The sequence below is a fragment of the Telmatherina bonti genome (assembly GCF_933228915.1).
Source record: "Telmatherina bonti genome assembly, chromosome: 15".
NCBI classification, from domain to species: domain Eukaryota; kingdom Metazoa; phylum Chordata; class Actinopteri; order Atheriniformes; family Telmatherinidae; genus Telmatherina; species Telmatherina bonti.
The window spans coordinates 7,931,616-7,999,803 of record NC_136613.1 but is presented as its reverse complement, the minus strand read 5'-3'; the positions used below and the strand labels follow the sequence as shown (position 1 = coordinate 7,999,803).

The 68,188-nt window shown below is 42.0% G+C and overlaps 6 protein-coding genes and 1 pseudogene across 7 annotated transcripts; all 7 read left to right on the top strand.

The window, feature by feature from the left end:
* Positions 1 to 3,922: 3,922 nt before the first annotated feature.
* On the top strand, positions 3,923 to 5,044 carry LOC306766530 (trace amine-associated receptor 13c-like; the record flags this gene model as incomplete). Its single annotated transcript, XM_079254310.1, has 4 exons — positions 3,923 to 4,095; positions 4,228 to 4,343; positions 4,401 to 4,502; positions 4,623 to 5,044. 4 exons carry the CDS (start codon positions 3,923 to 3,925, stop codon positions 5,042 to 5,044), a joined length of 813 nt encoding a protein of 270 aa, XP_079110436.1.
* A 7,810-nt stretch (positions 5,045 to 12,854) lies between these two features.
* Positions 12,855 to 16,248, top strand: LOC306766528 (trace amine-associated receptor 13c-like; the record flags this gene model as incomplete). The annotated part of the gene is made up of 3 exons (XM_079254308.1): positions 12,855 to 13,027; positions 13,360 to 14,153; positions 16,088 to 16,248. 3 exons carry the CDS (start codon positions 12,855 to 12,857, stop codon positions 16,246 to 16,248), a joined length of 1,128 nt encoding a protein of 375 aa, XP_079110434.1.
* A 9,408-nt stretch (positions 16,249 to 25,656) lies between these two features.
* LOC306766952 (trace amine-associated receptor 13c-like) lies at positions 25,657 to 26,792 on the top strand (the record flags this gene model as incomplete). The annotated part of the gene is made up of 2 exons (XM_079254815.1): positions 25,657 to 25,829; positions 25,976 to 26,792. 2 exons carry the CDS (start codon positions 25,657 to 25,659, stop codon positions 26,790 to 26,792), a joined length of 990 nt encoding a protein of 329 aa, XP_079110941.1.
* A 3,869-nt stretch (positions 26,793 to 30,661) lies between these two features.
* Positions 30,662 to 37,720, top strand: LOC306766953 (trace amine-associated receptor 13c-like; the record flags this gene model as incomplete). The annotated part of the gene is made up of 2 exons (XM_079254816.1): positions 30,662 to 30,834; positions 36,904 to 37,720. The coding sequence occupies 2 exons, from the start codon at positions 30,662 to 30,664 to the stop codon at positions 37,718 to 37,720; spliced, it is 990 nt and encodes a 329-aa protein (XP_079110942.1).
* An 8,392-nt stretch (positions 37,721 to 46,112) lies between these two features.
* On the top strand, positions 46,113 to 56,683 carry LOC306766527 (trace amine-associated receptor 13c-like; the record flags this gene model as incomplete). The annotated part of the gene is made up of 5 exons (XM_079254307.1): positions 46,113 to 46,288; positions 46,457 to 47,266; positions 53,373 to 53,540; positions 54,758 to 55,058; positions 56,654 to 56,683. 5 exons carry the CDS (start codon positions 46,113 to 46,115, stop codon positions 56,681 to 56,683), a joined length of 1,485 nt encoding a protein of 494 aa, XP_079110433.1.
* Positions 56,684 to 57,523: 840 nt separating this feature from the next.
* LOC306766954 (trace amine-associated receptor 13c-like) lies at positions 57,524 to 58,767 on the top strand (the record flags this gene model as incomplete). The annotated part of the gene is made up of 2 exons (XM_079254817.1): positions 57,524 to 57,696; positions 57,954 to 58,767. 2 exons carry the CDS (start codon positions 57,524 to 57,526, stop codon positions 58,765 to 58,767), a joined length of 987 nt encoding a protein of 328 aa, XP_079110943.1.
* Positions 58,768 to 65,579: 6,812 nt separating this feature from the next.
* On the top strand, positions 65,580 to 66,411 carry LOC306766526 (trace amine-associated receptor 13c-like; annotated as a pseudogene). Its single transcript has 3 exons — positions 65,580 to 66,059; positions 66,147 to 66,286; positions 66,355 to 66,411. The product of its transcript is annotated as a trace amine-associated receptor 13c-like (transcript).
* Positions 66,412 to 68,188: the final 1,777 nt, after the last annotated feature.

Below are 68,188 nucleotides of genomic sequence, written 5' to 3'. Positions count from 1 at the left end.
CATTAAAAATATTAAAGCAGCAGAAGAAGCATTAAAATTAAAAACATCCTTTAGAGAAAAAAAAGAAATCATTCAAAACAGAAAGAGCTCAAATAAAAGAAGAAATAAAACATAAACAAAGGAATTAACAGCTGTTTTCATAAAAGGAGGCAAATAAAATGTTGGTTTTTAACTCTGATTTAAAGCAGCTGAGAGTTTCAGCAGACCTGCAGGTTTCTAAAAGTTTGTTCCACATTTGAGGAGCATTATAACTGAACACTGAATCCTGGAACAGAAAGTAGACATGACCCTGAAAATCTGAGGGCCATTTTATAAAAATGTTGTCGTCTTGACAGCGTCACATTTGCCGTTGCTCCCGGAAAATACAAAAATAGACAACGAGGTGGAGCTGAGACGGGGGATGTGAGTGTGGGAATGATGATTGACATCTTTCAAACTCTGAGCTGCCTGTAGCTAAGAGCTAACTGAGCTAATCCGTGGCTAACAGTTGCTATCTGGCAAAAAGAGGTAAGCAGATTTCAAGCTAAGGCCCACTGTTAGCAGTCTAAATCCTTGGTTGTGCTACACTGTGCTTTCTTACTGATGGATACTGGATACCCCTCACTCAAAAGGACACACCCCGATTATGCTGCATTTCAAGGTTAAATGTCATTTAAGGGGATGAGCAAAAAGAAAAAAATGACTCCCTTCCTCCACAGATGTCATGAAGCTAAACTTGACCTGCTAAACCTAAACGATTTGTTGTACCAGACTGTAAATGTGTTTATTTCTGCTGCACAGTCGGTCTTTTTAACATGGGGCTGGATAGGGATTGACTCCCTTTTGAAGCCCCTCGTGGATGAGGGGTGAACTGCAGTTTTTGGCACTTCTTCATGTCACGGGACCAATAGCCACTAACATTGGGTTCCAAGGGGAGCACTCTACATGAATAAACATGCAAAGAACAACTGAAGTTCGTTTCTCCACAAGTATTTATTTACAAATGAAAACAAAAAAGAAAAAGCCTAAAAATGTCTCCAGGGCTGTGTTAGAACAAAAAGGGTCCCAAACTGAGGTCTAGAGTGTAGTGGTCCTATAATGGCTCCTCCCGTTGTTCCAACTTTGGTGCCTTGGTGCACATCTCAGTTGCAGCTCAGGGGAAGGGAGGAACTTATCTGAGATGAAGGGGGTTGTCAAGATTTCCCCCTCTGCTGCTCCACCTCCACTCTCGCATTCTCTGCCGCTCATCTGTTGCTTGTTCGCTCAACGCTCCAAGCATGAGAGATTCTTGATCAGGGGACAAAACATAACCCCCACAGGTCGGTAACAGGTAAGAACTTTTGGGCTACTTGGCTGGTCAGGACAGGGCTATTTATAGCACAACAGCAATTCTAAAAGAAGAAAATAAGAAACCCCACAAAAAACCACACAAGCAGAGGTCTGCTGCCATGTAAAACAACACTTAGCTGAAAGGAAGGGGGATTATCGATTTACCGATCCTTCTCTGTTTTTGCTGTGCCAGGATCTCCCTTCTTCCCCTGTCCTCATGCACCCTCAGCGTCTCCAGATCTGCCACATGCCCACAATCACATCCACCTGTGCCTGTATCTCTGCTTTCGGGGCAGGGTTACAGCCACACTCACACACACTCACTTCCACACACTCCAACACACACACACACACACACACACACACCAGTCACCCCATGATATACCCCACGTTCAGGACCTCCTTTCCTTTGGGTTGCACTGTAAACAGGGCGTTCAAGATGGAGTCTGGCGACAATAACATAATGTTTCTTTTCCCAATGGTCACCAAACTTACAAGCTTGTTGCCTCCGGTGGTCTCGCACAAGGACTCTCTCCAGCCAGAAGCGGAGCATCTCTAGCAGTATGATCATAAAATCTTTTGTTTTTCTGGTCTGCTTTGTGGAAGCGATCAGATATCCTTTAGTAGGCATAAGGCAGTTGTTCCTGATGCATATCTACCCTGTCTGTAATGTCCACAGGGGTCTCAGTTTCCAAGCCCCTAGTCAACAAGTCCACAGGAGTCATCATGTGGAAACCAAACATCAGAAAGTCGGGTTCATATCCTGTAGACAAATGAACAGTAATGTTATAGGCTTGAATGAGTCCCGGTAAATACTTCACCCACCTCTGTTGCTTTCTTACTTCAAGAGTCCCAAGGAGATTCAACACGGTCTGATTGAACCGCTCATAGGCTCCATCCCCATAGGATGGTAAGGGGTTGTTCGGCTTTTATGGCACCCATAAACCAGACATAGTTCTTGCATTAACCTGGACTCAAAATTAGGACCTTGGTCAGAGTGCATTACTTCAGGATAACCGAATGGCTGAATCACATAGGACCGAAGGGTGTGGGCTGTTGCAAGGGCTGTTTGGTCATGGGCATGAACAAATCTGTCACAACAAGGATATTCTGGTATGTGTCAGTCGGGCGGCTCAAAGTCAGAAAATCAAGTAACAATCCTGACTGGAGACCTTGGATGAGCAACTGTGAGAAATATGACCAATTTGTTTGCAAAAACTGCATTTCGGGGAACCTTGGGGGTCCCACTTAAACTTTACATGACTAGGAGCCCTCAATGACTGATTAGATTATTGTCTGCAGTTAAAAAACGGAGTTCTTAAAGTGGAGGCGTGCATATTGTCTCCAGACAGTTGAGACAACAAGTCAAAAATCTTCCTGGATGTGTCTCTGTCAGTACTGCTAATGCCAAGATTTCCCGTTTTGCTTCCCCAGCTAAGAATCCAAAGACAAAATCAGCTATCTGTTAATATCTAAGAGGTTGAAACGTTAGCATTGTTTCCATTCGGCTACACCATTCTCCAAATTTAATTTCAGGCTGTGTCCCGGTAAACTAGGGACTGCCCATAAAAAAGCATCATAATCATGGGTTGTCCACCTCACTGCATCTCCTCAGTTGATTCAATATAGAGGCTTAACCCAAAAAACCAATCCTGCCGACAACGCCACTTCTGTCAATGGGCTAATAGCTGCCAAATTTGGGGTCCAAGGGGAGCACTCTAAATGACTAAACATGCAACAAGTGACTTAGGACCGTTTGTCCACAAGTATTTATTTGCAAATAAAAATTCTTTTTGTTTTTTGTGTACTCTGTTCTGTGTCTTTGTCAGATAACATGTATTTAAGTGGAAAAACATGATGCCATTATGTTAAAAAAAAGCACAAGCTGGACTTCAGAACATATTTGTATGTAAGAATTATTGGTGAATAAAGGCCTATTTATGCTCCCACTGTGAATCAAAGTTAATCAGAAGCATTGACTTTTAGGGTTAGAAAGTAAAAAAAAAAAAAAAAAAAAAAAAAAAAACCAAAAAAAAAAGAACACACACATGAACACTTTGTCCCTGATATTCAGTCTGCTTCTGTCTGTTCAGCTGATTCTTCTCCAGTTAAGTTATATCTGAGCTTCACAGTGAGAGCTGGTGACCTCTCTGAGTGGGGAATGGATGTTCATCGCCTGTTTTTGAGAATGGCTGTTGGTCTAACTTAGGCTCTATTAAATATTGTAAGTGGTATGGATCATTATGTGGGTCAAAGAAAGTTTTGAAGTAATATTTATTATTATGACATTTCATTTTCAGTATATATGCATATATGCATGCTGCTTGGTGATGGTCTGTGCTGTAAGTTTCTAGTTACAAATAGTTTCTTTCATAATCTGTAATTGTCTATGATGTGTAATAAACCAGCAATTATTTCCCAGGAAAGACATAGTCTGGACTGGGAGTTTTAGAGACTGAATGGGTTTCTAAGACAACAAAAAGTTGTGTAAAGTGGAGGAGGAGTGTTCACAGTGATCTGCAGAGAGTAGAGGTGGAGACAGGAGGGACAGTTGGAAAAGATAAAGCAGCTGTAGGACAGAGAGTTCTGGTCAGAGAGCTGCAGCTGTCCGGTGATGGAGCTCCAGGACGGAGCTGAACTCTGCTTTCCACAGCTGATCAACAGCTCCTGCAGGAAGCCAACACTTCCCTGGTCTGAAGCTGTGCTCCTCAAACTCCTGCTGTTCTTCATCTCTCTGCTCACCGCAACCACCAACCTGCTTGTCATCATCTCAGTCTCCCACTTCAGGCAGAGATTAACTTCTAAATAGAATCTAAACTTAAGTATATGAACAGTGTTCTATGTTTATGTTGAATACTTTTTACTGCTGATGTTTTTCCATTATTTACAAGTAATTAATGCTTTTCTGTCTCCTTCCAGGCAGCTTCACACACCCACTAACATCCTCCTCCTCTCTCTGGCCGCTTCAGACTTTCTCATAGGTCTTGTAGTGATGCCAGGAGAAATCATTAGATACACTTACTGCTGGATTTTTGGTGACATTATGTGTGCATCATATTGGTATCTGTGCTGTCAAACTCTCACTTCTTCAGTCAGCAGCATTGTTTTCATATCAGTTGACCGCTACGTGGCTATTTGTCACCCTCTGCATTACCCCACCACAGTCACTTCATCTAGAGTCAAATACTGTGTTGGTCTGTGTTGGTTCTGGTCGAGTGTTTTCAGTGTTTTTTATGTGATAGAGGAACTGGTCCAACCAGGCAAGAGTAATTCCTGCATTGGAGAGTGTACAATTGTCTTTACCCATATTACAGTCACTGTTGATCTCATTTTGACCTTCATATTCCCAGTCACTGTCATCATAGCTCTGTATATGAAAGTTTTCATTGTGGCTATATCCCAAGCTCGCACCATGCGCTCTCAGGTGACCAGCTTCAGAATCCAGATGTCAGTGCAGGCAATGAAAAAGAAATCTGAGCTGAAAGCAGCCAGGACTCTTGGAGTTCTTGTCCTTGTATATTTATCATGTTTATGTCCATATTACGTTTACTCTCTTACTGAAATCAACTTAACAGGCACATCGTATGCATCGTTTCTGTTCTTTTTATTTCAACTCAACTCTTGTCTAAATCCAGTAATCTATGCCATGTTTTACACCTGGTTCAGAAAAGCGATTAAACTCATAGTTACTCTGCAGATTCTGCAGCCTGGATCCCGTGATGCCAAGATACTGTAGACTAGGTCTATTCAGTTCCAACCTTTCAAAGGTCATTGCCCTGCAGCTCGTGGTGGCTGTGTCTCAGGCTTGTACCATGCACTCTCACATCACTATTCCAGTCCACTGTCACTCTGCAGATCCTTCAGCCTGGATCCTGCGAGACTGACATATTATAGAGATACTGTGAAGCTGTTTCGGTCTTACCAGCTATAATGTAACAGTGCAGGGGCTGCACTACAGGGGTAAAGGAGGGTGGGGGGGACTTGACCCTGTACTTTAAAGTGACTGAGCACCCCAACTTAGTCCAGGTGATTAAAGTTTCTACAGGTTAGGGTCACATTAAATCAGCAACAAATCAAATGTTTGTCAGGTAACTTGAAGCACATATATGGAGACTCAGTCCATTACATGCTAATATAAATAAATAATGGTTTTTAATATACGTCCAATATTACTTATTGGACCAATACTGATATGTTCAAAATAAGATAATCTGCTGATAACAATATTAATGCAGATGCATAGTGTATCTCTACATATAGGTTATCTCTGATGCCTGCTCACCACACAGAAGTTGTATGAGCAGTTTTATTTCAGCAAAGTTGTTGCTGTGAAGAGAGAAACAGGAGGAACAGGGAAAGAGTAAAACATGGAAAGAAGAGTGAAGAGAAAGACACTGACATAGCTCAGATATACCTCTAGAGGTGGAGATTAAAAAAGGGAAAGAAACACATGTAGTTGTCTCAGTTCAGATGATGTCAACCTTAAAAGTGGTAGAATTTATTCCGTGAAAGCTTTCCATGCTGACAAATATTTTTTTCATTTTGCCTTTAGCTGCTGTGTTTAGTAGAGAGAGAAAAAGCAGAGGAGACCAGAACCACCTCAGATATGAAAGGATGACAAAACAATAAATTAAAGTCTTGTGTTAACCTGAGTTATGCGTAGAACAATGTAAGACCTGCTGTCAAGCTCACAAGTTATGTCCACCCGAACTGTATAAATCCCCCTATGTAATACATAATTATTTTTTAATATTAATTAAATTAAATAATAAAAATGAAGATGATTACTTCACAGACACCAAGACATTAGACTTTCTTTTGTTTTTCACTCGGGTGGTACGTTCCAGCTGTGGCATGAATCTTACAGATATTGGACTTTGTTTTGATTTTTGAAAAGGCAAATCATACAAGATCTTCTTCACTACTTTGTATTTTAATCCTAATATGCTATTTTTATGCAGGTTGTAGCTATCAGGTGTGTGTGGTAGGAGGGGAAGGAGGGGAGCTTTGGAGAAGAAGCTTACAAAATATAGGAAAAGAACAATTCAGTTGGAACATGTTGGATTTTTCTTTTTTTTTTTTTTTTTTTTTTTTTTTATAGATTTACAGTTCACTGAGGGGTCTAACTATATTTCTTATTGTTCATGATTACAAAATGTATAGACTACTATCAGGACGAGGAACCACTTCACCAAAAGTAAAAAAAAAAATGTCTGAGCAAGTTTACATACCCTAACTTTAAAGTGAACAAAAAAACAGGAAATAAAAAAGTAGGCACAGTTCGACCGTGTCCCACAAGCTGCTCTTTTATTCTTTACAATGGTGATGTGTGGTATAAAAACAAGAGGTTACTAAATGGTGCAGCTGTGCTCCTCCAAGACAAATGTACGTTTTCCCCTGTCATTTATTAAGTAAAACCATGTCACAACTGAAGAATTGATGCTAGTTCTGACGCTAATGAGGATATGTTGATGTTTCAGAGTAAAATGTATCTAAAGTGGACATGTTATATTTTTACTGGTAAAATCCACAGGATTCACTTTGGTTTTCATCAGCTGATTTCCTGCCTGAATGATAAGCTCTGCTCTACATGTATATCTCAGACAATTAGAATATTATGAAAAAAGTTCAATATTTTTTGTCACTCATTTCAGAATGTGAAACCCATATTTTATATAGATTCATTACACATTGTGTGAAACATTTCAAACATTTATTTCTTGAAATTTTGATTTTGTGGCTTATAGATAATAAAAACCCAAAATGCAATGACTCAGGAAATAAGAATATTATATGAGATCAATGAAAAAAGGATAAAAGGATATTTTAAACAGAAATGTCAGGCTTCTAAAAAATGATGTTCATTTCCATGCACTCAATACTTTGTTGGGTGGGTGAAGGCGGCGGCCCCGAGGACCCCAGAGGGGGATCTCCTGTTGGGCTCTGTGACTGCTTGCCACACAAATTTTTTAAAATTGCAACATAGACACCAATATATAGTTAAGGCTTCGAGGCGACAGGTGCACTGGCCGTGTGTGGGTGGGTAGACAGAAGCAAATAGGGGTGGAGGAGAGGGAGAGGGTGGGCTTGTGGGAGGGGCGTTGAGAGGGGGGGTGGGGTACGGGCCTGTCTTTGGTTTGGGGTCCCTGTCCCTGGTGTCGTAATGGTGTCTGCAGTGCTTTTGCTCTGGGTGGGCGGGTCCCGCTGGGTTTCGGTCAGGTCTCCACCGGGGGGGTATGGTCTCCATCTGGCCTGCACTTCGGCACCTGGTGACCGCCAGGCCTGCTTGCCGTCACCCTGTGCTACTCGGTGCCCCTGCCCCATCACGCCTGGGTGCTTACTTTGCTCTGGGCTCGGGGTACGACAGCACTCTCTGCTTTGGTTGCCTGGGCTTTGTGTTCAGTGGGCCTGCTGGGCCTTGGGGGCCTCAAGTTGCTCCCCGATACATCGGGACGTGGTCGTGCTCCTTTAACTAGTACTCAGTTGATCCTTGATGGCATTACCACAGGTTGCACATTCACATGTGCATGCCAACAAAAGTGTTCATCTTTCCACCTACTTCCTACTAAATGTTGCATATGTGTGTGTGTCTACTTTTTTTTTTTTTTTTTTTAGCAGCTTATGCACGCTCTTTTCTTTTCTCTCTTTCCTAATTTTTTTCTTTCCTCTCATTTTCTTTTCTTTCTTTTCCCTTTTTATTTTCTGGTCAGGCCCAGTGCTGGCATATCAAGTCTGATGATGATTACAATGAAAATAATGGTAAAAATATTCAGAATCTTAAGGGCAGCCAATCTCCCTTGACAGAGCAAATATGTGTGGCAAAAAAATGGAAACTCAACTTTCCTTTAATATGCTTGAAGACAGCACTCTGTGAACAACCAGCTTCATTAGGAATTACATTTTTTGGAAATTTCTTCTTGTGGAGGGTGAATGATCGTCTTCTGGACATCTGTAGAGTCAGCAGTCTTTTCCATGATTGCGTAGCCATCTGACCCAGACTGAGAGCATTTAAAAGGCTCACACCTTTGCAGGTGTTTTAAGTTAATTACTTGAATAGAGAGTGACACCATGACATTTTAGGATTGAAGATTTTCACAATATTCTAATTTTCCGAGACACTGCATTGAGTTTTCTATAAGCCACAATTATCAAAATTTCAAGGATTGTATATTTTAAATGTTTCACTCTATGTGTAATGAATCTATTATATATATATATATATATATATATATATATATATATATATATATATATATATATATATATATATATATATACACACATATATATATATATATATGTATATATATATATATATATATATATATATATATATATATATATATATATATATATATATATATATATATATATGTTCACTTCTGAATTGAGTGACAAAATATATTTAACTTTTTTATAATATTCTAATTCTCTGAGACGTACCTGTAGATTGACGAGGTTTCAAAGTGGCAAGAAGAAAAAAAAAAACAACCTGTATTTTAGAGAAGGGTAAAGCGGCAGTGTATCTGTGATGCTTCAGAAACGCACCATAGTCCACCTGGTAAAACCAGTCCTTTTCATTAGTGTTGCCGCCATCAGCTGCGAAGGCATGACACAGCCGCACAGTGGTACTTTCGGGTTCAGTGGATTCTCCGGGTTCCGGTGCTGCTGGGTAGAAACAGCTCCAGAAATGGACGTAATAGATGTAACTGCGTCATCACATGAGTCAGCAGTTTTGTCAGAAAGTTATGTAATGGTTTTTAATGGGTTCATTTATTCATAACAAAGCATCAGTGCTGCGAAAGCAGTGCAGCTTCTACCACTGATTTCACAAACACCAGCATCATCTGGTCCAGACTACACAGGATTCTCTCTGTGAAGTATGAGATCACTGAAATGGGCACCTGTAAATCCTGCATTGGAGAATGTTTGTTATCAACCATGTTGCAGGAATTGTTAGTATTTTTTAATTCATATTCCTGGTCTCAGTCAATATGGGTTTGTACGTGAGAGTGTTTGTAGTGTCTCAGCCGTGTGCGATGCATTCTCATGTTACAAGTTGTTATGCTGCAGGTTTCAGTGAACCTGATAAGGAAATATGAGCTGAAAGCTGCCAGGACTCTCTGGATTTTTTTACATGTTTCTGTTTATATTACTGTTACTCTCTTGTTGAGAATGATGTGACCTGTAATTCATATTCATTAATTTATCCATTCATTCATTCCTTATCCTAACCGTTTAGTCCAAATAAAGGTTGCGGGGAAGCTGTAGTCTATACCAGCAGTCTCATATTCATCATATTTGGTATTTTTGTTTTACTTTATTTCAAGATTAAACCCTCTTATCCATGTCTTGTTTTACCCCTTGTTCAGGAAAGCGAGTAAACCCATTGTCAGGATGTGATGTTTTGTGTTCTTTTTAGTTCCTGATTTCTTGCTTTAGTTTGTAGTTTTCCTGGTTTGGTTCCCGTAAATCTGGTTTCCTGTTTTGCTTTCCTGTTCATTAGCTCACATGGACTCATTAGTTAAGTCATTCTACCTGTGTCTCGTTCTGTTTGTGTGTATATATATACAGCTTGGTTTCTGCTTTTAGTGGCTGGATCATTGTGTGTGTTAGACCATGTTTCCCTGGTGAGTGTTGCCTCAGTTTATTCCGTCATTAAAACCTCTAAGTTCTGCATCTCTGGCTCCCTTCTCCTGCATTTGGGTTCAAACCTCTACCACCATTTATGACACCAATTGTTATTCTGAGAATACTGCAGCCTAGATCCACTGAGGCCAACATACTGTAGAGCTTGCTCTGAAGCCAGGCCTCGGGTTTTGGAATGAAGGTGAGCATCTGGTGAATGGCTTTTACTAATGGAGAACGGTGAGGCTCAGCCCAAAAGGGTAACATGGGCCCCTCTTCCCGTGAGCTCACTACTGAAGGGTGTCAAGTGAAATCTGAGCTTAGCGGCAGGAAAAGGCTGGTAGGCTTGTGGTCAGAAACCAGCCCTCAGGATGTGGAAGGATCTTGGTGCTGGTGTACGAGATTGAGTGGTTCTCTCTAGATATAGTTAGACTCACCTCAATGCACTATTTGGGTTCTGGGTCGAGCCCCTCTTGAGGAAACTCAATAAGGGCTGGATACTCTTCCACTCTGGAGTTTCTCCAAGTGAGCCCTGAGGAAGTGTAAACATACTCATTGCCCCACAACTTGGTGCCTATAAATTGGGGTTCACCCCAGTGGACATGAAGGTAGCCTCCCTCTGCCTTTGGGTGTGAGGACAAGTTCTGACAGTTTTTTGTGCTTATGCACCAAACAGCAGCTCAGAGTACCCACCCTTTTTGGAGTCCTTGAAAAAAACTGTTGGAGGGTGTACTCTCTGGGGACTCCCTTGTTCTACAGGGGAACTTGAATGCTCACATGGGCATGAAAATAAAACTTGAAGGTGCATGAAAGGAATCAATCAATCAAGAATACTTTATTCATTCCTAAGGGGAAATTCAAAGTTCCAGTACAACCTGTCCAAGTTCAGACAAATACAAAACAATAATACATCGATTAACAGGACCAGGCAGACTGAGACCTCACAGCTAGCTTTATCAGGTGCCGCCTTTCAACAGGTAAGAACAGAAGTACATTAGGATTGAGGGTAGATGGCAAAAAACAGGTACCACCAGACTATGCCTTTTGGGGGAACAGTCTGGAGAGAGAAAAAAAAACAAAAAACACTTCTTATACACATAAGGACGAATTCAGATAGATAACACAGAGTCCAGCAAGGCAGTGAATCAAGAGTGCATGTGCACCAGAGCCAGGTGCCACAGTCCATGTAGATATGGGGGAGGGTGAGAGACAGAGCATCAGTGAACATCACATTCCTTTCCCAGGGGGTTATACTGGCCCCAAGGCCTTCAGGGGATCCATATCAGGATAAGATTGATTATTTTGGTTTCAGGCCAGGAAAATATTTTGCTCCCAACCTTGAGTCCGTGACTGGTCTCTTGCGGACAGCCCCAACCAGCCTGATGTTTGTGTTTCCACCAATATGAGCAGACACCTGCTCCATGCTGGAATCTATTCCACGGTACCACCACCAGTTTGCAAGTTTGGGCCAGATTGGCATCCTGTTTGCGATCCAGCTCGGTCAACTCTTGAATCTGTGCATTGCTCGCACTGTAAATTCCACCCCAGAATTCAGGCAGCTAGCTGGTTGCTGCCTGAATTTTTGGATCTTCAGGTACAGCAGAAATCCGCCAGCTCCAAGCAGCAGAAAACAGAGTACCATTTGACCGAAACTTTAGACGTCCTCCACATCCTCAATAGACAAAACCGCCAGACACATTGGCCTTTTCTTGGTCCATGAGTCTGTGGCCAATATGGGCTGACCTTGGCTCTAGAAGTTATAAGTAGGTGGAGGGAATACTTGGAAGACCTGTCCCAACAACACATCCTTCTTGAGGAAGCAGAGCTAGGGGACTCGGGGGGAGGTCTCTCTTGTCTATGTGGCATGGGAGTTGGTCAGTCAAATAAATCTACATGTGTTTTGTGGACTTAGGGAAGTTATTCAACTGTTTTTCTCAGGACCTTCTGTGTGAGGTGGTCCGATGGTATGGATTATTGAATCCCCTTGTAAGAGCTGTTGGGTCGTTGTATGACCGTTGTCATAGTTTGGTCTGCATTGGCATTAGAAAGTCAGATTAGTTTCCAATGAGGGGTAGACTCTGCCAGGGCTGCCCTTAATCACCGATTCTGTTCATAACGTTAATGGAGAGAATTTCTGGGAACAACGGAGGTAATGAGGGATCCAATTTGCTGTGGGACTGATTCTATTTCTTTGCAGATGATGTGGTTCTATTGGCTTCAATTGGGTCGTGATCTCCAGCTCTTTTTTGAACAATTTGTCACCATATGTGAAGCGGATGACCCACAACTGGGCAAAGGAAACTTCAAAACAGTCATTTTGCATCATAGGGATCTGCTGAGCTTTGCTTTGTCTTGTCCCTCACCTAAAGACCCATTTGTCCAGGGTGAGCATACCAGATACATGAAACCCCGAACAACATAGATTGTATGATCACAGGGATATGCAAACCCTTCCATTCCTATGAGGTAAAGGCTTGTGGAGCCTTTCATGCTCACTAACCGTAAAATCTGGTCAGCCAAACGCAGATGTTTCCCAGCATACTATATCTAAATTCTGTTCCACATTGAACTGCATCTCCACCTCTTATATTTCCAGTTGTGAGAAGAACATCTTCAGGAACTAAAGTCCTGTGCAGAAGGACTTCTCCAGGTTGATAAAATTTAAAAGATTTAGGTGGATTTATATTTAAAAAACATCTTGAGTCAAAATGAAGACATGTTTCATGTAAGCTGATGTAATTTTTCAGCCTCCTAGCAACTGAAGAGAAACAGAAGTTTGGAAGGAAGGAGGAGTGATAAGAATTCTGTAGAGTCCTAAGAGAATGGAAGTGATGATGGGGATTAAAAAAAAAAAGGTATAAATCAGCTGCTGGCCAGAGTTCTGCTTAGAGAGCTGCTGGAGATGCAGCTGTCTGGTGATGGAGCTCCAGGACAACGTTGAACTCTGTTTTCCACTGCTCCAAAACAGCTCCTGCAGGAAGCCGACACTTCACTGGAATGAGGCTGTGCTCCTGAACATCTGCCTGGCATTCATCTCTCTGATCACTGCAGCTCTCAACCTGCTGGTCATCATCTCCATCTCCTATTTCAGGCACAGATTTGCTTCTTAATGAAACAGTGTTGTTTTCCACAGATAACTCTAAATAACATTATACTAGGAGCCTGTTTCACTGTAACTTAAGTGGAAGTGTTTCACTGAAGTTTTGAAATCATTGAAAGAAAATCCTGATGTAACATGACTGCATTAAGTTACTTTGGTTTCAGGTTGCTGTTATTGTCTCAGCTGTTATGTATGAGTTAGAACTCATAAAGGCAAAATATTTCTAATATGAAGGTTTGACTGGTTTTAGAAGCTGCTGAAACACTGTCATCACTTACATTCATGTTTTGTTGACTTATTGATGCTTTTCTGTCTCCTTCCAGGCAGCTTCACACACCCACCAACATCCTCCTCCTCTCTCTGGCTGTCTCAGACTTCCTTGTCGGCCTCCTGCTCATGCCTTTTGAAATCTTAAGAACATCTTCCTGCTGGGTTCTTGGTGACCTGCTGTGTTCTCTGTATTATTATTCCTCCTTCATCATCACCAGTGCTTCGATAGGAGACATGGTGCTTATATCAGTGGACCGATATGTAGCTATTTGTTACCCTCTGCATTACCCCACCAGAGTCACTCTGAGAAGAGTTAAACTCTCGGTCTGTCTGTGTTGGTTCTTCTCTGTTCTTTACAGCAGCATCATATTAAAGGATGACCTGAAACAACCACGCCAGTATAATTTCTGTTATGGAGAATGTGTACTTATGGATTACAGTGCAAAAGTTTTAGACCTTATTGTAACATTTATTGGTCCGGTGACTGTTATTGTAGTTCTGTATATGAGAGTATTTGTGGTGGCCGTGTCTCATGCTCGGGCCATGCGCCTTCAGGTTATAAATGTCACCCACCAGCTTTCGATGGCTACAACAGGAAGGAAATCTGAGTTAAAAGCAGCCAGAACTCTTGGTGTTCTTGTAGGCATGTTTCTAATCTGTTTCTGTCCTTATTATTGTGTCTATCTAGTCGGGGATTACTTAATCATTGTATCATCCGAGTCCTATGTGATCAAGATATTTTTCCTGAATTCTTGTCTGAACCCTGTGATCTATTCAATGATTTACCCCTGGTTCAGAAAAGCTATTAGACTTATCATTACACTGCAAATACTGCAGCCTGGATCCTGTGAGGCTAAAATGTTCTAGAGACACTGAACAAACTACACTATATATGTAATGTTTCTTATTTTAGATCCACATGACTAAATGGAAATATGGACAAAAATGCTTCTTAGACATGTTTGGTTTGCTCCTGATTTGTTTAGAATATAATTTTAGTAAAATCAAACAGTAAATTTTCAGGTGAAACACATGCAGCGTTGCAAAGAGAAACAGCCGGAAATCAGCAGTTTTCTGTTCTTGTGAGGAGTGTGTTTTTGGATTACTGCTATGTACTTTGGTGTGTCAAGTTTTTTTTAAATTATTTTTATATGCATAGAATGCTACAGTGCACTTGCTTCATTTCTGACAATAAAAGTACAGTATAAATAAAATTTGATTTGATGTTTTGATACTTTTATATTGAAATAACCTACATTTCCTTTAGAACGTGATTTTTAAACCATACTACTGCAGCCCATGCTTGAACCTCAAGCACAACAAGGAATACCACAAAAAGCTTTTTCTCATCATTTTGAGCATGAAAAGGCGATTCCAACACTTGGTGGCAAACATTAGGGTAGTGATCAAAACTACAAAACTGCTACCTTCACAAACCAACTACACAATGGCTGTAATGAACACGACTCATCACTCCTCCCACTCCCATAGCAGAACCACTTTCATCATCACCGTTCACAAGACTTAAACTTTATTTACAAGCTGTGTGATGATATATCATACAGAGTATTTCAACTCCAAGTAAACCGGTAAGTAACTGTTCACAACAGGTTCTTCCTCACACTGATAATTATCATCATTTATGATGTTTTTTTTTGTTTTTTTTTTGCAAAGTAGTCTGTATAAATTACAATATGGCATATGGAATAAACAGTACTAATAAGAAGAGGCTAAGCAACGTGCTAAGCTAGCTGTACTTATAGCTTCATAAATATGTCTGCATATATTCAGCTACTGTTAGACAGAATTAGACTAACACAGACAGTCAGGCACTGACATTATGCAGAGTTTGCTAGTCATGAAGGTTGTTACAACTATGTTAGATGTATGCACTTCTTTTTAGAGTGAGAAAGATTTTGTGTTGCTAGGTTTGCCAGGAAGGCCAAGGCAGTGCTGGTGGACTTATAAATTGTTCATGATTTTCTTCATTTGAGCTTGTTTGTATTTGATGACCTTTTGATGAAAATAAACTAATTTAAGTGCTTTCCCTCATTAATTAAATACCTTTAAATAACCTAAATAGCTACAATGGGACATGACTTATTTAGTGGAAAGAGCTGTGAAAAGAGACAGGATGCAAGACAGACGCCTTATTAGCAGTGTGTAACAGATGAGTGTCTGCTGTCCTTCCTGGGTCTTCCTGACCTTGTCCACACCCGTGAAATACTTGTTCTTTCTGCGTTGTGTTCTTGCACGTGACATTGAATGAAACATCTGGACCACGGCAGCTGCTAGTTCCTCTTTAATAACATTCTATACAAACAAACAGAAAAGTGCTGTAACATGCAGCTTGCTTCACACAGGTTGGTCATCAGCCTCCTCTTCTCAGACTGCAAAGCGCGGACTGAGTTGGATAACCGTTTAATACAATTCTTTGTATCACAGCAATAACCCACTTGTTTAATATAAAGAAAAGAAATAAATTTATAACTGACAGCAATTATGTATTAATGCACATCAAATGCAACCAGAATTAATTGCTCATGTGAACAACGAACAGAGAAACGTACCTGTACAAACAAACAGAAAAGTGCTGTAACATGCAGCTTGCTTCACACAGGGTGGTCATCAGCCTCCTGTTAGCAGATACACAGGAAGACCTTGTAGCTGCATGATATATGTGAATACTACAAACTCGAGTAAATGCACAAAATAAACAGCACAAAACTTCGTGTCTACAGCTCCTATAAATTAACAATCATAAAAATTCAATTTGTACAGTCAAAATAATCAAACACTTTGTTAATTACGAGCAGAAAAATGGCCCATACCTCCTCTCAGACTGCAAAGCGCGAACTGAGAGCTCCACAGCGCGGGCTGAGAACAATGCAGTGCTGACGTCATCCGACAGCGACTTCTTAAAGGGGCAGTACCAGTATTAAAACTGGAGCATAGACAATTTGTTGAACACAATCTGAACATTAATAAAGTGGAGGTTTCCTGGTTTGGATCAAGATTTGGTGAAATTCCAAACTTAAAAGAATGAGAGACATATCACTCGTGTTACAAGTGCTTTAAGTGGACTGGTATGCAGCAGTACGCAGTACCGGCACTTTTAAATTCTGTTTGCGTACCGGGACTATTTTTACAGAGTGTAGTGCATATAGAAAGGACGGGCTTTTCTCAGCAATCAGTATACCCTCCTACGACTTCACCACACATTACAGGTCATATTCTTTGATTTTAATTTTAAAAAAAAAAAAAAAAAAAAGAGAAAAAAAAGTTGCCTTAAAAGAAATGTATTGTTAAGACCAGTTTAGACGCAGAACGCTTGCTGTAGCCCACAATGTCACACCGCCCTTCACGTTGTTCACTCGCTTCTGTGTTTACATTGAAGTGGACATGCTTTGAATGAGAGGAAAGGCGGAGAAAAAAAAATGCGACTGTAATGTTACAAACTGGCGCAGAGTTGAGTGATGACAGTAGTGCTACTTAACAGTCATTTACTACACCAGACAATGAAGGTCAGATGCTGCAAACTAAGTGTATGGTTGGTCAGTATTAATTGAAGATTATTTCTAGATTAAAGATAAGATAATATTGCTTAGTGTTATGGACCAGGTCTAATGCTGTGAAAAACATATTTCACAGAGGAAAAGTGTAATAGTAATACACTGTTAAATTAGTCTGGTAATAAGCTAAATAAGTCTAAATGTAGAACTTTTTTTGTTTTAACCCTTTCATGCACAGTGGCCCTGAAGTGGGCACCTATTTACAAGCTCTCTTCATGCAGATTTTTTTTAATAAATGGGGATGGTATTTTTTGTAAATAAACCACTTCTGTGATGTTAGTGAGTTATCCAATACGTTTCCATTCACTAGAGAATAAATAAATATCTGATACAACTGAACGTAATGTAATTGTGCAACTTTGCCTTTGCGATTAATAGGAACAGTACTTTGTGTTATTCTGTGCACAAAAAGTGCCTTATGAAATAAACTTTGATTCAATTGGTCAGAGCAGAGATTTGTGTCCAGATTTTCCTAGGGTGAGTAATGGGCAAGGCCAGGACAGGGTAATGTGGGAATGCAGCTCTGTTAGTAAAATGAAGCCTGGAACACAGAGACAAATGCTGGACCTCAACTTGATGCTAGGCTGGTAGTAACCCTGCAGGGAAGGAGAGATGTGAGAAGGTTTAAGTAGAGCGAAGCACAGATGTGAAGAGGGAGAAATCAGGGAAGCCAAGGTGGAAAAAAATCAACTTGATTGAAGAAGTAACAGCAGAAGCCTGGCAGAGCTTGAACAACAAATTCACCATCAGCCTTGCATCCTTCCTGCAGCCCGAGCTCTCTCCAGCCAGTAAAAGCCTTTTCTTGACTTATCTTTTGTCTTTCTTTCTTTTCCTCTCCTCCTCTGGTAATGTCTTTTTGTATTTGTAAATTTAATCAGTTTGTTAGACTGCAAAGATGTATTTAAGACATAAAAACAATGAATTTTCATGTTTAATTCAGACAAGACTGAAAAACTCAGGAAAAACAATTGTTGAACTAATTAATCTAGATGGCATTAATGTGGCTACAATGAGGAACCTTGAAGGTTTTCTTGACCAGGATTTGAATTCAGCTCACATTTTAAACAGGTTTCTAAAACCACCTTCTTCCAGCTACATAAGATTGCCAAAATGAACAACATCCTGTCTCAGAGAGATGCAAAAAACTAGTCCGTGTTGTTTTTTCAGTTGTTGGGTTACGGCAATTCCTTGTTAATGTTCTGTCCTAAATATGGCCCAAAAAAAATCTTCAGCTGATCAAAAAAGCTGCAGCGAGGGTTCAGAAAGGAACTGGTGAGAGAGAAAATATTTCCCCAGTTTTAGCATCTCTCCATCAGCTCCCTGCTAAATAAACCTATATCAAAGTTTGAAATTCTTCTCCTCACATATAAAACTCTCCATGACCAAGTTCCATTGTATGTCAAAGTTGTATATCATAGTTCTATTTATTCTAAACAGAGCACTTCATTCTCAGACTGCAGGTTTTACTTATTATTCCCAGAGTCTCTAAGTGTACAATAGGAGGATGAGCCTTTCTTATGGAACCAGATCCCAGTCTGTTTTCAGGGAGCAGACACCCTCTCTATCTTTAGGATCAAGCTTAAAACCTTCCTTTGTACATAAATCTTAGAGAGGTCTAGCCATTTCTTAGTTCTTTGCAGATATCCTATGATGCACTAAGTTATTCCTTTTCATCTCTCAGCTCCTCATCTTCCACGTAGAAACATATGACAGTATTGGCATCGTTAAAGATACACAACTTTTGCTGTTTTCCTCTTCACTGCCCCCTATCGACGGCTAACTCAGCGTCCACCTGGCATCCTACCTTACCCATTAGCTCTTTGCAACCACCAAAATGCAATCTTACGATGACTCTTGTTTTGTCTCTTTCTTTCTTTTAATCCATTTGCTGAATCAGCAAAGTTGTGTTTTCAAAATGGCCCCTAACCCTAACCCTGTCATGCCGCATCCTGGATGTAAAAGTTGCAAAGTGCTATTTCTCAGCCTCAGGATGCTGTTGGGAAGCAACAGCTCCTGAAAATGCACATGACAGATGTCACTGTGTGATCGGACAAGTATGGGATGCTGAGTTTAAAGGTAAAAAAAAACGTTACATAATGCATCTTTAACGTATTTCTCTCCTTTCTGAAGGTCTTCCCAGATAAAAGCGGCATGTTGGTCTGTTGTTCCTGTCTTCTCCACTTCATCAAGTCGAGGCAGATGGCAGCCCTTCTGAGCTGCTTTCTGCTGGAGGTTTTTCATTATTGTTAAAAGGGAGTTTTCTTTCCCACTTTCGCCCCATGCAGCTAAGGATTGGGGATTAAATCCAAGTCAAGATTTGACTCAATTTGTTGGCTTTCCTTTGCTAGGCTATTTATTATTAATTGGCTTGTGTTGATGTGTATGTAATGTGCCGTGAGACGACACTGTTGTGAAGTGGCGCTACACAAATAAAGCTGAATTGAACTGAACTGAAAAAGTTGCACTGTATTTATATCCACTTGCAAGCTGGTGATGCGGTGCATGAAGTGAACATGTAGCTTGCAGTTTCTCAGTCTTACAATGCTGCTGGGCAGCAACAGCTCCAGATATGTACATGAGTTATGTAATGGTTTTTAATTGGTTCCTTTATCTATAACAGAGCATCAGTGCTGTGAAAGCAGTGCAGCTTCTACCACTGCTTTCACAACCACAACCACCAGTATCATCAGAATTTACAGGATTCTCTTTTTGAAGGATGAGATCACTAAACAGGCACTGGTAAATCCTGCATTGGAGAATGTTTGTTATCAGCCATGTTGCAGGAATTGCTGGTATTTTTTAAATTCATATTTCTAGTCTCAGTCATTATAGGTTTGTGGTGTCTCAGCCGTGTGTGATGCATTCTCATGTTACAGCTGTTATGCTGCAGGTTTCAGTGAACCTGATGAGGAAATATGAGCTGACCGCTACCAGGACTCTCAGGATTCTCTGACATGTTTCTGTTAATATATGCCTTGTTTTACCCCTGGTTCAGGAAAGCAATTAAACACATTGTTAGATACTTCCGCCTGGATCCTCTGAGACCAACATACTGTAGAGCTACAGTGTCAAACACCAGTCCTTGAAGGCCGGTATCTGGCAGATTTTTGTTGTTTACCTCTACCAACACAGCTGATCCAAATCAAATGAATCCAGCTGCTTCTGATCAACCTATTTATTCATGTCAGTCAGTTGTGTTGGAGCATGGAGACAACAGAAACGTGCAGGATACTGGCCCTGCAGGACTTGAGTTTGACACCACTGCTGTAGAGAAACTAGTCTGACAAATAACTTTTCTTTTTGTAAGTAAGAAAAAAATCTTTTTGATATTAAAACAATGACTTGAAATAGATGTTTAAATTTTATTTATCAGGTAAACAGGGGGACGAGCTCCTTCGGTTTGACGTTCTACTTGAATCTAATTTAAATGATATGACTGTTCTCTAAATGAGATTAAAGAGTTGCAAGGTGCATTGCAGCGTGTCAACAGCAATTGTCAGGTCATTTGTAAATACAAATACAAAAAGAAATAACCATAGTTATCCAGGTTACAGAGGGTAAGTTTAAGGTCCTATATAACCGTAAATTCCCCTTCCGAAGGTTGTTTAACCGTCATATGACTCCATATCTTATGTATGAGGCCTGAAAAAGAGAAAATTTGGTCACCTCTCTCATTTGCTCTCCTTTTTAGTGAATGTCTGCTCAAAGCAGGGGGTCTGAGACTTTTCCTATTGTGACCTCAAAAAGGGAATTAACCACTCCCCACAGTAGAGGATACTGCCATTGCACCACCCCCTGGCTGACTGAGTCTGCCCTCTAAAATCACTGGGCAGGCACCAGTGAAAGCCAAATCTTCTCTCCAAGTGGGGCGAGAACAGGCACCGCTTATGAACCTTTAAAGGTTCAGACTCCAAAACAGCCTGTTCTCAGGAGAGCTTACTAGAACCATGTTTTGCAAAGGCGGATATCAAGAACCAAGGCCGAATTTGGGATAAAGCAATGAATGCAAAACCTAGACCTGGAAAAAGAGAATTAGGCTTTCTTAGTGAAGGAAACTACATAAAGTAAAGCATGAACATTAAGGTGCTCAGCCATGTTGGCATCACTCAAAATATATCCATAGCATGTCAGTTTCATCAAAGGATCACACCACGACGTCTCTGTATGTTGGGCTGTTGACTCATGTCAGAGCAGCATGGAGGTGTTTCCAGGCTCTGTAGGCTCTGTGTCCTTACCCCTTGTTGCCATGGAAATGTATTTTTACCTAAAATGAACTGGTCACGTGACACCCTATGTCACGTTCACTGACACGTAAAAGCAAAAAATGTGTTTCCATTACTCTTCTGTGACATAGTTCTACATCGACATGTCTGAAAAATTACCTCGTGCAAGCATAAAAATGTTTTAGCGATACTTGAGAGGTTCCTGAAATATTTCTGTTACTAGCTTTTTATTGATATGTTTAAGTTTCATACATGACTAAGGGTACCAGAAACACAACTACAGACAGTATATTTCACCTGTTGGCCTGAAGGGACATTTATTAATTGTCACATAAAAGAAGTGTCATGATGTGTATTTTGTATTTTTAGTATTGGTTCCTTGTTTTGTATCTTTAGTTATGGTCTTCCTTGTTTAGTTCCATTGTTTAGCCTTTGTTTCTGTCCATTAGATTCACCTGGTCTCATTTAGTTTATACACCACACCTATGTCTTGTTTGGTTTTCCTGCATTCATACCCTTTCATACCCTTCCCCATTATGACTACCCACCAGTTGATCTTGGGCAGGGATTTCAACCTGGTTCTAGTCCCAACTTTGGACAAATCAAACCCAAAATCCACAATCACACTATCGAAATCTGCAAATACAATTTTTTCGTTTATGGAATCTTATAAATTATCAGACCCATGGAGGCATACCCATAAAACTACAAAACAATATTTCTTTTTCTCGCCAGTCCACCAATCTTATTTGAGAATTGATTTGAGTTTTTATTTTTTTTTAATTTTTTTTATTTTACAATAACACTCTTTCCCTTGTGGCTGAAGTTCAGTATCATAGTATAGTGATATAGAAGCTCCTAGCATTTACAGGACTGTGGCACTCAAGGACCGGAGTTGCCTACCCCTTATCAAAACAAATAAAAATGATAGACAATAAATATGCTACCTCCCCAAGCCCAGACCTGTATAAAGAGAGACTTCTACTTCAATCAGAATTCAATAGTCTCTCTGTTAAACAGACAGATGAGATACACACTGAACATGGGGAACTTCTAGCTATCCTATAACTATAATGACCAATTTAGGAAATTTCTATTCCAATCTCTACAAATCTCAAGTCTCTGTGGAGCCGTCTGTGATCCAGGCCTTTCTCGACCCTCCAGTAATTCCAAAAATATGCCCGGAAGATCAAGTTAAATTGGATCTAAAATCTCTCGTGAAAAAATTGCACATGCAATAAAATCCATGCAGACTGGCAAAATGCTGAACCCAGATGGGCTACCTATAGAATTTTACAAGACTTTTTTCCACTAAACTGTCTCCTTTTCCATGTAAACTTTTTGAAGAAATGGCTGCCACAGGGAAACTACCTCATTCAATGACCAAAGCAACCATCTCTGTTATCCCCAAGAAAGGAAAAGATCCTTGTAAATGTGACTCATATCGACCAATAAGCCTTCTGTGCCGTGATCATAATATTCTTACTAAAGTATTAGCGCCAAACAGTGATTCCAAAAATAATACACCCGGACCAATCAGGTTTTCGTACCTGGGAGACACTCCTTCAACAATATGCGCCATTTGCTCAATGTACCAGACTCTTCTCACTCCAGTCAACAACCCGAGGCTGTAATCTCCTTAGATGCTGAAAAAGCATTTGAGTGGTTGGAATGGGATTATCTGTTTATTACTCTTCGCAACTTTGGTTTTGGTCCCAATGTCACCTCCTGGATAAAAACGATATACTCTTCACTGCTTGCATCAGTTAGGACCAACTCCACAATATCTGGCTAATTCCAGCTACACCGTGGAACAAGACAAGGTTGCTGCCTATCGCCATTCCTTTTCGACCTGGACGTAGAACCATTAGCTATTGCTGAATGAATAACAAAGTCAGTGGAATTCTAAGTCATGGTGAAATACATTAAGTATCCTTTTATGTGGACGACCTTCTAATATTCTGATCAAACCTATCAAACAATCTATTCCAGATTTCATTGAAACATTGGAAGCATATGGTAAAGTATCAGGATTGAAATTGAATTTCTCCAAAAGCACCCTCTTTCTAGTTAACCATTCAGCGAAGGTTATAGACTTTAGGTCCTACCCTTTTAAACAAACCAAACAATTTACATACTTAGGAGTTAAAATCACACACGCATACAAAGATCTCTACCAGTCAAACTTCAAGGTTTTACTAGATGAAACAAAACAAGACCTTGCACGATGGTCCACACTACCAATCTCCCTGGCTGGGAGAATAAACACAATTAAGATGACAATCCGTTTGTCTTCACACAGGCTTTGGGTAGGTTATATAATATCTTTATCCAGTCCATAAAAGAGGGTCCAAATCCAAATTTGTGTAGAGTTGCTTGTAAAAATTTCCAGTTTTCTCTGTCAAAAGCTTTCTTGGCATCTAAAGAAATAATTATTGTTTCTAAATTTTTAATAGTAAAGTAGTCTATAATATTGATAAGTCTCTGTGTATTAATAGAGTATTGTCTACGTTTTATAAAACCTGTTTGGTCACAATGTATTATAGAAGGAATTATCTTTTCTAGCCAGGTAGTGAGGGCTTTGCAAAATAATTTAAAGATCAACATATATGTGTGATATTGGTTGATAACTGAATGATAGTGTAGGGTCTTTACCTGGTTTTAGTAAGAGACTAATATTAGCAGAGTTCATATTTGGAGGTAATCTTTTATTTTCCTTAATTTCTGATGTCATTTTATATAATGTAGGTGCTAAAATATCCCAAAACTCTATAAATTCAGTGGAAAAGCCATCTGGGCTTGGAGCTTTCTCGCTGGGCATGCACTGAAGGGCTTTATGGAGTTCTTCAGTTTACCTGTCTCCCGGCTTCTGCTCCCGGCTCCTCACCTTCTCTACGTTGTGCCTCGCCTGCTCTATCCCCCGTTCACCTGGCAAGCATGGGAGAAAAAGGGACCACCAGCCAATCCCCACCAGCTGGTCTAATCTCCCAGGTGGTAGCGATCGGGTTCCTTGTCCTGGGAGGAACGGGGTGCAACACACACACCTGTGACAATTGTACCTGTGCTGCAGCCAGTGTGGGAGTTAGATTTGCTGCAAGGTCAACTTCTACACTTGGTAAAAAAAAAGGTATCTGTTAACATAGCAGCTATCAACAACAAAGGCAGATGTCTAACATTGGACAGTGTATAATAAGCAACCTGTGTGAGATGAGACATGAAATTCCATATAAGGAAATGCCACACTGAAGCTATGTTAGTCTGTGTAATAAAGTAGTCTTTTCTTCTGTCAGTGGTTGTGTCCTCTGCTGCATTAAGATAGGATAAAATATTCCACAGCACCAGTCGGTCACAACAGTGCTGCTCCACTCTGCTCGGTTCTGGAAGGCGCAGTTTGTGTTCCTCAATTTCGACCTCTGATTCCTCTTGCTCATCTTCTCACAATCCATCAGCCCAGCCTCGGCCAGAACGTGGCAAACTTTGCAAAAGTTCATCCATGTCACTCTAAATACATAAATGCCAAGACTTGACACAGCTGTAAACCTGCATATTCTGCATTACGTCAATGTCTCACTGAGTGAGACGCGTCACTCTAGAATTAGTTGAATATTTGCAGACATATTTATAACGTTGTAATTAAAAATAGCAAATAGCTTATCACAAAGCATTGCCTCATTTACAAGCACCATTTATTCCTCATGCTACACTGCAATTTTTGAATGTATTACTTTGCAAAACAACATAGTAAAGTGAGTATGTTTTTATGTATTCAGTAACTTACTGGTTCACTTGGAGTTAAAAAAAACTTGATGCCATCATAGTTCCTCAGTTAGTGTTGTGAACTGTGACTATTGAAGTGGTTCCGCTGTGTTTAGGGTATGGGAGGGGTGAGTAGTGAGTTTTGGTCATTACTGCCACCCTGTGGTGGTTTGTGGAAGTAGCAGTTCTGTGGTTTTGCTCACTAGCTGGCGTTTGCCACCTGATGTTGAAAAGAATTGCGTTGAAATCTTACATTCTCAATCTTTAAAGAAAAACCTGGTCAGCCAACCAGAGGTTTTCATAATGTACTATATTTATATGTCCTATCTGTATGTGTCCTACACGGACCTGCTCTCCCATGTCTTGTATTTCAAGTTGTAAGAAGCACATCTTCAGAAAAAATGTCTGGAAAGAAGCTTCAAGAGTTTGATTAACTGGATATATGGAGTGGAAAGCGGAATTAAATCATTTTCTACACTCCAAATTCAGGATCATGGGGAAGCTGGAGTTTATCCCAAGGCAGGGAGAGGTGGCCAGTCCATGGCACAGCCAGAAAGTGGATTTAATATTATAATATCCTGAGTAAAAGTGAAGCTATGTTTAGCAAAACCTCATGTAAGCTGATGTAATATTTCAGCCTCCTAGCAGCTGGAGATAGACAGAAATTTGGAGGTAAGGAGGAGTAACAAGAGTTCTGCAGAGCCCAAGGGAAATGAAAGTGGTGATGGAATAGACGATATATATCAGCTACTTGCCAGAGTCCTGCTTAGAGAGCTGCTGGAGATGCAGCTGTCTGGTGATGGAGCTCCAGGACAACGTTGAACTTTGTTTTCCACAGCTCCTGAACAGCTCCTGCAGGAAGCCGACACTTCACTGGACTGAGGCTGTGCTCCTGAACATCTGCCTGGCCTTCATCTCTCTGATAACCGTGGTTCTCAACCTGCTTGTCATCATCTCCGTCTCCCACTTCAGGCACAGATTCATTCCTCCACAGACCTTACTGTTTCAGCTTTAGAAATGGGAACACTGATATGAACATGATGTGAGAGTGGAATGTTTTTCATCAGGAATATTTTGAAGTCATTAATGGGTAATGATGTTTTTCTGTCTCCTTCCAGGCAGCTCCACACACCCACTAACATCCTCATCCTCTCTTTGGCTGTCTCAGACTTTCTCGTTGGTCTCCTGTTGATGCCTTTAGAAGTCTACAGAAAAAGTGCCTGCTGGGTACTTGGGGATGTTGTCTGTGTTTTATATGGTTACTTTATCTCTCACATTATCTCTGTGTCAATAGGCAATATTGTTTTCATATCATTTGACCGCTACGTGGCCATTTGTCACCCTCTGCATTACCCCACCAGAATTACTGTAATAAGGGTGAAACGCTGTGTTTGTGTGTGTTGGCTCTGTTATGGTTTCGTCAGCATTTTTTACATAAAGGATGATCTGATTCAACCAGGCAGGAATAATGTGTGTTCTGGGGAGTGTACACTACTCATTAACAATGTCACAGCAACTGTTGATCTAATTTTAAACTTCATATTTCCAGTCTCAGTCATCATTGTTCTTTATATGAGAGTTTTCATTGTGGCTATAGCCCAAGCTCGCACCATGCGCTCTCAAATAACCAGCATCAGACTCCAGATGTCAGTGCACACGATGACAAAGAAATCTGAGCTGAAAGCAGCCAGGACTCTTGGAGTTCTTGTCATTGTATATTTAATGTGTTTATGCCCGTATTACTGTTACTCTTTTGCCGAAATTAACTTAGCCAGTGCAACATATGCATCGTTTTTCTTTTTTTTATTTTATTTTAACTCCTGTCTAAATCCAGTAATCTATGCCATGTTTTACACCTGGTTCAGAAAAGCAATTAAACTCATAGTTACTCTGCAGATTCTGAAGCCTGGATCCTCTGAGGCCAGGATACTGTAGACTTGTTCCATGCAATTCCAGCTCCTAAAAGGCTGCCGTCCTGCAGCTTTGAAATGCATCTCTATTTCAACACACTTGACTCAAAGAAATGAGTCATTCTGCAGAATTTTAGAAAAACCTGTTTTTAATTTTTATTAAGTTATTCTCTGACAACCAGTAAAAATTTTATTTTTTTCTCCTTATTATAATGTTATAATTTTTTTTCCTGACATATCACATGTTTCAGCTGTCAAAGATTAAATAAAATCTGATAAATTTCTCTTAAAATAACAAAAAAAAAAAAAAAAACACCTTCATGTTACACATTAGAGGCTTTCTCCCTGGATACAGTGTCACATGCACCAGTGACAGCATCCAGCCAGCAAGAACACCCACCTGCAACTATCACTTTCCAATATAGGAAAATTATGTCATTACAAATTTGCTGACCAATAATGCAATTTATTTTGCAATTTAATTTTTAAATTTGCATATCACAGCTTGAATAAAAATAAAACAAATGTATATGTGGGTAGTTAACATTAAATAACTATGGACAAATTCTTCACAAAAGTTAAGGCATTTAATTACAGTTCCAAACAACGTGGAACGATTAATGCATGATTTACTGATACACCAATTGCACTGGTGCACACAGTATAACTTGGGTAATAATTTAGCTTCTTTGGCATTGGTAAACATAAATGGACACATATCTTGAGACTTTTTTCTGGTGCTGTTTGAAACTTTCGAGACTGACGTGAATATTTGCCACATTTACATGAAAGTTTTAGTTCCACTTTAATTTTGAATAAATGTTAAATACACTTTAAACATATGAAAAATAACCATATAAATACCTAATTTCAAAAAGATATGACGTTTATCAATTAAACTTCAATTCTGAATTGAGCAGCTGGTTTATTCTCATTTTAAATCCAAACTGCTTAATTTCTCTGTCATGTAAAAATGTTCACTCCACTCTGAGTTAATTCCGGTATTTGTGTGCATGCTTGTTACCGTGTCCGGTCCTGATGATGCACATATTCGGCAAAGTCCTCTGCCTATCATTTCCGGTACTTTATCTTCCTTTGCCTCTTTAGCTGCTGAAAAAAGTGAAGTACTATGTTGGTGTCAAGCTGTTTCCTATAAAATATAACCAAAAGCAAAGTGAAAATTGTTCCTATCATGGGATTTTTCCATTTTATATCTGAAAAGAAATCAAACAGGAGGCAGAATTTGTTTATTTCCAGTAGAGTCAAGTACATCACATCTGCCCTATTCAGAACCCTTTCCAACCCTCTGAACTACAGTGAAATTAAGTGCAGATGGAAATGGGTTTTCCGTGTAAAGCTCAAGACAGAATTACACGCCTGGGTCTCAGTGCCTGGAGATCAGCTGAGTCCCAAGCGGAGAACTAGCAACCACCAACTAGAGATGGAAACGCGAATTTGGCTGTTTTTTTCCAAGCACAGTAGCAACCACAAGCCTAAAACAGCCGTTGTGGAAATGTTTTGTTCTAATTTAAATTTTCATATATTTCATAGTCCTTTGCATATATACATTTCTGATAATGGCTTTGTGGGCTTTCTGAAAAGGTCATGATAAGCTTGAGAACTTAAACTTAGTTACACAGTGTCTGCTTACTCCCCCTACAGACATAGCTAATGAAGGGCCCTGAGATGTCTGCATTCAGACATCTGAGATCTTACAGCCGAGGACTCAGATACCATGGTGTGATTAGGGAGATTATAATTCAAGGGTCAGTCTGACCTAACCTAAAAGATGAGATGAGACATGAAATTCCATATAAGGAAATGCCACACTGAAGCTATGTTAGTCTGTGTAAGAAAGTAGTCGTTTCTGCTATCAGTGGCTGTGTCCTCTTTGTTTCAAGATAGGATAAAATCTTCCTCAACACCAGTCGGTCATGACAATACTGCTCCACTCTATCAGACTGCTCAATTCTGGAAGCCTAAGTTCATGTTCCTCAACTTCAACCTCTGATTCCTCTTGCTTGCCTCTCGCACAACCATCAGCCCTGCCTCGGCCCGAATGTGGTAAACTTCGCAAAAGTTCATCCTTGTCACTCATACATAAATGCATTGACATGCGAAGCTGTAAACCTGCATATTCTGCATCACGGCATTGTCTCACTGTTTGCGTGAGACGTGTCAGTCTAAAATTAGTTGAATATCTATCCATCCATCCATCCATCCATCTTCTGCCGCTTATCCGGGGTCGGGTCGCGGGGGCAGCAGCCTAAGCAGGGAATCCCAGACTTCCCTCTCCCCAGCCACATTTGCCAACTCTGCGGGGGGGGGGGGGGGCGGGGGGGGGGGGGGGGGGGGGGGGGGGATTCCAAGTCGTTCCCAGGCCAGCCGAGAAATGTAATCCCTCCAGCGTGTCCTGGGTCTTCCCCGGGGTCTCCTCCCAGTGGGACGTGCCTGGAACACCTCACCAGGAAGGCGTCCAGGAAGCATCCTGACCAGATGCCCGAGCCACCTCAACTGGTTCCTCTCGATGCGCAGGAGCAGCGGCTCTACTCTGAGCCTCTCCCAGATGACCGAGCTCCTCACCCTATCTCTAAGGGAGAGCCCGGCCACCCTGCGGAAGAAAACTCATTTAAGCCGCCTGTATACGAGATCTCGTTCTTTCGGTCACGACTCACAGCTCATGACCATAGGTGAGGGTAAACCCCAACGTGCAGGCACCAAGCCGGGGGTTAAAGAGAATGCCCACACCTGCTCAGTGCCTCTCACCATGTGCAACTCCAGAGTGGAACAAGGTCCAGCCTCTCTTGAGGGTACAGGTTCCAGAGCCCAAGCCATGCGTCGAGGTGAGTCCAAACCGCTAGCCGGAAACGCTCAACCTCTAGCACCTGCTCAGGCTTCTTCCCCACCAGAGAGGTGACATTCCACGTCCCTAGAGCCAGCTTCTGCAGCCGGGAATCGAACCGCCAGGGTCCCCACCTCTTGCTACCACTCTGCTCACATTGAACCTGACCCCTACAGCTCCTCCCACAGATGGTCAGCCCACGGGAAGTAGGGCCCATGTAACCCTTTCAGGCTGAGCCCGACAGGGCCACATGGGCAAAGGCCCGGTCACCAGACGCTTGCTCTCGTGCTCCACCCCCAGGCCTGGCTCCAGAGGGGGGGCCCTGGTGACCTGCATCTGGGCAAGGGAACATGTTGTTGTCATCATAGAGGTCTATGAGCCGCACTTAGTCTGGTCCCTCCGCTAGACACCTGTTTGCCATGGGTGACCCTACCAGGGGCATAAACCCCCCAATGGCGTTTGCCATCTGGTGTCGAAAAATATTCTTACATACTCTACCTTTAAAGAAAAGCCTTGTCAGCCAAGCAGAGGTTTTCACAATGTACTATATTGTACAATATTTATATGTCCTGTCTGTGTGTGTCGTACACGGACCTGCTCTCCCATTTCTTGTAATTCCAGTTGTAAGAAGCACATCTTCAGGAAAATAAATCTGGAAAGAAGCTTCAAGAGTTTCATTAACTGGATATATGGAGTGGAAAGCGGAATTCAATCATTTTCTACACTGATTAGTCCACTTCAGGATCATGGGGAAGCTGGAGTTTATCCCAAGGCAGGGAGAGGTGGCCAGTCCATGGCACAGCCAGAAAGTGGATTTAATATTATAATATCCTGAGTAAAAGTGAAGCTATGTTTAGCAAAACCTCATGTAAGCTGATGTAATATTTCAGCCTCCTAGCAGCTGGAGATAGACAGAAATTTGGAGGTAAGGAGGAGTAACAAGAGTTCTGCAGAGCCCAAGGGAAATGAAAGTGGTGATGGAATAGACGATATACATCAGCTACTTGCCAGAGTCCTGCTTAGAGAGCTGCTGGAGATGCAGCTGTCTGGTGATGGAGCTCCAGGACAACGTTGAACTTTGTTTTCCACAGCTCCTGAACAGCTCCTGCAGGAAGCCGACACTTCACTGGACTGAGGCTGTGCTCCTGAACATCTGCCTGGCCTTCATCTCTCTGATAACCGTGGTTCTCAACCTGCTTGTCATCATCTCCGTCTCCCACTTCAGGCACAGATTCATTCCTCCACAGACCTTACTGTTTCAGCTTTAGAAATGGGAACACTGATATGAACATGATGTGAGAGTGGAATGTTTTTCATCAGGAATATTTTGAAGTCATTAATGGGTAATGATGTTTTTCTGTCTCCTTCCAGGCAGCTCCACACACCCACTAACATCCTCATCCTCTCTTTGGCTGTCTCAGACTTTCTCGTTGGTCTCCTGTTGATGCATTTAGAAGTCTACAGACAAAGTGCCTGCTGGGTACTTGGGGATGTTGTCTGTGTTTTATATGTTTATCTGATCGGTCACATTGTCTCTGTCTCAATAGGCAACATTATTCTCATATCAGTGGACCGCTACGTGGCCATTTGTCACCCTCTGCATTACCCCACCAGAATCACTGTAACAAGAGCAAAGGGCTGTGTTTGTGTGTGTTGGTTCTGGTATGGCTTCTACAGCATTTTCTACTTAAAGTATGATTTGAGTCAACCAGGTAGGAGTAATTCCTGTTTTGGGGAGTGTACACTTGTCATTGACTATGTGACAGGAGTGGTTGACCTTGTTTTGAACTTTATAATTCCAGTGTCTGTAATTGTATTCCTGTATGTTCGGGTTTTTGCTGTGGTAGTGTCTCATGCTGTTGCCATGCGCTCTAACATTACAGACGTCACTGTGCAGCATTCAGTGACTGTGACAAAGAAATCTGAGCTGAAAGCAGCCAGGACTCTTGCTATTCTTGTTTTTGTATACTTAATATGTTTCTGTCCCTTTTATTGCTATTCTCTTCTTAATGTTGATTTAACTGGCACATCATATGCATCATTTCTGTTCTTTCTGTTTTATTTGAACTCCTGTCTAAATCCACTCATCTATGCTCTGTTTTACTGCTGGTTTAGAAAAGCTGTTAAACTCATTGTCTCTCTGCAGATTCTGCAGCCTTGTTCCTGTGAGGCCAACGTAATGTAAGCAGAGAGGGAAATTATTCCTCTCCAAATGTAGTCAGAAAGTAAAATGAATTCCTTTGTCAGAGTATCAACAATGAAATGAGAGAAGGAACCTTTTCAAAGTGTACTAGTTACTGCATTCCATGTTAACCCTCTACAGGGCACTCAATGAAATACCTTGAAATGAGAAATTTTAACCTGAAATTGTCCTTCTGGTATGGACCAATACCTCAATTCTGTTGCTCCACTAACAGGAAAAAATAGTTTCCTGCTGAATATAAAAGAAAACAAAGTAATCAAAAATAGTCACTTGCCCCATAAAGGGTTAAAGGAAAGACATCAATGTGGTGAAGAAACAACGAGGTTAGCAAGAAGAAAGTCCTGCTCAGTTCTGACACAGGTCAAAGCAGGTTTTATCACAGTACTTTCATTTCCAGTTGCTCACTTTGAAACATCATTAGCATTTCTTTACTTAAAAACTATTTTTAATGAGTACACTCTGATTGTTTTTACTGCTCTCTTTTTATGACTGCACATGTTAAAGCAATCATAGCCATTATATTTGACATTTTGCTCACCTTCGTAAAAGACATATTGGTAATAATTAGCTGTATAAAATGACAACCAGAACCACAGTCTATGACGATTGTTTTCATTTAGTAAAATTATGTACCTTATCAGATAGTTTCAGTGATGATCAATAGGTAAGTTTCAAGAAAAAAAAAAATGTTGTAAGCATGAAGTTGTAAATCTACTTTAAGGACAGATGAGTAAATATAACAGGTACAGAAGTGTGCAGGGGTTCAGTTTCAGGGGTTCACATGTTTATTTTCAGTCCTTATGTTTTAGGCCTCTGCTTGAATATTTCATTATTTCATAATGATATGAACATAAGCTCTGCACCCATTAACCTAAAAAATTATTACATACATTATTAGTGAAGAATAAATTAAAATGCTTCATTGTGTATATTTTCTTTTCTGTTTGTATTGCTGTTGTAGTAGCCACTAAAGTTGTTTCATCACCCAAGGAAAGGGTGTAAGGACAGAGGATGTCACATGACGTTTGTGAGACCCACTAAAACACGTTGGTTAATGGGATTTTGGCATAATAAACAAATATATTTGATTGATCGATTAGCCTACCTGTTGGAATTAAATGTCAGTGCAATGCATACATTCTGTTGTACGGTCAACAGCCGACTCCAACGTGTTGGAAAATATGGCTCCATCAACTAGCACAGTCAACCCTGTTTTCCTGCTCTAATACAACTCACTCAAATGAATGGGTCATTGTGAAGACGTTGACAAGTTGTTGTTAGAATCTTTTGATTTTAATAAGATGTTTTGAAGCAGGGAAACAAAAAAACTCTGGAGGATAGCAGCCTTTGAGGACCAGTTTTTTACCCATGTTTATGACATTCTAAGGGCCTCTATGATTTTCCAAGAGAACTGATTGGTCGTGAGGTGGTGCTTTTATACTCAATATCTCATCCAGAACATAACCTGCTCAGGAGCAGGTTTGCAGTTCAGCTCAAGATGTAAACGAGCATTTTAAGAAAGAAAATCCATGGTTAACCCTGAAGTCACCTCCATTCGAGTAAATTAAGCTTTTTAGTACAGGTTTGTGGTCTATAACTTCCTTTCAACGGTCTCCAGATCAGCCTGCCTGAAGCAGACAATCACACTGTTCTGTTTCAATTCAGAACCTGCAGGAACCTCCATTCTCAGACCAAGGGAGGCTTCCTACAAGACAACTGCTTGGTTAGCCTCCCTAATAACCTCCAATTTGGAACAAATGACCTGTGTCCTTCACCTAATTCAACATACCTGAGACACAACTGGACACAGCTGGATAAAGGATCTCTTCTCATACTCCCTTTTTTTTCTTCAAGAACCAACTGTGAGGACTGTGGTAACAAAACACACACTTGGCTTTAGCAGTTTCAGGGAAAGCTAGCTGACACGCTCACAGGCAGAATGACCCCGCTAGGTAGGCTTAAACTATTTCCACATCTTTTTTCTTTTGAATAAAAAAATGTCACCTTATGCTACTGGTTGTCATGACGTATAAAGCAGATTTGGAGAATCCAGGAACTGCCATTTAACCATTTCACTAGCTTTACGAGTATATTTACTGGTGTCTTACAATGCTGATCTTGTAAGATTAAGCAGGAAATTGGCACCAACCTACACATATAAATGATCATTAGAGTGTCTGTCGCAATTTGCGACTGTCTCAAGCTCAGGACCCATTTCTGGTTTTAACATAACATGGATGATCATAAGCAGCTTTAATATATTATCAGCCGTTTATGGTTTCCATGGACTTTTCCTTTGAGTTTGTGTTGTTGAATTAAACATAACATTACTTTACACTTTTCAGCAATTTTCCACTGTCCAACCTGGCACGTTTTGAAATTCCAATACTCACTACCATTTTAATTTGTCTTTAATGAATCCAAACCAAGCTGCAACCTTCATGACAACTGTGGTGGGAGGGATTTTTTTTTTTATAACTCATCCGTTTAAAATTAATTTAATCCTGAAATTCGGCATAAACAGTGTCCTGTCCAGCATCTCGGCATACAGAACAGTAAGCTGCGTGCCATATTTTTGCCAGACAGATTTGCTCTGTCAAGGGAGACATCTCATGTATATATACATATATATATATATATATATATACATGTATATATATATATATATATATATATATATACATATACATATATATATATATATATATATATATATATATATATATATATATATATATATATATATATATATTGATGATTACAATATATATATATATATATATATATATATATATATATATATATATATATATATATATATATATATATATATATATATATATTGTAATCATCATCAGTCTTGACATGGGCGTGCTGGACCCGGCAGGGGAAGAGGAAAAAAAAAAGAAGATGAAGGGAGAAAAAGAGAGAGAGAAAAGAAAGGCATGTCTAAGCTGCTAAAGTTACAGTGTTCGCAAAACAATATAAACTACAGTACTGCAATACAACAAGACTTAAGTAGAATAGTGACAATATGCAAAACAACAAAAAAAACCAAAAATAAAACGAGGCGTTGGGGAGGAGCCCAAGGCCCCAATGGCCCACCAAGCCCACCGAACACAGAGCACAGGAAGGCAAAGCAGAGAGAGCCGCTGTTCTCCGAGCCCAGAGCAGTGGAAACCCCCAGGCAGGCGCTCCCTGGCTCAACGAGGCAGGGGCATCGGGTAGCACAGGTCCTAGGACCACTCGTACCCCCTGGCAGAGCCCCGGCCAAGACCCAACGGGCCCAGCCCGCCCAGGGCAAACTCCCAACCATCACCCAACTCTTCCCCCCAGCCCTCCCTCTCTCTCCCAAGCCCCACCACCCCAATGTTCCCTCCCATCCCCCCCTCCCATGAACCCTCCATCTCCCTTCCAACCTGCACCAAACCCCAACCCCCATCCCTCTATGGACACATCCTAATCCCCAGGGAACCCACCAGATATCATAGCAGCACGGCCCCGAGGGCATGCTCCAGGCAACCAAGGCCCTCCAGGCCCAGGCCGGGCCCCCATATCCCTGTGGAAGGCAGCCCCAAAACCCGAGGGCCCCAGCCCCCCACGGAGCCCGCACAACAGCAACCTAGTCACCCAGCCCATGCCAACCCCCGACTGCCCCATAAGTGACACCAGCCCCCAGGCCACCAGAGCTCCAAGCCAGCCAGGCAAACAATGCCCCAAACAATCACCCGCCCTGCAGACCCCAAGCCCCCCAATCCACCCCAAGGTCCCAGGCCCCCTCCCCACTACAAGATGTGACTAATTAGCAGGGTCCAGGGAGAGTGAGCATTGGTCGATTCATTTTTGATGGAAGCAGATGTGATCTCAAGACTGATATGTTCCAAAAGGAGATTTTTGTAGTGATTACTACTTAGACTTCTTTTAGGTCATGTCCTTTTGATTGACAGGTACCCAAAATCCATCTGAAAAAGGCAGAAAGTAGAACAACCACAGTTTTTAGCTGGTTAACAGTGTGGCTTAGCTTTAGGCCGCCCACCACCCTTAGCTGGTTAACTACTAGCTCTCAGATACAGGCAGGTTGGAGTTCGCTAGATGTCAATCATCCACGACATGCTCACAGCCCCCCCCCCTATTTACCCTTGGACAATTTAATTTGTTTTACTGTGTCACACGTGTTGTTGCCAACAAATGCGTACATGTGGACACATATACACATGGCAGCATGTTCTCTGATAACATTGTGATGGCAGCCATCTTGTGACTACATCATCTCCATGACTACAGCATTTTCTGAGATGCTGACAACAATCAGATGCCAGTCACTTTGTACATAACTCATGTAAATTTCCAGCCCGTAAGCCTATGAAAATTGGATAAACTATCCCATGGAGATGAAGATGTTTCGTTTCCCATGTGTCCAATGGAGACCAAGTAAACAGAAGGGGAGGAACAAAAAGGACTGGCAGATGAAAAATAAATCAGCTACATGAGAGCCATCATCACAGCAGCTTCTGCTGTCCTCCTCTCTCAGATGACGGAGACTGAAGAAAAAGTGGAACTCCACAACACCTCCTGCAGGAAGTTGACTCTACCTTGGTCTGAAGCTGTGCTTGCTAACACTCTGCTGTCGTCCTTCTGTCTGATCACTGCAGCTCTCAACCTGCTGGTCATCATCTCCGTCTCCCATTTCAGGCACAGATTTGCATCTTAATGAAACTGTGTTGTTTTCCACAGACACCTCTCTTTATACCATTATGCTTTGATCCTTTTGTTTCCCTTTAACATGAGTAGAAGTATTTCACTTAAGTTTTGAATTCATTGAGAGAATATCCTGATGTAACATGACTGCATTAGGTTACTTTGGTTTCAGGTTGCTCTTATTGTATCTGCTGTCTTGACATCCTACAGGTGACTGGACCAGACAGCGGACATTCTTTATATGATTTACTCTGATTTATGTATGAGTTAGAACTCATAAAGGCAAAATATTTCTAAAGTGAACGTTTGACTGGTTTTAGAAGCTGCTGACACACTGTCATCACTTACATTCATGTTTTGTTGACTTATTGATGCTTTTCTGTCTCCTTCCAGGCAGCTTCACACACCCACCAACATCCTCCTCCTCTCTCTGGCTGTCTCAGACTTCCTTGTCGGCCTCCTGCTCATGCCTTTTGAAATCTTAAGAACATCTTCCTGCTGGGTTCTTGGTGACCTGCTGTGTTCTCTGTATTATTATTCCTCCTTCATCATCACCAGTGCTTCGATAGGAGACATGGTGCTTATATCAGTGGACCGATATGTAGCTATTTGTTACCCTCTGCATTACCCCACCAGAGTCACTCTGAGAAGAGTTAAACTCTCGGTCTGTCTGTGTTGGTTCTTCTCTGTTCTTTACAGCAGCATCATATTAAAGGATGACCTGAAACAACCATGCCAGTATAATTTCTGTTATGGAGAATGTGTACTTATGATGGATTACAGTGCAAAAGTTTTAGACCTTATTGTAACATTTATTGGTCCGGTGACTGTTATTGTAGTTCTGTATATGAGAGTATTTGTGGTGGCCGTATCTCATGCTCGGGCCATGCGCCTTCAGGTTATAAATGTCACCCACCAGCTTTCGATGGCTACAACAAGAAGGAAATCTGAGTTAAAAGCAGCCAGAACTCTTGGTGTTCTTGTAGGCGTGTTTCTAATCTGTTTCTGTCCTTATTATTGTGTCTCACTGACAGAGGATAATACATTGAGTAGTTTTTTTGTATCCCTTGTTTTCTATCTGTTGTATTGTAACTCATGTGTAAACCCAGTAATCTATGCAATGTTTTATCCCTGGTTCAGAAAAGCTGTTAGACTCATCATTACGCTGCAAATACTGCAGCCTGGATCCTGTGAGATCAACATACTGTAGATAACTGAAGCAACAACAGACTCAAGAATGTTTGATTGTAAAGGTAGTTTGGCTTAATTCTATCATTAAAGATGTCATTTATAATTCCTGAATATGTGTGCTCCAATTCTTAAGTTATGTTGTAACCTTTTTCTCATGACTGATTAAAAGGGACATGATACTTATTGCTTTGCTTCATAATTCTTGAAACCTTTAAAGTGGAAAAAAATTATGACAACATTAAAATGTTCACAAAACGTTTTTTTCTCTAGGTTAAATCATAAACATAATTTCAGTAAAATGCAGGAGGGCTGATTTTCAGGTGACAGTAGCAGACATGTACAATACAATCATTAAACAAATATACCAATTCAATTGTGATCCAGGTCAGCACAATTCCATTAAATTTTCTGCAATGGAACTATATGATTCAATCAAATTCACCACATTACTCAATTTCATTGTTAATCAAATGAAACTTTATCTATATACAACTTTCCAGACAAAAGTCCCTCAGAGTGTTTAAAACAAAGCAGCAGGTGGACACACATGCATTCAAAAGTAACACAATTAAAAGCTAAGACAAGAGCACAGTGATGCATAAAAAGCACCTTCTCCAGGCATGGAGGAAAAATACAAATAAAATTAAAAAAACAATTGTTCTTTCTTCATACTGAATCGGCATTTAATGCTTTTTAAACTGTTTGGATCGTATCCTCCCAGACAAAATACAAAGCCATTTATGTCCAATCTGTACAAATGGCTTATGTAACTGAAAGGTTGTAGGTAGAAGCAGAAGCTTATTTCATAACTACCCCTTTTACCTTACAAAATTAAATATTTTTTCCATTTCAACAACAGAAACCAGCACTGTTCTGTCCAGAAAACAGGATTGAACAGTCAACATAGATGCTCTTTAAAAGAAGGACCAGAAATGCCCCTACCTGTGCCATCCTTTGAGGGAGCAGCACAGACAGAGACAGGAAAAGACTTAAACAGAGAGAGATGGATCTGTTCTGGATGACTCACTGGATTCCATCAAAAATGCGATGAATGGAAGGTTGTTTCATAAACTAGCGTTCGTCATGTACAACTCCAGCCACCCAATGCATCTTGCTGTTGTGGCCTTGAGCAGCTGTTTCAGTGGGAGACTGTTACACCTCGCAGTGCAGAAAGGAATGCAATCACAAGTCATTCCTGCCGGACAGCGGACATTGTTTATGTGACTTACTCTGATTTTTGTATGAGTTAGAACTCATCAAGGCAAAATATTTCTAAAGTGAAAGTTTCACTTGGGCCACGGGGAAAGCAACCTAAGCAGGGAAGCCCAGACTTCCCTCTCCCCAGCCACATTTGCCAACTCTGCAGGGGGGATCCCAAGGCGTTCCCACGCCAGCTGAGAGATATAATACCTCTGGCGTGTCCTGGGTCTTCTGCAGGATCTCTTCCTAGAGGGACGTGCCTGGAACACCTCACCAGGGAGGTCCAGGAGGCATCCTGACCAGATGCCCAAACCACCTCAACTGGCCCCTCTTGATGCAGGAGAGCAGCGGCTCTACTTGTAGCCCCTCATGGATGACAGAGCTTCTCACACTATCTCTAAGGGGGAGCCCGGCCACCCTGCGGAGGAAACTCATTTGAGCTGCCTGTATACGAGATCTCGTTCTTTCGGTCACGACCCACAGCTCATGACCATAGGTGAGGGTAGGAACGTAGATCAACTGGTAAATCAAGAGCTTTGCCTTCTGGCTCAGCTCCTTCTTCACCACGACAGACCGCATTACCTCAGACAACACACCGATCCATCTGTTGATCTCACGCTCCATCCTTCCCTCACCGTGAACAAGACCCCGAGATATTTAAACTCCTCCACTTGAGGCAGGACCTGACTCCCGACCCGGAGAGGGCAATCCACCCTATTCCGGCTGAGGACCATGGTCTCAGATTTGGAGGTGCTGATTCCCATCCCAGCCACTTTACACTTGTCTGTGAATCGCAGTGAGAGCTGGAGATCACGAACAGATGAAGCCAACAGGACCACGTCCTCTCCAAAAAGCAGGGACCCAATCCTGAGGCCACCAAATCGGATCCCCTCAATACCTCGGCTGCGCCTAGAAATTCTGTCCATGTGAGTTATGAACAGAATCGGTAATAAAGGGCAGCCTTGGTGGAGTCCAACCCTCACCAGAAACGAATCCGACTTACTGTCAGCCACGCGGACCAAGCTCTGATACCTGTCATACAGGGACCGGACAGCTCGTACAATGGGGTCCAGTACCCCATACTCCCAAAGTAACCCCCACAGGAGCCCCCAGGGGACACGGTCGAATGCCTTCTCCAGGTCCACAAAACACATGTAGACTGGCAAACTCCCATACCCCCTCCAGGACCCCAAAAAGGGTATAGAGCTGGTCCACTGTTCCGCGACCAGGACGAAAACCACACTGCTCCTCCTCAATCCGAGATTCGACTATCCGGCGGACCCTCCTCTCCAGGACCCCTGAGTAGACCTTACCAGGGAGGCTGAGGAGTGTGATTCCCCTGTAGTTAGAGCGCACCCTCTGGTCCCCCTTCTTAAAAAGGGGGACCACTACCCCAGTCTGCCAGTCCAGAGGCACTGTGCCTAATGTCCACGCAATGCTGCAGAGGCGTGTCAGCCAGGACAGCCCCACAACATCCAGAGCCTTTAGGAACTCCGGGCAAATCTTATCCACCAGTAATTAAACATTTATTTCCATTCATCAAAATCACAAAAAGCAACTTGAATATCACCATTTTTACAACTAAGCACAGGTTTTTTTTTCAATTCAATTCACCTTTGTTTGCATTGCGCCACTTCACAACACTGTTGTCACATAAACACCATTTCAAGCCAATTCATACATATCATAATAGAAACCAACTGATTGCATCAAATCATGACTGATGACCAATCCCCCATCCTGAGCATGCACAAGGCGGCATGCTTCCCAGTTTATTTTAAGAGGTCCCCTGCCATTTGTACAAAACAACAGTGCCACATTTCCCTGAAATGGGAGTTTGAAAAAAGCCCAGAAGTCTAACACAGCATGTCAAGAAGCTGATGGTGTACCCCAAAGAATTCCAGATAAATGGTGTTTGACCTATTTTTGAAAGTGAGTTAGGTCTTGACTGTCATGTGTCATTTGTAATTAATGCATTCATTAAGTTTTTTTCAATTTGTTTAATTAATCAATCCAGTTAAATAATTAAAATGTGTTCTATTACAAGAATATTTATCAATGGGAAACGTGCCAGGTGAACTCTAAACAGCCATTTTCAAAATAAAAGTGCATTTGATAAATGATACTGCAAAGACTTTGAACGAGATTTGCATTTTTCATTAATGTCATTGACTCATTGACTACGATTGATATAACGATTCAAAATGATATACTGTTACACCACTGCTGTGTATCTGATGCTTTAAATTTGGTCTTGTCCTCCTAAACCTGAATCTTTATGGAGAAATATTTTGCATGTTTACCTGCTTTTGCCTAATGATACGGTTGAAGATGTGAGACCTACTTCACTGATAAGGTTCCATTTACCACCATTAGCAAGATAGTTACTCCCACTGCTCCCATGTCCTCAGGTGATTAATGTGAAGAAAATGAGTTTTTTTTATTTAAAAACCTTAAAAAGTTTTATATCTGCTTCCAGTCCAGCTCGGCCTTTGATTTTAGATAATTTTTCACCTGTTCTTTTTACCCGTGCTGCTAAAATTAGTTGGCTTGATGAAGCATCTTTCGTTCGTGTTTTCTTCATCCATATTTAAAAATGTCCTACAATCTGTTGTTCCCTGTGTACTCATAATTATTAACTCTTCCCTGCTGCGGTCATGGACGTTTCAAAACTCAAACTGTGAAGAAAACAATCAAAGCAGGATGTCAGCATAAATAATATATTGAAGGTAAAGACAATCCAACAATGTCAATTACACACTAGCCTATATCTGCAAAGGTAGGATGCCTCAACAGTATACATTTTTGAAAGTTTCTATTATTGGGCTTTTATAATAATGAACACGCCAATATTTCTGTAAAAATACATAAAATACATGTTGAAGATGAAAGTTATCAGCTCTACCTGAAAATAAATGGTTACTGACTTGAGGGTGGCATGGATTCATGTGTGTGTCCTTACTGCATACTGAAATGATGTTTTTCCTCCCCACTCTCCATAACACACAGGCAGGGTATTGGGAGGTGTGCACGTGGCGCTGGGTGGTGAGAAAGGCCATCAAGGTGGTCTTGATCGCTGCCCCCAGCCTCAGCTCACCTCCCAGTTTTAATGGCACATAGACATGAAAACACCAAAACACTGACAACTCACATGATTAGGGGGAAGGGCATGCGGTGTATGGTGGGCGGGGCTGCTTAGGTGGTCCCTCTCCCAACACCGCATGGCACTTCCCTCAATTTTAATTGCAACTAATACATACTGCACAATCATTCTTAAGCGGGGGGGGGGGGGGGGGCAGGGGTGATAGGGTCCTCTCATGCCCCTATTCCTGGAGCTTTATGGGAGGGGGGGGCATCCTGTCCTCTGCCCCCTCTGGGGCATCTCACACGGAACATGATGGAGAGGTGAGGCTAGGATGTGTGGGAGCGCGTGTATGGGGTTACAGATGGATGGTGGAATGGCGGGGGGGATTAGGGTTGGGGATATAGGTGGGGGGGGGGGGCAGGGATGTGTGCAGATGGGTAGATGTGTGTGTGTGTGGAGAGATATGTTGGTGGGTGGGTTGTATGTAATGGGGTGTGCCTGTGTTGGAGGGGTGAGGGTGTGTGTATGTGTGTGAGTGTGTGTGTGTGTGTGTGGGGGGGGGGGGGGTGTATATGCTGAGTGGGATGTGTGAGTTAGGGTGAAGTTTGGAGGGGGGGCTGTGGGTGGGGGAGGGGTGGCGGGGTGTGTGGTGGGGCATGTATGGTTGGGTGGAAGTGGAGGGATGGGGTGGCGGGGTGTGAGCGTGTGTGGGGGCGGGATGGGGTGGAGGGGTGGGTTGTTGTTTGTGTGACTTGTGTGACTGGGTCTCTGGGTTCTCCTGGCCTGCCTCGAGCCGTGGGAAGACGGGGTCACATTGGCATGATCACTCTTCTCTGAACACGTTCCACTCTGAATCTTCTGCATGTGTCACAGTCACTGAGTCATCCAGCAAGTTTATTCATGAGCAGCAGGTAGCTCTATCTCTGTCTTTTTGATTTAACTTGCTAGTTTCTGGTCCTCCTGATAGTCAATGGATTTGTTCTCCACAAGGACCAATAATCTAGAGTTGGCTTTTGTGGGTGTATATATTTATGTGTGTGGGTGTGCGAGTGTACATATATATGTAGGTGGGTATGTATGTGCATATACGTGTATGCATTGATCTCTTTTTCGTGTTTTCTCTGTTCTCTTTTCTGTTCTCTTTCTGCCCATTTTCTATCCTTTCCGGTCAGGTCCAGCAATACAAACCATTATCCAAAACAAATAGGAAAATAAAATAAGAATCAAGAAATACAAGAGGATCATTACATCTATAAAAGTCCCCCTTGGCAAAATAAATTTGCTCAGCAGAACACAGCATCCAGAACATCAGTCTTGCTTAAATGCTGGACAAGACAAAAAAAAAAAAAAAAAAAGATAATTTTGTAAAAACATTATTTTCTGTGCATACACAGAAGGCCAAAGGCCCGACTCGATGAGTAGGCTAAAATGTCAGAACTACGTGCACCTGACACTGATGAAATGTTCTCTCACACTTGAATGTGGGGTTACAGTGTCGAGTTGCAATTTCTGTCCAGCTCTGAAGCTCCAGAAATCCGGTAAAACATGATCACAAACCGATTAATCACAAGGGAGTACTTCCATGTAACTGCACTGCAAGCTGGAGCCCTGGAGGTCTTGAAGAGCTGCATATAAAGCCTCCACAATGCAGCAGACATTAGTGACACCATGACTGACCTTACACAGAAGGACTTTTGCTCAAAATCACCACAGAATGAGACCATTGTTTATTAGGGGGTGGGAATTTTCTGTCATTGTATTGAAAGGTTACTAGTAGTCGTTTTTTATCATGATGTGTTTTGTGTTGTGTCCTTAGTTCTAGTATCTTGTTTTTCCTGATCTATTTTCCTGTTTTCTCCAGCGTCACCGCCAGCTCCACGGCCCACATCTCCAGTGTTGCCACCTGCGTCCAAGCCCTGGTCCCTTACGGGGCTGCAGGCTCCAACGCCAGTGCCCAGATCCCGTCCGATGCTGCAGGCTCTCACACCAACGCCCAGCTCCACGGCCCACGTCTCCAGTGTCACCGCCTTCATCCCAGCCCCAGTCCAAGCCGCCTGTGTCCCAGCCCTGGTCCCTTACGGGGCTGCAGGCTCTCACACCAACGCCCAGCTCCACGGCCCACGTCTCCAGTGTCACCGCCTTCGTCCCAGCCCCAGTCCAAGCCGCCTGTGTCCCAGCCCTGGTCCCTTACGGGGCTGCAGGCTCCCACGCCAGTGCCCAAATCCCGTCCGATGCTGCAGGCTCTCACACCAACGCCCAGATCCACGGCCCACATCTCCAGTGTCACCACCAGCTGCATGGCCCACATCTCCAGTGTCACCGCCTGCGTCCCAGCCCCAAGTCAAGCCGCCTGTGTCCCAGCCCCAAGTCAAGCCGCCTGTGTCCCAAACCCAGTCCAAGCCGCCTGTGTCCCAGCCCTGGTCCCAGCCCTGGTCCCTTCCGGGGTTGCAGGCTCTCACACCAACGCCCAGCTCCACGGCCCACGTCTCCAGTGTCACCACCAGCTGCATGGCCCACATCTCCAGTGTCACCGCCTTCGTCCCAGCCCCAAGTCAAGCCGCCTGTGTCCCAGCCCTGGTCCCTTCCGCGGTTGCAGGCTCTCACGCCAGCGCCCATTTCCCATCCGGCACTGCAGATCCGTGTCTCTGAGGGGATCCAGGAAATATAAACACCTCCTCTGATCCCTGTCTCCCAGGGGGTCCAAGAAACGGACAGTCTCCTCTGATCCCTGTGCCCGAGAGGGTCCTGGAAAGCTCCTCGCTTCTCCTTCGGGGTCCTCTGTTGTCCCAGTGCCCAATGAGGAGGCCGCTCCACCTCCAGTTCCAAGTCTGCCTCCCAGTCTTCCTTCTGAGCCATGCCCAGTCCTGTCGTCCCGGCCACCCGGCTGTCCTCCTGAACCAGGCCTGCCCCCGTCGTCCTGTTCTCCCGGCTGTCCCCCAAAGCCAAGTCTGCTGTCCGTCCAGCCTTCCGGCCGTCCTCCAGAACCAGACCTGCACTCCGTCCTAGTCTCTGGGCCATCTCCCAAAACTAAGTCATCTGTCACCTTAGCCTCCTGGACTCTGTTTTGCCCTGGTCCCTGATCCAAGCCCCCCTCTTCCCACTGTTATGATGTGTTTAGTGTTGTGTCTTTAGTTCTAGTTTCCTGTTTTATTTTGTAGTTTTTCCCTGTTCAGTCGCCCTGCCTTGTTTCCTGTGTAGCCTTTGTTCCTGTTCCTAGTTTTCAGCTGGTCTCATTAGTTTCATCCATTTCACCTGTGTCTTGTTGTGTTCTTGTGTGTATTTATACCCCTCTGTTGCAGTGTTTTGTTGCTGGAACGTTGTGTGTGGTAGACCATGTTTCCATTGTTAGTTCTGCCTTTAGTTTATTCCAAGATTAAAGTTAAGTTCTGCATTTCTGGCTGCCTTCTCCTGCATTTGGGTCCACACCTTCACCTTCACTCCTCACATTTTTTTTCAAAGCTTTCTTAAGTTTATATTAAGTCCAAATCTTTTAAAGCTGAAGTTAATCATGATTTCAATAGTCTTTATTTCATGTTATTTCTTTGTCCTTTCTTTCTTGTTTTAATTTTATTTATTTATTTTTTTTTTAAGTTTTCTAATGTTTTGTTGTCTCTGTAAAACACTTTGAAGCTCCTGGTTGTTGGATTGTGTCATATAAATAAACTTGTTTTTCCTTGTACAAATTAAAACAATGTGAAAGAATAATTATCACTTTATTGAAAACAGATTTCTTTTATGATGTAATAAAAATATACACTTTTTTAATATATAGTCTTATATATAGGCCTTAATCGTATTGAGGACCATGAATAAAATAAAATAGGTGGTTAATTGAAAAAAAAAACCAAAAAACTATATAAATAAATGTGTGTATTTCATAAAACCATAAAATGTATTTAAACTGTAAATTGTATTCAAAAGGAAATATTTGTATTTATATAACTGATTGAACCACAAAGACCCTAGAAACACCTAAAGAGGCCAGAATTCACGCCTCATGTGCTCATGTCGAGTTTATACTGCAGAAAGTTGGAGAGAAGATATGACTGTCCAATAGAGAGAAAGGGAGGTGTGAGAAGGTGCGAGGCACTGGCCATATAAAGCTCGGCAGAGCTGCAGCTCTCTGATGATGGATGTTCAGGTCGACCCAGAGCTCTGCTTTCCCCAGTTTTCCAACAGCTCCTGCAGGAAGCCGACTTCTTCATGGACTGAAGCTGCAATCATTCACATCGTGCTGTCCTCCATTTCTCTCTTCACTGTGGTTCTCAACCTGCTCGTCATCATCTCAGTCTCTCACTTCAGGCAGATTCAGACTTTTTCCTCAATGTTTAACTCTTGTTTGTCTAACCATAAAGTGCAGAGCTGCTAGCTTTAAATGTCTCTTCTTAACTGAATTATTATATATTTGGATTGTTTTTTGTGAATAAATGAAGGTTTGCTGGTGTAATGATGCATCTCTGTCTCCTGCAGGCAGCTCCACACACCCACCAACATCCTCCTCCTCTCGCTGGCTGTCTCAGACCTTCTCGTCGGTCTCCTGTTGATGCCCGGAGAAATCCTTCGAAACACAGCCTGCTGGTATCTTGGCGATCTCATGTGTTCTTTGTATAATTATGTGTCGTACATCATCACCTCTGCCTCCGTAGGAGACATGGTGCTCATATCAGTGGATCGCTATATGGCCATTTGTGATCCTCTGCATTATCCAAGTAGAGTCACAGAGAAGAGAACTGAAGTGTGTGTCTGTCTGTGTTGGCTCTGCTCTGTCCTCTACAGCAGTATTATCGCAAGGGGGGACCTGACTCAACCAGGTTGGCATAATTCCTGTCACGGGGAATGTGTCGTTGTTGTTGAATATATTGCTGGAACCGTTGACCTTTTTATAACCTTTCTTGCTCCGGTTACTGTCATCGTGGTTCTGTATATGAGAGTGTTTGTGGTGGCTGTGTCTCAGGCTCGCGCTATGCGTTCTCACGTTACAGCTGTCCCTCTCAATATTTCCCTGAGTGTAACGAGAAAATCTGAGCTGAAAGCCGCCAGGACTCTTGGTGTCCTGATAGTTGTGTTTCTATTGTGTTTTTGTCCTTATTACAGCATTTCGCTTGCAGGAGATGAGTTGTTCACTGGCTCTGATGCATCCTATGTGCTTTTTCTGTTTTACCTAAACTCCAGCCTGAACCCGGTGATTTATGCCATGTTTTACCCCTGGTTTAGAAAAGCAGTGAAATTTATTGTCACTCTTCAGATCCTGCAGCCTGGCTCCTGTGAAGTTAACATACAGTAAGGCAGGGTGCCCAGCTCCGGTCATCAAGGACCACTGTCAGGTTTTTAATATACGTGTATAATGTGTTGGAACAGGGATGCATGGAAAAACTCAGGTTCTCAGGGCCCTCAAGGCCCTCAAGGTAACATATGGTGGTGTTTTTAATCCCACCCCCAGTTTGACAACTGAGTGCCTAAATGTAGGATACATCTAATGGGTCATCTTTTAGCCGTCTAAATACAAGGTTGGAAAACTGTCAGAATCTTCATAAATGAGGAGGATAAAGTTGTTTTTGGTGGATCCGGTTTACTACTCTGACAATACACTTACATGCCCACAATCAGGTTCTCTTGGGGAGATAATGAAAAATTCTCCTTTTTGCCATAACTTTGTTGTTTATGTGTGTTTTTTTAAGGTCCTTATTTCACAAATTTATTCCTGCATTAACGGTTTAATTTAGATAAACCTGGTAAAAATCCCAAAATAAGTTGATAAATGTAAGCTATGTAGTTTTAACAATTGTCTGGCAACACCCTGGAATTATGTGCCAATCCCCATGGGGGTCTGGACCCTTTTCTACTTCAGTTCAGGTGACTTTATTTGTACCCGTAGGTAGATTTGTTGTACAACATTTTCAGGTTTGGTTTCAGAGAAGACAGGAACAAAATAAACACATAAACAGACGTTCTGACATTCACAATGGCTCGCAACATCAAAAATTAATAAATAGTTACATTAAAAGATAAAAATGATTTAAAATCCTTAAACTTATGAAGGAGGGCTGCTGCAGATGGAACAAAACTGTTCCTGTAACGTTTTGTCCTGCAGCTTGGAGCCTGCGTCCTGATGGGAGAAGGTGAAACTCCACAAATAAAGGATGGGAGTCACAGCTCACAATATTAGAGGCTGTACGCTGTACCTGCCTGGTGTACCGGGCCTCAAGACTCAGCTGAGGCTCATCAATCAGCCTACTGGACCATTTTATAATCTGACTGACTTTATTTCTGTCTTTCAGAGCCAAATTACCAAACCAGGCTACCAAGGAAAATGATCAAATCGATTCATTAAAAGATCTGTCAAAAAGAGAGAGCATTGTTTTGTCAATATTAAAACACGACCGCTTTCTGAGGCAGAACAGACGTTGATATCCTTTTTTATACACAACTTCAGAGTTCTCCTCAAAGCTGAGTGAGCTGTCAGTCACAGTTCCCAAATATTTGTAGCTCTGCACTAGTTTGACGTTTTGACCAGAGATGGTTGTGACCTCTGGTGTGTCTTTTATCCTCCTAAAATCTTTGGCCATGTCTTTGGTTTTGGATGTGTTTAGCTTCCGGTTGGACTCTTCACACCACTGAACAAACTGACTGACATTTGGGCCATGGCCATTTTCGTTTCCCTGAAGAAGGCTCACAATCACAGTGTCATCAGCGTGTTTCAAAACAAAACTATTTTTAAAAGTACTCTGACACATGTTAGTGTAGAGAATGAAGAGCAAGGGAGCGATTACGCATCCTTGTGGCGAGCCAGTGGAACCGCACAGTGTATCTGTGTGTGTGTGTGTGTGTGTGTGTGTGTGTGTGTGTAGGTGTGTATATGTGCTTTCTATAATTCAAAATTGAAAATGAAAAAGATTGAAATCCCTTTTTGTTGTTGCCGTGCCTGCAAAACTTTACATTTTACTGCATTTTTAATGCAAACAGACTTACACTTCTGCATTTTCATATTTATCAGAAAGTAAAATAGAGGAAAATAAAAAATAAACATTTTCACCTTTGCTGCAGTTGGCTTAATTCTTATATTAAAAAAAAAGTGTAAAGTTAAAAAATGGCAGCACTGACTACTCTCAACCACATCATCCTTACAGGACACCTGCAAACTACTGCAGATAACAGTTTGATTAGTTAGTAGCTGAAGCTGTACCTTCATCCCACCTGCCACTGCTCTCTGAATCACTCCTTCTCACCTCATCAAAATCTAACTAACCCCCCACAAACATTACTCCCTGTCTCTTTAGCTGAATGTAGGTCCAAACAAATAAAAGAAAATTAAATATAAAATGAATTAATAAACATCTGACTTGATACTGAAGTGAGAAAACAATATCATTGGGATCCATTCACACCAGTCACCCCATGTTCATAGGGGCCACCACCACAACAACCACCCAGGACCCAGATTAAGGCAGGCCGGGGTCCACCCTTCAGCTGTAAAGCCGCAGTGTGCAGCAATCACCATGAAAACGAACCCCAGACCAAGTAGGCAGGGCCCCCGGCATGGAGGATCCCCATAAGGAGAGCACTGGAGTTAAAAAATAAAATGAAAAGAAAAAAAAAAAAAGAAATAACCTTAAGAAACAATAAGAACAAATAAAAACAACAATAATACATATAAAGGACTTGATAAAAAAAAAAAAAGTGTCAAAAAAAAAAAAAAAAGATAAGAAATTAAATAACACATTAACTAAATTAAAAGCGCCCTGCAATGAACTGGCGAGCTGTCCAGGATGTACCCTGCCTTTTGCCCAAAGACTACTGGGATAGGCTCCAGCTTCCCGCGACCCTTCATCGGACTAAGCGGTTCAGATAATGAACGAATGAATAAACTAAAGAGTAAATAAAATTCAGCTAAAAGCTAAGCTGAAAAGGAAGGTACCCTCCTTTTAAAAACATCTACAGACTGTGGCTCACTGGTAGGCTGTTTATGAAACATTCATCTTAATTATAACAAAAACTGCACCAGTTGTTTTCTACTTTGTTTTATTAACAGACTGTCGTATTAACATAATTGAACCCTTTCATGCGTAGTGACCATATAGTGGACACATATTTTCAAGCTTTTTTATTGAATATTCATGAATAAGGATGGTATTTTTGTAAATAAACCACTTCACCGGATGTTAGTGAGAAATCCAATATGTTTCCACTCACTGGAGGATAAATAAATATATGATAGAATTGAACATAATATAATTATAATATAATATAATATAAGTTTGCCTTTGCAAAAAATAGGAAAACAAAATGACCCATAATATAATATAACCCATAATGTTACATAGTATAATATTTTATATTATTTTATAAATATTTTATAGAATACACTAAAATAAAAAATTGTGATAAATTCTAAATATTACAAATAAACAAAAAAAAGTGCAGAGGTAAAATAATGTATTTAAAAATATTGCCTTGTCAATTCCTGCATGAAAAGGTTAATATAAAAAGCAACATTATGCTTTTAAAGGTAGCAGGAGAAAGTCTGACTTTGTCTTGGCTTCCATAGTCCCAGTTAAGCGAAGTGATGAGGCAGTTGTACTACAAAGTCTCAAATGTAATTAGCTTAGAGCAGTGATATCAGCCTGTGCATCTGGTCCCTTAACATTTCTAACATAAAAGTCATTATGCTCACTAGTTTACACTTGTCTTTTTTTTTTTTTTTTTTTTTTTTTTTTTATGGGGTCATTATTGTTTAATCGAGGAGAGCTGAATCTGTTTTATGCAGGGCCCCAACTTTTCCAGTACAAAGGGGTCTCGGCCCATTTAAACGATAAAAACTGTACTGGTTTAACTGAAATCATTTGTTTTCAGTCCCTAAACCAAATCTACTTACAGTAATAAAGCTTAAAAGCTCGTCAAATATGACACCAGACAGAGAAAGATAGATCTGGCTGCTTGTGCACTCCACACAACCATTCATATTACATAAATATAATAACAATAACAAGTTACTTAAATCGCAAAATAAATAAACAGATTTAAAAAAAAAAAAAAATGTTACTATTAATCATAATCAGTGTGTCCTTGTGGATTTCAGTCCAGGAAACCTCCATCACTTTTCCTCTTTAATTGATGATCTGATGTCCACTCCCTCTCTGCCCCCCTTGCCTTTCCAAGTCCCAAAAGGAGTTCTGCAGTCTAATAGCAGAGGGAAAGACTTCCTCAAATCAAGATGTTTGTATATGACATGTATGTAAAACTGCACATACAGTAAGACACCAAACGGGCTGATAATTCATGGGACAGAATCAGGCTACGAGAACAAATTTAAAAACTCAAATTTAACTTGTAAACACAAAATAAACACAAAATTTACTAAATATCAGATTTTGAAGGGACTTGAAAATATGATGATTAAAATGGTGCTTATTAAAAAAGTACAAAGCGATACACACAAAAATGCAAAAACAAGAGGTTTCTATGGAATAATATACTATTCACACCCTCATACACTCAATTGGACATATTTAATTTGACCTGAAGTGCAGGTGGTGGTTGTAATCTGCAAACTGCAGATTACAACCACCACCTGCACTTTAGGTCCAACACCAAATGTTTAATTACCTTTAAACATTTGCACACATTAAAACTAAACCACAGAAAAAAAGCCTGATGGCATCACTGGCCACCCCTGTTCTCTGCACACACATCCAGGACAGCAATCACAAAAATACAATGAAAACAAAACTAAACCACTGCAGACTGGTTTTTTAGTGGGCTTTAGTCTTTCAGTGTACAATTAAGATCCCAAGGTTTAGTCTTTCATGTTTTTTTTCAGTAAAAAATTATTTATTAGATGATTTTTTATCAAGTTTGATCCATTTCCTCTTTTCTGTTCAGGAATTGTGTTTCATGATGACTGAAAGGCTAAACTACATACATTTGCGTTGGTCTTATGCAAATGAAGATGTGGAAATCTGAACTGCTTTGCAAACCTCATGTGGAGAAACAAAGGATATGCTTGTAATTTTGAATCAGCCAGTCTTTTTTTCCAGAAGCAGAGGTCAGAGAGCATAACATGACAATAAGGGTTGTTATCTTGCACCCGAGGCTTGAATAGAAACTTAATACCTTGTAATTTGGCTTAAACCACTATACTCAAACAATCATCTATTATAATGGAATTGTAAAGAGGCTTGTCATTTAATACATCCAGGACAGCTTCTCCTTCATCCACAGGCCTCTCCAACCACAATTATGGCATAACTAATCACCCAATATGCTGTGTCCTATGTCCTGCACCTGGCCCCAATAAACTTATAAACAAAGACCTTCAGCTGAGTCTTAAACACCATTATAGTAAGGAAGGGGGGTGGGGGATGGTAAAGATCATAAGTACAGATACTTTATTAATCCCCAAGGAAATCTAAGGCCACAGCAGTTTTTATAGCAATCGAAATCTGAAGACTCATGGAAATACATGCCCATCACACTGGCAGAGGTCACCCAGGTAGTTAAAATGCTGCCCGGGGGGGCAATATATGCCCCAAGATGCTAAAAATTCTGCACATTGTGAGGTTTTTCTAGTCGTGCTACGATTGTTACTTAAAAATCCAAATTTGGCTTTATCTTGGTAAGGAAATTTGGATTTTGGCTAATGAGCCAAAATTGGCTAAAATTTTGGCTAAAAAACACTTTATCTTGTTTAGTTATAAAAACTCCGCAAGTTTTACACTTACAAGATATCCAAAAGATGACCTCGTTGATCTTATAATAAACTGGTCAGTTTTAAAGACATGGTACGTAGCTTTTTTTTTTTTTTCTTCGTGTCAAGCAGAATAATGGTCTGGATGCTGTGTTCTGCTGAGCTAATTTACTTTACCAAGGGGAGCATTACTGGTATGAAGAGCCCCTTGATTTTCTGGATTTTTATTTTATTTCTTTATTCATTTTGTATAATTGTAATACAGAATTTCTACTGCTTGGCCAGACCAGAGAAGATAGGAGCAACAGAAAGACAAAGGGAAATAGAAAGAAAACACCACATAGAGAGAGGAAAAGAGAGAGATAGAGAGAGACAGAAAGAAAAAGACATTTGCATAAACAGACGCATATACACCCATACGCATTTACCTATATAAACGCATGTACATGCACATTCACACACATCTACATCTACACAAACAGGCCAATCTTAGATTCATATTCCTCCTGTTGAGGACTAGGCTATCAAGTGTCAGGAGCACCATAAACTATCAGGTTAAATATAAATGAGAGACAAAGAAAACAAGCTGCTGTTTAGTGGATAAGCCTGCAGACAACTCAGACGGTGTCACATGCAGAACATACAGAGTGGAACGTGTTCAGAGAAGAGTGATCATGCCAAAGTGACCCCGCCCACACAAAGGCAAGGAGCAGGTCAGGAGGACCCCGAGACTCAGGTAGCCGGCAGCCACCCCCCAGCAAAGGATCCAATCACCCCACTCCGGAGCAAGCCATGGACCCACCCGGGAGAGGAGCCCCAGCCAGAGTCCCCCAGCAGTCAGGGGGGACAGGCCCCAGCGGGCCCAGACCGGCAAGAAACGGCCCCGCCGGGCACCGGTCAACCAGGGCAGACAGAGCGCGGGCCCCAGGGCCCCAAGAGCCCAAAGACAACTCCCCACCCCCGCGGCAGAGGGTCCAGCCCACACCAATGGAGAGCCAGGACCCTAGACCACCGCCAAATGGCAGTTAGGCCACACCCCAGTTCAACAGCCATGCTCCCCGGGCACAAGCCCCCCGCAACACACACATACACAGACACACACACACACACACACACACACCAACTCACTCACACGCACATACTCCCTCTCGACACACACCCTACCTACCCCATGCATTACACATGCTCTATCTCACACTTCCCTACCCCCCGATCACATCGTCCTCGATGCACACATACATACCACATAACAACTCCCCTCACAAGCTCCCTCTCTACACACCTCGATATGCAACCCCCTTCTCAGTTCCAGTTCACACTACCTTATTTACCAGCACACACACCATATCTCACAAACATCCCCACCACACCTCAAATCACCCACTCTTTCCTACCCACACGCACCCCAACTCACCTTTCCGTCTCCATTCATACACTACCCCTATAGGAGCCGCCGTCAGCCCCAGGAGGCACCAACTCACTACATGCAAAGGGCGACAGGAAGACAAGGAAGGCGATGGCTGGCAGAAGGGGACCCTAGATTAAAGGTCCACCGTCCCCACACCCACCCAGGATACTCCCCACATGGAGACATGCTGGAGTCCCTCTTCGCCTACACCCCAATAAGTTAACACACTCACACCTCTCACACAAACTCCTTTCTCACCTCTGTCCTACCCCCTTCATAACCACTACCCCCCCCCCCCCCCCCACACACACACACACACACACACTACTATACACCTCCACCCTCACACTAGTCTATATATACACGTGCATGCCAACACTCCCCCAACACACACGTCTACCCCATAACTGTGTATCACTACACTCCCCCATACATCCCCCCTTACCCCTCATCCACGCGCACCAACACACTCCCCCATACACACACCCCTAAGCCCCCATCCACTTGCAGCACCACACTCCCTCATACACACACTCCTCCCCCTTATCTATTTGCACTACCACACTCCCCTACTCTCACACACCACAACTCTCCTCCATACATACCCCATACACACATGTACACACACACACACGCACACACCAATCCCCAGCCGTCTTGGTCCTGGGGCCACAACCAGGCACCACTGCGTTGGGGGGCACAACCTGCCCCCCAACGCAGCGGCAGAACCCGGTCAGCCCAGCCCCCACAGTGGAGGCCCCCCACCCCCAAGAGACAGGGGACAGCCCTGGGCACCGGAGCACAGGACCCCCACCCAGTCCACCCTGCACAGCCGCCCGCTGCAGAGCCAGAACCCACCGACCCAGCCTCTGCCAGTGGCCTCCCCCCAGGGCTGGAAACCCCGCAACCCCAGTGGTGAGGCAGCCAAGATCCCCACTCAGGGGCCCACCACAGACCCGCAGCCAATAGAGACCTCCAACGTACGCAACTTTCTGACCTCAAAACTCCATGCTCTGGACTTGTTTGATGACACAGAGACATATATCCTGTGCTGCCCAGCAGCGTCCCGAGGCTGAGAAACCCACACTACAACTTTTACATCCGGGACGCTGTGTGACGTAGCAGCAATGTCTCGCTTCACGCTAGAAAACACACTGGCTGTTCTTAACACGCACCGTCACTGAGTCAGCAAAGAAACGTAAGATGATTAAAACAGAGAAAGAGACTAAACATGAGTCATCGTAAGATCGTCTTCTGCTGGCTGGAGAGAGCTAACAGGTCAGGTAGGATGCCAGTTGGATGCTGAGTTAGCTGTTGATGGGGGGGCGTGTGACGGGGAAAGGGCGAAAAAAATATTTGACCCTGACCTGTCCTTTGGTCCACATATTAAGCAGGTAACTAAAACAGCCTTCTTTCATTTACGTAATATAGCCAAAATTAGGGACATTCTGTCTCAGAGTGATGCAGAAAAACTGGTTCACGCTTTTGTTACTTTGAGACTAGATTACTGTAACTCTCTATTACTGGGTGTCCTAAATATGCCCTGAAAACCCTTCAGCTGATCCAGAATTCTGCAGCCAGAGTCCCGACCAGAACCAGCATGAGAGATCATATTTCTCCAGTTTTAGCCTCTCTTCATTGGCTGCCTGTTGAATCTAGAATAGAATTTAAAATCCTTCTCCTTACATATAAAGCCCTCCACAACCAGGCACCACTATATATCAAAGACCTCATAGTTCCTTATATACCAAGCAGAGTACTTCATTTGCAGACTGCAGGCTTACTTGTGGTTCCTAGAGTCTCAAAGACCTGAGCAGGAGGCAGAGCCTTTGGTTATCAGGCCCCTCTCTTATGGAATAAGCTCCCAGTTAGTGTTAGGGAAGCAGACACCCTCCCCACCTTTAAGACTAGGCTGAAGACTAGTCTTCTATAGGTCTAGTCTGCTATAGGTTTAGACTGCTGAGGGACATTTCCTGATACACTGAGCTTCTTTCTTTTTCTCTTTATCTCTCTCTTTTATCCCCCCCCCCCCCCCCCCCATAACAGTGTTGCATCATTAACATGTATGTCTCCTGTCTCAGCAGGTCTCCCTGGCCGGGAGTAGCAGTTCCTGTTGTCTGTTGTCTTTCTGTCCTCTTCCCCCCACACAGCAGAGGCAGATGGCTGCCTGTCCTTGAGGTTTCCTTCCTGTTAAAAGTGAGTTTTTTCCTTCCCACTGTCGCCAGTGTGCTTGCTCAGGATGGGAGATTGAGTTGGACTCAACTCAATCTGTTGGTTTCCTTATATAGGCTGTTATGAATTGGCCTTCATTATGTTTTCCCCTCTGTCTGTAAAGCGTCTTGAGATGGCATTGCCGTGATTTGACGATATATAAATAAAGTTGAATTGAATTGAAAAAGTTTAAGTGTGTGTCTTTAATTCTTTAAAGAGATTAAAAATTCCTATTTAAACACCTAATTCCGAAAAAAAAAGACAATTCAAAATTAAACTTCATTCTGTAGTAAGTGGCTCGTTCATTTACATTTTAAATTCAAGCCGATTTTAAATCTGAACTGACTCTGCCTTCTGTCTCCAGTACTCCATCTCCCTTCTCCTCAGCTGCTGAAAATACATGAAGTGTGCTGGTGTCGAGCTGCTGCTTCGAAACTGTAATGAAAATTGAAGTGAAAATAGTTGTATTGCGTGTTGTAGCCAAAGAGAAAAGAAGCAGGAGGAGTTTTTTTTTTTTTTTTCGTTCTCCTGGTACACATTACGTCTGCCTTCTGTCCATTCAGAACCCTTCCCAACCCCCACATCTAAATTAAGTAAATGTAAATAAACATGTTTTCCATGTAAACCTCAATTTGGAATGATCATGAATACTTTAATTTGGAATTATTTAATTCAAAGTTAATTCTGAACAAAAAAAAACATCATGTAGTCAATAAACTCATTGCGACCTAACACGAGTCACAGTCGCATACAGGAGATCATAGACTTTACAACAGTAATATCTCCCTGTTGCTTTAGCTCACATTGAAAATACATCATTTGTGAAAAAGCTTCATGGATAATGACCTCTGACCTCTCCTGTCATTGCTATGTGCTTCTGCCACATGTTAACTAGTTCCACTGCTTCTTCCACAAAATCCATCCATCCATTTTTCTAACTGCTCGGTCCAATTCAAGGTCACGGGGAAGCTGGAGCCTTTCTAAAGAATCAGGTAAGAGGCAGATACACCCTGGACAGGTCACCAGTCCATCACAGGACATCATGATCATTTAATAAAGATAATCATCCTGCTTCCCAATCATTCAACAACATGACTGAAAATATGACCAAGTCCAGTCAGGTGATGTAGAGGATACATCAGCACTGACAGGAGAGGAGGAGTTAGAGGGTGTGACTCATCAGTTATAAAGTAGGGCACAGAAAGCAGAGCTGTAGCTTTCTGCAGATGTGAAGATGGAGCTCCAGGATGAAGCAGTTCTCTGTTTTCCACAACTCTACAACACCTCCTGCAGGAATCCTGCATCTGGTTGGGCGGAGGTTGTGCTTCTTCACGTCACGCTGTCCTTCATCGCTCTGACCACTGCAGCCCTCAACCTGCTCGTCATCATCTCAGTCTCCCACTTCAGGCAGAAGCTGATTTCTATTTTTAAAATGTTCTTTTAGTTCAGTTTGACTGTGCATTTGTTGACTATAGAGTTTATTGTTGAAGGTTCATGCATCATCGCTGATTTAGTCGTCTACCGTTAGCAATATGGTACCTGCAGATGAAACAAATCAGAATAATTTAAAAACAGATTTTTACTGGGTTTTTTTCTTCTGGATTATTTCAAAACGAACGTATGAATTCTTAATGGTTCAATGACACGCATCTGTCTCCTTCTAGGCAGCTTCACACACCCACCAACATTCTCCTCCTCTCTCTGGCTGTCTCAGACTTTCTCCTGGGCCTCCTGTTGATGCCTTTGGAAATTATTCGAAACACAGCCTGCTGGTTTCTGGGTGACGTCATGTGCTCTTTGTATAACTCTTTGTCTTTCATCATCACCTCTGCATCAGTGGGAGACATGGTGCTCATATCAATTGATCGCTACGTGGCCATTTGTGACCCTCTGCTTTATTCAACCAGAGTCACAGAGCAAAGAGTAAAAGTGTGTGTCTGTCTGTGTTGGCTCTGCTCTATTCTTTATGGTTGTCTTATTGTCATAGATGACTTTAAGATACCTGGACATAATAATGCCTGCTATGGAGAGTGTATGATTACTGTCGGCTACAATGAAGGAATCATTGACCTCATTGTAAGTTTTATTGTTCCAGTTACGGTGATCATAGTTCTGTATATGAGAGTATTTGTGGTGGCTGTGTCTCAGGCTCGGGCCATGCGCTCTCATGTTTCAGCTGCCACAAAGCAGCTATCAGCGAATGGAGTAAAGAAATCTGAGCTGAAAGCAGCCAGGACCCTTGGTGTTCTTGTCATTGTTTTCCTTGTATGTTTCATCCCATATTACTGCGTCTCTCTTGCAGGTGATTATTTGCTCAGCAATACTCATGCATTCTATGTGCTTTTCCTGTTCTACATTAACTCCACTGTAAACCCTCTGATCTATGCCTTGTTCTACCCTTGGTTTAGAAAAGCAGTGGAACTAATTGTCACCCTACAGATACTGCAGCCTGGCTCCTGTGAGATCACCATACTGTAAAAGAAACAAAAATTCTCAAATTGTAAAAATCAAGTAGCATTGAATATGCTGACACTGAAACCTGAAAAGTGCTATTATAATTCTTATATCATACAATTATAGCTTGAGTCAAAATTTTAGCAGGACTCAGCGAAACAGCTTTGACATGCCTCCAAACATCCACTTTTAAATAAATGCAACATATATCAAACATGTTTTTCCAAACTGTTTTCAGAAAAAATGTGTTGGAAATAGTTAGAAACAACAATCTCCTGTAACCTTCCCTGGTATGGAGCTGCTGTCACATATTAGTAGAATTACTGTTGTATTTTATTTTGGCTTTGAAAAACTTTGAAGAACATCTTGTCCAGACTTTGTCTGCTCTCATAAAAACCAAAGACACAGGCTCCAATTACCAATTCATTTGCATTAAAAAAAAAAAAAAAAGTACAGCTTGTTTTTATATACTGGTAAAGTACTGGTATTGCAGCACCATAGTTGTACTGGTATACTGTGCAACCTTACTTCTTAGTGTGAACTTTATAATGTTAAACCAAGGGAGTTCAAAGTCAGACATTGAGGTGGCTATCCTGCAGGTATTTGATGTATCCTTGTTCCAACACACCTGGCTTTCATTGAATAGATCCAACAGCAAATGAGGAGCAAGAAGAGGAGACTTAAATACTATGAGAAATAGACTTGAATGAAATTACCAAACACAGGTGGACACAATCAGGTGCCTGGCAACCAAAGCACCAATCAGACACTATTGAGCCAATGCAGTGTTGTAGACAAACAAATGTGACACACCAGAATCTTGCCTACAGTGCGTTAACATAACATGCACAGGAAAGAAGAACATCATGAGAGAACCCATTAAGCACATGCAAACTTTGTAGACAACCATCTTTATTTAGATTAAAACAAGGATATTATTGCTGTGGGCTGTAACATTTATAGGCATAGATCAGGAGTGGGCAACTCCGGTCCTCAAGGGCTGTAGTCCTACAAGTGTTGGGAGTCTCCCTGCTGCAACACAGCTGACTCACATCAGACTTGATTAACAGACTGCTGCAGAGCTTGACATCCTACTGCACTAGTCTGCTAATTACCCACTTATTTGCTGCAGCTGAGTTACAGAAGGGAAACTGCTGGAGTTGCCTACCCCTGACATAGATAATACACATGGATAAGAGGGGAATGGGGGAATTGTAAATATTTCTCAAAACAGAGTAGGGCAGTTGCAGAACAGCCATAAAACCAACAATAAGTTGATTCAATTTAATTGGTGATAATTTATGGAATTTTCCCAAAACAGGTTGGTGTCCCCCATGTGGAACACTTTACCACTGTTGAGAATGTCTAAAGCTCATTATACATCCCAAAATCAGAAGCATCTAAATTTGTTTATGCATATCACATGCTAGCCATTCAGGAATAGTCATTATGGTCGGCCATCTTGTAACTATAGCCACCAGTAAAGGACAAATTGCACATGCAGGTGTGCAAACTTCGATACCTCACAATTACAGTAATTTAAATTTTTATTAAGGGTGCTATGATTAAATTATTAAATGATCATCAAGATTGTCATACATCTTTTCTCTACATTAAAGGGTTATTCTTATTTTGTGGCTACCTTTATTCTACTTTATGCTCCATATGAATTATTTAAGAAACCAAGCAAATTTACTTGCCCTATCTTTATTTATGTAGAGGCATTAATAAATTAGACATGTAGCAAACGTGTTTTTCATGTTGTCTTCAGGACAAATGTGTTAGAAATAGAAAGAAACAAAAGTCTCTAGCCTGGGGCTGGAACAGAGGCACTGTCATATTTTAGTAGAATCCATCCATCCACCCACCCACCCATCCATCCATCCATCCATCCATCTTCTGCCACTTATCCAGGGTTGAGTCACGGGGGCAGTAGCCTAAGCAGGGAAGCCCAATCTTCCCTCTCCCCAGCCACATTTGCCAACTCTGCGGGGGAATCCCGAGGCGTTCCCAGGCCAGCCGAGAGATGTAATCCCTCCAGCGTGTCCTGGGTCTTCCCCGGGGTCTCCTCCCAGAGGGACGTGCCTGGAAAACCTCACCAGGGAGGTCCAGGAGGCATCCTGACGAGATGCCCGAGCCACCTCAACTGGCTCCTCTCGATGCGGAGGAGCAGCGGCTCTACTCTGATCTCCTCCCGGATGACCAAACTCCTCACCCTATCTCTAAGGGAAAGCCCGGCCACCCTGCGGAGGAAACTCATTTCAGCCGCCTGTATACGAGATCTCGTTCTTTCGGTCACGACCCACAGCTCATGACCATAGGTGAGTGTAGGAACGTAGATCAACTGGTGAATCGAGATCTTCGCCTTCTGGCTCAGCTCCTTCTTCACCACGATAGACCAGCTCAGAGTCCGAATTACTGCAGACGCCACACCGATCCGTCTGTGGATCTCAAACACTCCATCCTTCCCTCACTTGTGAACAAGACCCCGAGATATTTAAACTCTTTCACTTGAGGCAGGACCTGACTCCCGACCCGGAGAGGGCAATCCACCCTATTCCGGCTGAGGACCATGGTCTCAGATTTGGAGGTGCTGATTCTCATCCCAGCTGCTTTACACTCGACTGCGAATCACTCAAGTGAGAGCTGGAGATCACGACCAGATGAAGCCAACAGGACCACATCATCTGCAAAAAGCAGGGACCCAATCCTGAGGCCACCAAGCCGCATCCCCTCAACACCTCTGCTGTGCCTAGAAATTCTGTCCATATAAGTTATGAACAGAATCTGTGATAAAGGGCAGCCTTGGCGGAGTTCAACCATCACTGGAAATGAATCCGACTTACTGCTGGCAATGCAGACCAAGCTCTGACACCTGTCATACAGGGACCAGACAGTTCGTACAAGGGGAGTACCCCCCACAGGAGTCCACGAGGAACATGGTCGAATGTCTTCTCCAGGTCCACAAAGCACATGTAGACTGGTTTAGCTAACTCCCATGGTCCCTTTGGACCCTCCAATCCAGGACCCCTGAATAAACTTTACCGGGAAGGCTGAGGAGTGTGATCCCCTTGTAATTGGAACACACCCTACGGCCCCCACATGCTCTAGCCCCCTTCCCTAAAAATGGGGACCACCAGCCCAGTCTACCAGTCCAGATGCACTGTCCCCAATGTCCAAGCGATGCTGCAGAGGCGTGTCAGCCAGGACAGCCCCACAGCATCCAGACCCTTAAGGAACTCCAGGCGGATCTCAGCCACCTTTGGGGCCTTCCACCAAGGAGTTTTTTTTAACCACCTCAGTGAATTCAGTCCCAGAGATAGCAGAGTCCACCACTGAGTCCCCCAGATCTGCTTCCTCATCGGAAGACGTGTTGGTAGGATTGAGAAGGTCTTGCACATATTCCTTCCACCGACCTTCCAGCTCCCCATCTCCACTGTACACAGTATTGACGGGGCACTGCTTCCCCCTCCTGAGTCGCCAGATGATGGACCAGAGTCGCCTCTAAACCGTCCGGAAGTCTTTATCCATAGCCTCACTTGCCCAAGTTTGCCTTGGCAATAGCCAAAGCTGCATGCCGCTTAGCCTGTCAGTACCTATCAGCTGCTTCCTGAGTCCAAACAGCCAAGAAGACCCCATAGGACTCCTTCTACAGTTTAACGGCATCCCTCACTGCTGGTGTCCGCCAACGAGTTCTGGGATTACTGCCATGACGGACATCAACAACCTTACAGCCACAGCTCCGCTGGCCACTTCAACATTTGAGGCACGGAACACAGCTCACTCAGACTCAATGTCTCCCACCTAACTCGGGACATGTTGCAAGCTCTACTAAAGATGCAAGTTGAACCTCGCTCTGACAGGGGATGTTTCCAGCAGACCTTCACAACATGTTTGGGCCTGCCAGATCTGACTGGCTTCCTCCCCCACCATCTGAGCCAACCGACCACCAAGTGGTGATCAGTTGACAGCTCCGCCCCCCTTTTCACCCGAGTGTCCAAGGCATGTGGCTGCAGGTCCAATGATACGACTACAAAATCGATCATCGAACTGTGGCCCATGGAGTTCCTGATGCCAGGTTTACATATGGAAACTTATGTTGAAACATGGTGTTTGTTATGGACAATCCATGACGAGTACAGAAGTCCAATAACAAAAAATCATTTGGGTACGGGAGGGCGGACCATGCCTCCCAGTCACTCCCCTCCAGGCTTCACTGTCATTGCCCATGTGAGCACTGAAGTCCCTCAGCAGAACAAGGGAGTCCCCAGAAATAGCACCCTCCAACACTGCCTCCAAGGACTCCAGAAAGGGTGGGTACTCTGAACTGCTGTTCAGTGCATAAGCACAGACAACAGTCAGGACCCGTTCCCCTATCTGAAGGCGGGGGTAAGCTACCCTTTCATCCACCTGGGTAAACCCCAATGTACAAGCACCAAGCCATGAGCTAATGAGAATGCCCACACCTGCTCAGTGCCTCCCACCATGAGCAACTCCAGAGTTGAAGAAGGTCACGCCCCTCTCAAAGGTACTGGTTCAAGAACCCAAGTAATGCGTTGAGGTAAGTCCAACTATATCTAGCCTGAACCGCTCAACCTTGCACATAGGCTCAGACTCCTTCTCCACCAGAGAGGTGACATTCCACTTCCACAGAGACAGTTTCTGCAGCCGAGGATCGGCCCCTTGCTTCCGCCCAGCTTACATTGCACCCAACCCCTATGGCTCCTCCCGCAGATGGTGAGCCCATGGGAGGTGGGGCCCATGTAACCCTTTCAGGCTGCGCCCAACTGGGCCCCAAGGGGCAGTGGCCCAGCCACCAGACGCTCGCTCTCATGCCCCATTGCCAGGCCTTGCTCCAGAGGGGGTCCCGGTGACCTGCATCCAGGCAAGGGAACATTTCCGCTCATGGTTGTTATCATCATAGGGGTCTTTGAACCGCACTTAGTGTGGTCCCTCCCCTAGACACCTGTTTGCCGTGATTGACCCTACCAGGGGCATAAAGCCCCCAACAACATATTTGCACATAAACCCCTTCACCATGAGAAGGTGGCGGCTCAGGAAGGAAAATGTTTTGACAATATTTTACCTAATGTCAAAGCTTGACTTACTAAAGCATTTACTGTGTTCATATTTTCACTGACAATGTCTGATTAAGGGCTGCATGGTGACACAGTGTTTAGCACTGTGGCTACACATTGGTTCGCTGATTCAATCCTTAGCAGGGGACGAGGCTCGAACAGTGTCCTTTCTGTGTGGAGTTTGCGTGTTGTTCCCGTGTATGCGTGGGTTCTCTCCGTGTACTCCAGCTTCCTCCTACTGTCCAAAGACATGCATGTTAGATGAATTGGTTACTCTAAATTGCCCATAGGAGTGAGTGTGAGTAGTTGTGTTTCTCTTTGTATTAGCCCTGTGATAGACTGGCAACCTGTCCAGGGTGTACCCTGCCTTTCACCGAAAGACTGCTGGGATCAGCTCCAGCTTCCCCATGACTCTTTAGCGAACTAAGCGGTTCGGATCATGAATGAATGAATGAATGTCTGATTAAACTTATTTCTACAGTATTAATAGCAAAAAATTTTGAAGCAAATTGTTTTTGTTTTGTTTTTTTTTTTAAGTAGGGAATGTGGAGTACTGTTTTGAAATGTTGTATTTAAATACTGTGAACATTTCAGTCATTATGAAGGTTTTATGTCTCCAACACACACACACCAGATAAATGGTACACAGACTTGTACAAATCCCTTCTCGCAAAAGTGGGCTAACCTTTTTTCTATGTCCGTAAGAGACCGACTGAGCAGCAGCGGAACTGCAGAGATGCAGCAATTTAATTATTCGTTGTACCGAGGAACTCTGATTGTAGCCCGATGTGAGTATGCCATATGAAAAATATTTAATAAAAAGGTTTTTTTTGTAAAGATCTGAAATTGTTTGTGATTTTTAGACTGTTGCATGGTTGAAAATATATCTAGTCTACACGATTAGATGTTAGTATCAACATAAGATATTCTGTTGCATCGATAGTGAAGCTTTTTTGTAAATACCATATTATTAAAACTCAGATTTAAAAACAAACAAAATAAGTGACAACAAAAAACTGAAGTTCTACCAGTTTATGGTCAGGTTAGACAGTGATATTTTATAAAAACAAATATACTGGTGCTCAATACCTGCATGATTTTCCAAAATCCTAAGTTTCAAACCTACAAGACTGCCCACTGACGGAGGTTGTGCACCCTGATTTAGCTTCCCACGGCATTTACAATAACATGGTCCACTTTGTAGGGGAAGAATTAAAAGCTTACAAGTCAATGCAGTCTTTTTTTCTTTTGTGGCAGAATGGGTGTCAGATCTCCAGCTGTGGAAAATCCCCCAAAGACACAGATAATGTAAATGCAATGTAACAAATATAACTTCCTTGATCTTATATTTTGGAGTTACTGTTACAATTACTGTGAGAAAACAGTTTTACAACTTTTTATTGACACCATGAATAAAAACCACAAGTCCAAAACTGTTCAATAACACTAAAATTGTCCTCACCATCGACCGTATTTCACTGAGGTGAAGGCAGGATGTCTCTTATATATAAAAAAAAAACAAAAAAAACTACAACACAGCCGTATTTACACTAATAAACATATATTTTATTGTTTATTTGCTGTTTAACAGAGCAGTGAGCGCTTACAGATATCTCCGTTGACTGCATAAAAAACCCTGTTTTGCCCATTGTTCAGGGTCAGCAGGCGGTCTGGAAAATTAAATCCCATCAATGTGAAGATAACCAGGCTGTTGCAGATTTTCTCATGGGTCTGCTGGTAATGTCTGGAGAAATATATATGCAAAGTTCCTGCTGGTTTCTTGGCGATCTTATATGTTCTTTATGTCTGTATGTGACTTTCATCATCGCGTCTGCCTCAGTAGGAGACATGGTGCTCATATCAATTGATCGCTATGTTGCCATTTGTGACCCCCTGCATTACTCAGTCAGGGTCACTGTGAGAAGAGCGACAGTCTGTGTTGGCTCTGCTCTGTCCTCTACAACCTGATATTTTTAAAGGAGAACCTTATTAAAGTAAGCAGTCGCAGGTCATGCTTCGGTGAATGTGTTCCACTTACATACCCTGTTTTAGGAAATGTTGACCTTGTTATATCATTTATTGCTCCAGTAACAGTGATCATAGTCCTCTATATGAGAGTATTTGTGGTGGCTGTGTCTCAGGCTCGGGTCATGCGCTCTCATGTTAAAGCTAACACACTCCAACATACAGTGACTGGAAAATCAAGAAAATCTGAGCTGAAAGCAGCCAGGACTCTTGGTATTCTTGTAGTTGTGTTTCTAACATGTTTCTGTCCATATTATTGTGTTGTTGTTATAAATCATGGTTTGATGAAAAGCATTTTAGTATACATTGTCTTCAGTTTGTTTAACTTGAACTCATGTATAAATCCTATTATTTATGCATTATTCTACCCCTGGTTTAGAAAGGCTATGAAGCTCATCATCACTTTTCAGATACTGCATCCTGGCTCTTGTGAGTTCAATGTACTACAGACAAAAGTTTCTTAATTATCCAAGGTTGCCCTAAACATCATCTCTTTTCCCTTTTTCAGTTTATGAGAAAGCAGCTATTTGCACTGTGGGCTGCAAGATCTGTAAATGAATTATGACTTTAAGGTTGGCTTAAGCAGTAAAAATTAATGCTATTTGTCATTGAAAAACAAAAACATGTTTGTTATTATATTCACTGTGTTGCAGAGAATTTGGATAAAAACATGCCATGCAGAGTCTTACAGCGTTTAAGATTCTTTGATAAAATTTAATTTAATGACTTACTAAAGCATTTATTGTGTCCATATTTTTACTGATCTTTTCCTAACAAACATGTTTCTACAGTATTAATAACAAACACTTTGGAAGGCAATTAAATCATTGTATTTTGCAAAGTGGTGAATGGACAGCATGTTGTGAGATGCGTATATAAAAAATTCCAAAAATTTTAGTCACAATGGAGTTCTTATGTATGTAACAGACACACACACCTGAGAAATGTTACACAGACTTGTCCAATCATGCCGATGTGGGCGGACTTTTTTTTTCCGTCTGTAAGAAGCAGACTGAGCAGCAGGGGAACTGCAAAGGTGCTGCAATGAGATTATAATCTGACAGGAGATTCCAAAAATGACTATATATCATAAAATGATGCTTTTCAGTCAAAATCTCAAACTGGCAACTTTATTTCTCTGATTTTTATACCATTTCATAACTTGTGTTTAACAATTATCTACATGAATAGAAATTTGTATTAACATGTATGTTAAACATGTCGGTTTGCATGTAGCGTTACATCAATAGCTAAACTAATGTGTAATTACCATTTCTACTGTAATTCAGATCATTAAAAACAGTTACATTACAAACTTAAGTTCTAACATTTTGCTGAGGTAAACAGGTAAAGGTCACAGTTTTGAGAAGTTTTGATTAAAATTTTTCATTATGTTGTTTGACCAAAAAAAAGCATTTTTTTTGTATTTTTCTAGAAATTACAAGTTTAAGGTTCCGGGTTATAATTAAGACATGGGGCTTATAACGGAAAGTCATTATCCCAAATATCCAAAAGAATTACTTATTCATGATTATCCATATTTCAATAACAATATTTTGCCTGAAAACCAACTGTTTTTTAAAATTTTATTTGAAATGGTGTTCAGCCTCTATTAATTAAAATAAATTTAATTTATTGTCTATTCAAGACATTGAAAAAAAAATAGAAAATAAATCATGGCCAACATTGAATAGACCTAAGATGAAAATATTGATTTTCAATATTTTACAGCTCCAGTCTACAACATGCTATCGTTATTTTAACTTCTTTTTTTCACCCACACTCTTCATTAATAGACATTAATATGTGACAGTAAACCAGATGGTGTTGTGGCTTCAGTCTGGTCGTTATTGTCAATGTCAGCTTTATTTATATAGCACGTTTTAAAATCCAACTACAAAGTACGAAAGTACAAAGTACAAAGTACATACATACATACATACATACATACATACTAATGAGTGTGAAGAAGAAGCACAACTATCTGACATCATTTGTAAAGGTGTACAATCAGAAATTGAACCCATGAACATCTGCACCCAACCCTTTCTTTTAACCACTACACTACCACAGTTATTGATCCACTGTTCATTGATAAAGCAAAAGGTTAAAAGAAAAAACATGTTCTGTACTTTTATCTTCAGATAATTGCTTCTGACTTCCAGCATGTAGTTACACTACAAAATGTTCATTTGTACTAAAAGATGACTTCGCCACTTTGCCACTTCTGGTATTTAGGGCCCACCTGTGTAAAGCTGCCCTTTGTTCATTTGATGGGACTTATAGTACCTGAAATATAAATTTGTTGCCTCATAGAGATTTTTTTTTTTCTAAAATGAATA